The sequence below is a fragment of the Pecten maximus genome, chromosome 5 (genome assembly GCF_902652985.1).
Source record: "Pecten maximus chromosome 5, xPecMax1.1, whole genome shotgun sequence".
NCBI lineage: Eukaryota > Metazoa > Mollusca > Bivalvia > Pectinida > Pectinidae > Pecten > Pecten maximus.
Genome location: NC_047019.1, coordinates 34,494,181 through 34,566,269, shown reverse-complemented (window position 1 = coordinate 34,566,269; position 72,089 = coordinate 34,494,181). Strand labels below are relative to the sequence as shown.

At 35.8% G+C, this 72,089-nt stretch overlaps 1 protein-coding gene across 2 annotated transcripts; it reads right to left on the bottom strand.

Moving 5' to 3' along the window:
• Positions 1–14,003: 14,003 nt before the first annotated feature.
• LOC117327869 (tyrosine 3-monooxygenase-like) lies at positions 14,004–66,847 on the bottom strand. 2 transcript variants are annotated; one of them, XM_033885088.1, is made up of 12 exons: positions 66,584–66,847; positions 39,455–39,724; positions 34,232–34,418; positions 31,984–32,190; positions 30,509–30,597; positions 30,078–30,145; positions 24,658–24,708; positions 22,689–22,834; positions 22,055–22,190; positions 21,129–21,255; positions 19,890–20,119; positions 14,004–15,533 (listed from the first exon to the last, which is right to left on the bottom strand). In XM_033885088.1, the coding sequence occupies exons 1-12, from the start codon at positions 66,680–66,682 to the stop codon at positions 15,359–15,361; spliced, it is 1,785 nt and encodes a 594-aa protein (XP_033740979.1). In that variant the 5' UTR covers positions 66,683–66,847; the 3' UTR covers positions 14,004–15,358. The 2 variants fall into 2 exon arrangements, with proteins under 2 accessions (XP_033740979.1, XP_033740980.1); XM_033885089.1 differs by lacking the exon at positions 31,984–32,190 and having other exon boundaries at positions 66,584–66,846.
• Between the last annotated feature and the right edge of the window lie 5,242 nt (positions 66,848–72,089).

Here is a 72,089-nt window from a genome sequence, read left to right as displayed (position 1 = left end):
AACCAAAAAGAAACTGGAAACAAATAAATGAGATGAAACTTTTGAAGATATTTAATAGAAGGAAGTGTAAAGACTCATGTGAGAGACTATAACCACAGAGATATTATCAAAAGAAAGGAAACTAATTTTAAGTATACAAATAAGCAAGTATAAACCTTGTTATATAGGAGATATATATCTGATGAATATGTCCTCTCTCCCCAACAATTGAATGTAAAACAACCATACTAATAAAATGTTAAAATCTTACCTACATGGAAACTAAAATGGATTTGTTAAGTTTCACCTTTTTGTACCTTCTAGATCTCTTGATCTGGATGAATTGGAGAAATGTGACTCAATACAATATTCTATTCCATTTTTCACTCACTTACAAATATCATCAGATGTATATGAGGTGTAGAACAATTGGAAACAAATATGAATGGCAATCTGCTAGAATAAGATGTATAGGAAAGAAAACAAAGGGGCACAACTCTTCAAATTAGTGAAAATCCAACCCTTAATTTAAAATATGATCATCTGTCATTTGAGAATGTGTTCCTAAACCAAAGTCAACAACTGTATGAGAGCTTGTCAGTGTCTAACTTCCGGTGGTAGGGCAAGAGGAAACTCTGAATACTCATTTATTAGTCTCATCAAAGCCAAAGGTCTTTCACCGGTTAGAAGGTGAGGTTGCCAGATCTATTGATTAATAAAATCTGACATCCTGTGTATTGAAATCAGACCAAAAGTAATGCAGTATCATTTCAACAAGTATTTTTGTATTGATACACACCAAATAGGTTAATATGAATGTATGAATGTTTAAAAAATATTTCTTATTACTGCAAACACATACATGTATATTCTACAATTATTTTAATTACAGATTTGGGAAATGAAGGAAATATGTCTATGTTCGAGTGGATTCAAGAAATAATATAAACACAGTATTCAAAAAGTAATGTAATAATTGTGAAAATGTCACAGAAACATGTCATGTCAACAAACAATATAATGTGGAGCGCAATGGATTTTGAAAGCTAAATTCTTACTGTAGTCAATGCAAGTTGTCAAGAATCATATTCTTTTATATACTTGACTTAAAAAATCTCTGCAAGGATTTATAAAACAATAACATAATACGTCCCGTCTTTCGACGCGCGTATAAAAACAAAACAAAACCCTGCAAAAAAATAACAAAAAAAAAAAAACTATACACAGAGGAACATAATTTAAAAAATTTTGATCGAAGCTGGTAATTGTGTAAAATGACCTTAATTCTATATCTTCATAATGTGTTTACATGGGCCATCAGAACTGACTGAGAAAAACCATATTCCATTCTTTTTAAATTTGTTGTTGACAGTTCTCTGATCAATAACCAAGGTTGATTTTTTTTAATTTCACATTTTCATGACTTCAGCTAATATACCAAATACAGTAAAAACTTTGTCTCTACTAACCCGTCTGACTCTAAAAAAAATCTTGCATGCTTTTTCCCCCCAAAAATTCAGTGTTTTTGGAAATGCAAATATTTTATAAGAATGTGTAGTCCATTCCTGTTTAAACATCAATCCTGGTCAGTAATACAAGGTATGTGTAAAGCGATTACACTTAATATTTGGAGAAACATTCTCTGTTTTTATATGATCAAATGAAAGAGATTAAATTGATAAATATCTTCTTCATCTAAATGACAACCAAGGGAAAGACATAGGTTGCCAGTGATGGAACAATCTCAATTTTTTTTTTTTAAGTTTCCCACATTACTGGTAATATATACCACAAGGAGACAAACACAAACATACCGCAGACTCCTGAAACATGTATTAAGTGCACCAGTGACCAGGTAGCTCAGTGTTAAAGTGTAAGTCTAGAGTTTGCAGGGTCTCGTGTTCGAACCCTGCTCTAATTGCTACTTACTTTTCTTTTTCTCCTGTTATAACATAACATGTGACACACTTGATACATGTACATGTATGTCTGTTTACCCCGTAACTCATTTCCAGTAAAACTGTGACAGGTTATGAGTCATAGAGTACAAAGACATGTTACTATTGTATGAGCTCGAGTCAAAGGGTTTGTCCCCTTTAAGCTTCAAATTCTCTTATATAGGACCACCGGGGATGTCATTTTTGCCAAATTTTAATCAAGCCCCCCAAAACCTCTCAAAATACATGTAGACTGTAACTAATTCTCATGTCCCTGTGGGTAAACATAAGTATGAAGTCAATACAGAGAGGTGGAGTCCCAACGTCCTAGAAGCAGAGACGTGTATATCATAAACACGTCTCTGCCAGAAGATAGAAAATTGTAGTAATACAGAGGAATCTGCCGTTTCTACAAAGGAATACGTAGTAACGTGACCCTGTGGTCAGGGTCAGCTAGAGGCCTGCAGACCAGTCATAAGATCAATTGTAAACAAATTTAAAGATGCGCTGTACATGAGAAGTACAAATATTCTTAATAGACAAAATCAGCGGATAAGTAATTAGATTAATATGGTTGAGAAGATGAATTATTGATATGATCATATCTGTAAACTGTAAAACGAAAGGTCTACCGTACGCGTATATCTGGAAACTGTAAAACGAAAGTAGGTCTACCGTACGCGTCTAGCCAAACTACTAGACATGCTAGATGAAGCAACTACTGCTATTTCGCAATAACTGTTCATTTTACTTGATACGATATCAATAAACAAAATCAGTGTTACCTTCCGTTGTATTTTAGCACATTGGTGTCTCAAAAAATGAGAAAATAAGCCGGTATATATAACGTTCTTCTGTTTTTATTATCGTCATGCATGTTTTCCGGGTCACGTTCTAATAGCATGTCGGCTTCCGGTTACGTCATCAAATTCATTTCCCGCGAATTTATTGGGAAATCTAAATTAACACTCAAAATGAAATGAAGTGAAAGAAATAAAAAATGTCAAAATAAAAATATTTTTATCAGTATTTAGTGCAACATTGAATTTTCACTGTAAACAAATGCTACGATTTGCTAACCTAAAGCATAAGTAAATTGAAAGCAAATTATCTTAAAATCCATATTTCGTTTCTATTATAATCTTAAAATTTGCATCACAAGATCGTTTAGAAGCTTTGCAGTACTGACTCTTTCAAACGCACAGATGCTTTGATTTGAGCAAAGATGGCGACCTGAAGCTGTGAGGCGGTTTGGATTGGAATTAAAATGCGTATATTTCGGCAAGTAAACATCGTACAATGTCCCCGTATTGTCAGATCATCTAATTTTTTCATTATGTATTCAGAACAGTTGTTGTTTAGTCGCTACGGTTATTAACATAAAAATTCGGATTATTATATAAATACTTATTTAATTACAAGCTAACCGGTAATAAGTATTTATATATTAAAGTATTTAAACGGTAAAAATTGTAATCCAGACGATTCTGCCGTTGATACATTTATTATGAGGTGTTTACAAAAGGATACGATATTAACGTGGCCCTGTGGACAGGGTCAGCTGAGGGAGTCAGGTCAGACCTGCAGACCAGTCAATTTTAAACAAAGATGCACCCTGTACATGAGAAGTACAAATATACTTGATAGAAATATCCCGCAATTAAGTAATTAGATCGACTTTGGTTCAGAATATGAATTATTTTTATGACCATATCCGTAAACTGTAAAACGAAAGTAGGTCTAGTCCAACTACATAGGTTACGATACGATAGCTATGAATTAAATCTGTGTTACTTTCCGTTGTATTTTAGCACATTGGTGTCTCAAAAATTGCGAAAATAATCCGGGAATGTTCATTGATCTGTTTTTATTATCGTTGTGCTTTCCGTGTCACGTTCTAATAACCGACGCCACGAAATATCATACAGCTAATGGACCGAAGTGTTATCCACTCCAAACCTCCATTTATCGACTATAGATGCCTGATTCTATAGCCTGTAGACTTAATGTTACGTCATCAAATCTAAATCAATTCTTAAAATGATATGAAGCGAAAGATATAGAAAATGTCTAAATAAAAACATTGTGATCAGTATTGAGTACAACGTTAGAGTGCATTGTAAATAATTGCTATGATTCGCTAACCTAATGCATAAGTAATTTAAATCAAATTATTTTAAAATCCATATTTCGTTTCTATCATAATCTTCAAATTTGTAACACAAGATCATTTAGAAGCTTTGCAGTACTGACTCTTTCAAACGCACAGATGTTTTGATTTGAGCAAAGATGGCGACCCGAAGCTGTGAGGCGGTTTGGATTGGAATAAAAATGCGTAGATTTCGGCAAGTAAACATCGTACACGGTTCCCGTGTGGTCAGATCATCTAATTTTGTCATAATATATTCAGAACAGTTGTTGTTTAGTCGCTACGGTTATTAACATAAAAATTCGGATTATTATATAAATACTTATTTAATTATTCTTAACACTTCTTGATAACACTTTCGTTCGAAAACGGAAACGGACAAAACGTTCATATTCAAGTACATGATAGAGAACTCCAAGCCGATCATTACACTAACATTTTGGTGAACATACGTTCAAAGGTCAAGGTCACAGATCTAAAAATAGATTTAAAAAAAAAAACGATTTTAGAAAGACCATAACTTCATGAAAGTTGGTTCGATTCCCTAGGCACCTAGTGCGTTTTGTAGATCATGGTCGGGGCTAGCTTTTATCCATGCCATGTTATCAGAGAATATGTCAAGGTCACGACCTCGCTATGGGGTAAACAAAATGTCGGAAAAAAATTTCTGAAACTAAATATTTTTTTCATTTCGCTTGAAAGAGCATGAATCACTGAGACGGGCTGTGCAAATTTTTTGATAATCGGATAAAAAATGACAGAGATATGGCACTTTGAAAATTTCGAAGTTTTTCCCGCCAAAATTCAAAAATCGAGCAAAAATGCACTTAGTTGTTTTCAGCTCCTTCATTTATACACATACAGACTTTATTTTTGGTACAGCAATAGAACGTATGAAAGGCTACAAAAGAAGTTACTTTTCATTGACCTTGACACTACATTCAAGGTCAAATAATCCAAAAAAATAAAATTAAAAAAAATTCTTTTCACTCGAGCTCTTTGTTCGTTCGTATTTATCCTTGCACAATCGGTGCATCTTGTAGTTTTTGGCCAGGGCTAACTTTTCTTTGTAACATATTATCAGAAAATATGTCAAGGTCAAGGTCTAAGCATGAGGTCAAATCAAGGTCAAAAATTCAAAAACAAAATTGAGTTAATATTGTAAGTTAATTTTAAAGTGCATGATTAATTAAGACGAAATGTGCAAGTTTTATGGTCGTGCGATAAAAAATGGCGTAGAAATGGCACTTTGAAAAATGTTCGTTTTCCCGCCAAAATTCAAATTTGTCCCAAAAATGCACTTAATTACCCTCTGCTCCAATATCTTTACATACACAGATATGATATTTGGCACAGTGATAGCATGTACGAATGCCTACAAATTATATTACTTTTCATTGACCTTGACCTTCGTTCAAGGTCACCGAGGTCAAATGACAAAAAATCGAAAATTTCAAATTCTTTTAAAATATGTTTATTTTGATCATCTATAGAAGAAAATGCTCCTATGAAGATATATGAAACGTTTCAAGGTCAAATCATCAAAAACAAAACAAAAACAAAGCAACAACAACAAAAAACCCCGAAGATAACGGTATGGTATACACGATACACGGTACAGGATTCACGATATTTTTACGGGATACACGACATACGATACAGTAAACACTATACATGGTGTGGGCTACACTATATACGGTACAGTACACACGAAACTCGAACGGTATACACAATACTTGGTACGAGATACACGGTACGGCATGCATGATGTATGGTACTAGATACATGATACACTGTACGTTATACACGATACTTCATACGAGATACACAGTACTTGGTACGAGATACATGGTACAGTATACACAATACACGTTACGTGATTCACGATACGTTGTACGATATACACGATATACGGTTCAGTAAACACGATACACGGTATGACAAACACGATCACGATACAAGGTACGAGATACAGGATTCACGGTTCAGTAAACACGATACAAAGTACGAGATACAGGGTACAGTAAACACGATACAAGGTACCAGATACGGTATACACGCTATGGAATACGGTACGAGATACACAATTCACAGTACAGTAAACACGACACAAGGTACGAGATACACGATTCACTGTTCAGTAAACACGATACAAGGTACGAGATACACAATTCACAGTACAGTTAACACGACACAAGGTACGGGATACACGATTCACAGTACAGTAAACACGATACAAGGTACGAGATACAGGTACAGTTTACACGATCCAAGGTACGAGATACACGATTCACGGAGGTCAAATGATACAAAATCGAAAAATTCAAATTCTTTTAAAACGGTTTATTTTCATCGTATGTGAAAGAAAACGTTATTTTAAAAATTGGTTAAAGAAGGGAAGCGAAGAGAAAACGAAGAGAAATCGTAGGTTCATTAAACACGATACAAGGTACGAGATACAGGATACAATTTACTAGATACAAGGTACGATATATACGATTCACGGTTCAGTAAACACGATGCAAGGTACGAGATACAGGGTACATTGAACACGGTACAGATTACGAGATACACGATTCACGGAGGTCAAATGATACAAAATCAAAAATTCCAAATTCTCTTTCAAACGGTTTATTTCCATCGTGTATGAACGAAAACGTTATTTTGAAGGTGTTTGCAGCGTTTGAAGGTCAAATCATCAAATATAACTAGGAAAAAGCACTTTTGAAAACATTTCACTGCCAACATTAAATATTATCCTACAATTACACATGGGATATGTTTCTTCCAATACTCTGACACCTACAGACTTGATAATTGGCACCTCTATAGCATGAATGACTAGCTATAAAAGGTATGCAAATATTTGACCTTGACCTTCGAAGTTCAAGGTCACAGACACGGTTGAAAGTCAACTGATCGGTTAAAGAAGATAAGCGAAGAGAAAATGAAGAGAAATCGTAGGTAAAACGTACAAAAGCGTTCGTCAGAACGAGAACATGTCTGCGATCATTTTCTTGTTGGAAATCCCGTGTTTTGATCTTGATCAAATCTAGTTGTCATTGAAACTATTGCCATAAATGATGAAATACTTTTATTGCTACTGAGATTATGTATTACTATATTCTGAAATTTTCATGGTCTTCTAATTAGCCAAAGACATTTCCAAGTTTGATTTCAGGGGATCTTTTCCTGATATGATACTGATAAATACCATTAAATGATGTTGTAATAAGTTTGAGGTTATTGTTATTTTTCGGCATAGGCGTTTAATATTCTTTTGGCACCGGATATGACGCGACAGGTTGCGTTACTGTTCAATATGAGGTAAGTGATTGGTCAATGTAGTGGTAAATGCAAAATGCAGATGTTCAGTTAAAAACGAAACAAAGTTAAGATTGAATGCAAACTGAATAAATCGGTATGTCTTGTCAAGTGACACATTAATAAAATTATATTCCTGATTCAAATGCAGTCTTATTTCAACCAAAAATGATTCAAGCGGATATAATTTTGTTATCGTGCTGAAACGTTAATTCATTTCCCCAGCAGTTTTACATTATAACCACCAGCATTTAAACTATGCCGTTTATCTTTTTTAAAGATATTTCTTGTTTATTTATCTATTTCATTTTGAGTTAAATGAAGCATTGTAACAAAGGATTTTGCTTTAATCCACAAATGTATTCTGTCTGATAAATAACGAAATGACGACGTTGATAATGCAGTAGGTGGATGGAGCTAGGGATGTTACTACGGAAGAAAAGACAATGTACGATAGAGAGATGGAACTTAAGCTGTGCCTGTTATATTAATGTAAGCGGTTTAAGAGGAAGGGTGTGCAGTGTCTATATTTCAGGCATGTATAAGACTATGTACATTGTAGTTATAAATTCCTTTGTAATTTGAAGACAGGACACTATCTTTATCTTTTTAACGCAAATGAGAAATTAGGGCAATATAAATAGTAATAATTCTAGAAAAATACCAGGATACTTTCCTCGCGTCATTAAAACATAAATATCCCGACTCAAAATTCCGTACGCAGTGATTAACATTGCAGACCTTTTCAATTTATGCAACAAAACAGAATGACTAGCATTTCCTTTTATGTATTCATTACATGCCAAATCATGAATAGAATTATACTACGGCGTCATATAGCTGTTTCGTCAGTGATGTTAGGGACATATAATACATCTGGTTCGTCCGTGAAGTCTCCTTAGCGGATATATTACTGCTATTTCGTCCCTACAATAATACAGAAGGGAAAGCCAAAAATTAAGATTTCATCTGTCTCAAAGTCTTCGGACAACTGGCACGTGCTTAATTAGTGCGTGTATTATATGGCGGCTAGTAAAGGATATTAGTAACGAAACATGTATATATATCGTGCGAATAAAACACTAACCTGTCTAAATGTACTGCTATTGCTATCCTTTACGTTCGAATACAATGAATTTGATGTCCATCCCTGTTATTGCTATCCTCAGTTGCCGTACCGAGAGATGTCATAAATAAATAGTTACCAACCATTAACACAAAAATACACAAAAACAAGAAGTATACATTATGTTTAAGGAATAATGACTGACACTATTTCCAGTGTAAATCTGTAATAAAATAATCCCTTTTTCAAACAACAATGAAAGCCAGCAAGAACATGAGGTATTATTTTTTTCAGTGGTTAAGGTATATCTGTCGTTCAAACTTCTCTTTCGGATTGTCTGATGAATATTATAAAGACATGATTTGATTGTGAATCAATGACTTTCAAATCAACAAATCAGCCGGGATCGTATTGGCAGAATGCAAGCAGATCCCTAGAATACATTCATCCATTCAGTGTGAGCGTTAAATCATATATACACATAAGTATATATGTTAGCCCTGGTTTCATCAACTTTCCATAACTCAAATTTCCATGACAAAACATTATTGGCTTTAAGACAAAATCTTAGTAAGGGAAATTACATTAAATTCTGTAATGCTATCGACTGGAAAATATCATCAATTTCCTTGAGATATGAAATATTGATGAAACTCGTATCGTATACCAAGTGATTCCACACTGTGCATTCGGCAATGACAAGGGTATCCAGCCTCCTCTACAGAATGACTCTTCAGTATATTATTTTCAGTGCAGATGTGTTTAACCCTGCGGAGATGTCGTATAATGTAGACAAAATGTCTGCCATATAATAATGTACCTTACCGGAGATAAAACTGGGGAACTATTGGTTTCCTCTCCCTCTATCTGACGTATTTATATACATAACGTAAAGTTTGTCAACATTTTAGCGGTTTATCTTAGGGGATTTTTATAAAACCTCAAACAATGACATAAGACAATAATATATCAAACAAGTTCGAGTGTTAGGTCTTTTTCGGTCAAGGCCAGGGCCACTGTTACTTTTTTTAGCAAGAGCTGGTAGGGGATATTTATTATTGTTTTGGTAACACCCAACATGTTTGCTTTTAATCATTTATCTATTGCAAAAAGGTTAAAAAAAAAAGATAAATAAAATGTCGATTTATATGTCAGCTTGAAATCACAAGGGATTGTAAATGACAGATGTACTGTCATACAGTCCCTTTGATCTCACTAATAATGGATTACAGAAATGTCCCCTAACTTCAAACCTTATCGGAAGGCATGTTGACACGGAGTTTTGTCTTTTTTCAACCTCTTACATTGGTAACACTGAGAGATTTTAGAATGTCATATTTTTCTCCGTCCTTTTAAATCCCGACGTGTGATCAGTGATCAATACATTTCTGGCTTTTGGTCTTTAAGGATTACTCTGAAAGGCTATAGTCATTACAGGATTCAAATAAATCAATTAGTCAACATCCCATTTAAAGATTTAAAGATTGGAGCCCCTTCCCCTATCTTTTTTAACGAGATGTTTTGATTGTGTAATGTAGCACACGATTATTGTATGACGCCTGGGATATCAAGCTCCCTGAACATGAAAGAGCACGTTATACGTTGATGATATGCTAGTAGTATAATGAATAAAATGTAATTCTACATATCAGGTCTTTATTGTTATCTTTCATTTTATAGTCACATTATACAATATATTTGATGTTCAATGCAATGAAATTTTACTTCAATTTATCAAAATGGTCACGCTGGTTTTAGATTAAATGATTGTTGAGATTTTCTATGTAAATTAAGGTATATTTTGTAAGATCAAAACAGTTTTCCAAGAATACTGTTTAGTAGAATGTCAACAATTTCAGTTAAGCTGTCTATTATCATATAAACCTCATTATCGCAATATACAGCCATATAAGGGTCTCACAGTTCAATGTTCTTAACATACGTATTACTGCTCAAAATAACTTTTTTCCTTTTGACATTTTAATACAGGCAGCTACGTCCAGAAGAATCTTTTTTCATATAGTTTGGCAGGATAATTAACTGTTATTTACACAAGCTTTACCATAACTAGATGCTTACTCAGACCATGTGCCAGAACGTAATGGCTTCTATTAATATCAACAAGAGTAAATGTACTACCTATCGGATTCATTCTAACCGCCAAACTAAGGTTCGCCACTGTTGAACAATAATTCAGTTTGTGTGGTTAAATCTGGAGAATTTATGCATTGACCATCAAATTCAAATGGAATTTTAAACGCGTCGCTAGAGATATTCCTCTGTATGACCTACGTAAACAGGAAATTTTGATGTGAGTCTCGGCAATTGATTTGTGCATTATTGTTTTGGGTGCGTGCATTTCTTCCCAAAATAGTCAACTGTATCTATAGCTGAATGAGTGCGCAATTAAAAGCATGTAGCTTGTTTAAGAACATGCCTCATAAAATGCAATACAATTTTCCATTTGGAAAATATGCCAAGTGACTCCCCTAAACCAGTAAATTGGGCACAGTCTGCTCGACAGAAGTACTTCGGTTGATTCCATTCTCCGGAATAGACAGGATGCCCGTTTAATTCAACTTTTGCAACACTGTTGCACACGGCTCGCATAATCTGCGTCATGTGAACGCTTCCCAAGTAATTTGAAACCGAAACAGACACATACATTTACTTTAATGTGATGTGTTTGCCGTTCTATCTCGCTGGTCAACTCGGCTCCAGGGAATTCTCTAGTACAATTTTAAACTATCCATGCTCATTGGACACGAATACTCGGACATATCTCTGTGTTTATCGTCCGTCTCAAACACAATATGATATCAAACGACCACAACTGACACATTGGTTTATTGTCTAACGTGATCTAAACGTGACAAAGGACATATATCGGGCGAGCTATTCAGGCATAAAGAACTCCCTTCATTTCCAGTTTTATATCAATTTTGCATCATACTTATTTGGTTTTATTTATGAACTGTAAACAGAAGGTATATTATTTTCAGAATGGCTGTTGCTTGTAAGTGAATTACGTAATAAATATTTTAAAAGAAAACGTAAGGAGCTCAAATTTACAATTCGGAAAGATTCCTTGGAGTTTTGGTATGATGGATAATTGACATAAAGGGCATCTTCTGCCAGCTACAAATTGTGGGGATCTGAGAATGTATAAATATTTTTTTCAGTATTCTTGTTTATCATAAAATTGGTCTGGAATCACTAGCTAATGTTTATATAATGTCACAAAGGTTATATCGTTAGGGGTTAAAGGACATTCTGTCTGTCTAGCGTCGGTAGCCATTTTGATATCGGGCTTGTCATCAAGGTACAGTGCAGCTCTGTCTACAGTACGTCATATGTACTGGGTATAACGTAGAGAAGGGAACATTTCATTACTTGAGTAGTAATCATTTGGTTCAATCGTCACGATATGTTAGACACGCAGACATATGTATCCGAGGTTTTAACAGTGGTATTTCGAGGAAATCTTAACTTTGTAGTAGTTTTGTACTGTATTGGTCTCAGCGAGTTCAACATTTACTTAATCCGCCAAAGCATTGTTTTTTATTTGTTGGTTTTTGTTGTTTCTTTTCTCTCTCTTCTTTTGTTTTTTGTTTTTGTTTTTGTTTTCTTTCATATACGTTGTCAGTTCCCTTTTGAAATATATGCATGCATTGATATTTAAACATGATAGGTGTTCATTTATAGGATAAAATACAATCCAATTTTTCGTTACATTGTTGACTCATCAAGATGGACTTATTAGATGTGCCACTTTTCCTTTCAATTTTTTTCGAAAAGTTAAAATTAACTTATATTTTACAGTCAATTAATGTTGTGATTTTTATTGAAAATATCCTTTCTTCCGTTTTTTAAACATTTACATCTCTTAATATCGATATCGAAGAAACATGTAGAATATTTGCATCAGATGATTGTTGATGTACATATTGAAAATATAATAATCTATGTCTATTTGTTCATTTCAGCATTCAAACAAGTTAAAAAGTAAGTTTTGTATATTCATTTCTTATCATATTTTTTTGATAAAATCAATCATTTCATTTTAACTATGTATTTCGATATAAACCAAATTAATTCCAAATCCTCAATTTATGCGAGGCCTTTGTTAATTTCTCTTCAATCAATTTCCGTTGACCTGACTTTTGTTAAAATAATTGTACTTTAGAGTAAATCTATGGAGACTTATCGGGGATGAATAGAAGTTATTTCGAAACGACTTTGTTAATTACATGTTAAATATCCATTGTATCAAGTTTCCCAGGGTACGGAAACATTCACTAAAACAACAACTTTCGATTAACCATCGTTAGGCCTTCAAATTGTCAGTTTGCTTCAAGTTTAATTGCCTTTATGCGAGGTCACAATGTCTTGATGTCAATTCTTAGTCCTAATGTAACAATAAATCGTGTACTGTAGCTGATGTTATGAATATTGATTGATTGTTGTTTAACGGTCCGTTGACAGCCGAGATTATTTTGGGGCAAATCACATGTGAAACTTTAATCTGTGGATAGAAATGGTTGAGTAAGACGTTTTAGAGGTAAAATCAAAGAACTAACATATGATAAATTAGAATAGCATTATGCTATATTCTTGATTTTGTTGGATAAGATATAACAATAGAAATTTGGCATATCTAGTTACAACATGTATGGTTCATAATTTGTTTAACTTTCCTTGTCATAATTCATTAATGTATCCAGTACCGCGGAGGTGAGGAGACTTTTCAGATCCGGGACCTGGAAATACTCACATGGAAATCATGCTTATTTCATTGACTATACTGTTCTACATTGTTAAACACGAAGACTTCTACTTTTAAATGATAATGACCAACTTGACCAAGTTGAAGATAATGTCATGAGAGAGAGAGTAAAAGAGATGCAGTTGTTTCCTAAAAAGCCAAAAAATATGTATATATAGGTAATAATTAATTTTGGGGGATATATACTGACAGGAGGACAGTCTTAAAGGATTCAGCTGTTGGACAGGAGGATATGGTATCGAGTGGGTTCTTGTTCCACTGAGATATTTTACGTGGAAAAAATGATTGTTTTCTGGCCATGGTTTTGCAGTGTGGTAGTTGAAATGATTTGTGATGGGTATGCCTTGATTTCCTGTTTCTTGGTAGGAGTCTGTTGTGTTGGCTGCGGATGGCTATTTGGTTGTTAATAATTTTGTTTATCAGAGTCTCGAGTCTCTACGTCTGTCAGCCAAGACATATTGCTATTTGTTCCCTATCTGCATAGTTTTATTACACTTGCATAAAGAGTGGCACATATGAATGATATATGTATATAATATGTAAGTAAATCTGTCTTTGGGCACATGTAATTCTGATTTACCTTCGGATTAAAACACCATGGAAATTCGACGATTACACGTCAGACCTGTAATTTGGTACTCTTTATTGGCGTTTAAATCAATACCACTAATCACAACGGAAATAAATCAAATTCCATTATTATCCGTCCCAAGTTGAATTAATTTTAGTTTATTATCCAGATGATTAAAACATAACAAAACGATCTTGCAATATAATTTATTGAGTGGTCGCTAAAGCTTTGACCACATTTGTACATTTACAAACAATCATATATCAACAGTGTATATACGCTAAATATACTAACTATAAATCTGTCGATTTGATAACACAGAAGTTGAAGTTCATTTTATTATTCTCTGCAGACATTGTACAATAATATACACTTGAACTAAGGATCGCTGTACTCGGAACTCCTCGGGTGTCACATTAGAGGAGTTTCGATTGGAACCAGTCATATGACGCCAATGCGGATGACCTGTTTTGTACTGGTTATTCAGAAAGCAGTATCGAGAACTGTAATACATATTATACGATATAAGTTTGTACTTGTTTGTTATATACCTGCAGGTTCAATGCTTTCGTTTTTAATTCTCAAAAGAACAAATTGGTAGATAAAATCGTTCATTTTGCAAAAAGATTATCAGTGCCTGCTCTTCATTTCAACAGTTCTTGTTTGATATAGGGCAAAATAACCAGCGAAGGTAAGCGGAACTTAATATTTTTATCTTAAAAGAAATTAAAAAAAAAAACCACAACTTTATACATTGACATTTACATAGCATTCCCATACAGATTAAAGGGACACAACTCGTCAATCACCAAATAGCTTAAAGATTCATTCGTCGCTCTATCCATTTCGTTTGCAAAGATATACCGTTATTTGTCATCAATGTTTAGTTGTATCTATAATAACAATTAAACACACTCAAACACCACTTTTGAAATGTGTTTCCTATCTGAAATGTACCTTTTAACTGATATCCAAATCAAAATACACCTTACTTCATTCGGTATCCAACGCAATAGCAACAGTTTTGAAGTTACAAAAATCTTGAAGATTTTGAAGTGAGACTTGTTACATGCATAAATGATACCTTTCAGTAGTCTTTACATTAATCATGAGTAAATACATACATTAAATGTTAGATTTAATGTTCTTAAATAGAAAAATGACAAAAAAGTGAAGAAAGAAAAAATGAAAATATCGATACATTTCGTATCGATTAGATACTTTAGGGGAATTTTGGATGGAATGATATATTACTGATTAAGTAACTATAGTTTGGAAACTATATGCACTACTTTTCATATAACAAGTGTAACAAGTATAACAAAGTCGATAAATCATAAATCAAGTACCAAGGAATCTTTCTCGGGAAATCAAAGACGAACACAGGATACATTAAAATCAAAACCACCATAATAATCAATTAAAGAATTCATTCAGGAAGAGTTGTTATACCGCAACCCGTTAATTATTCACAAGCATGTTAAATTTTCATGGAGCAGGTCAATACCTAAATCCGATCGTTAAGGTCCATCATAGTAGTTCAGTTTCACGACACTTGAATGGTTTCCATACCCTTCGTGGCTTTTTGAAGACAATCGATGTCATTCCGAACGGCTAGAGCAATGGCGTCGACTGTTTCCCGTTTGTCCAGTTGTTGGATGGTCTGTGTGTAGGGATCGTACCTTACCTCCGATCGCCGGGGAATGTTAGCCGCATATTGCCTGAAAAAAACCCAGAAAGATATACCGATATTTGACAAACAATAGACAAAAATCAAGTCTTGTACATGGTGTATTTGCAAATTTGTCAACATATTTACTTAGTGGTACTGATAGAAAATTTCAACAAAATGAAACAAGGGAAGGTGGTATTAATGAAGAAAAAAAATAGTGATGCATACGCCATAATTCAGTTTCTGTCGAGGAAATATGAAATACGCCTGTCTCTATCCACCTAACGAGAGTGAGACGAAAGTTACTTTATTATTATAACCTGTGTCACACCTGTCTCTATCCACCTAATGAGAGTGAGACGAAAGTTACTTTATTATTATAACCCATGTCACACCTGTCTCTATCCACCTAACGAGAGTGAGACCGTAACTACATTATTATAACCCTTGTCACACCTGTCACTATTCAACGAACGAGAGTGAGGCGACAGTTACTTCATTATTATAACCCTTGTCACACCTGTCTCTATCCACCTAACGAGAGTGAGACGACAGTTACTACATTATTATAACCCTTGTCACACCTGTCTCTATCCTCCTAACGAGAGTGAGACGACAGTTACTACATTATTATAACCCTTGTCACACCTGTCTCTATCCACCTAATGAGAGTGAGACGAAAGTTACTTTATTATTATAACCCATGTCACACCTGTCTCTATCCACCTAACGAGAGTGAGACCGTAACTACATTATTATAACCCTTGTCACACCTGTCACTATTCAACGAACGAGAGTGAGGCGACAGTTACTTCATTATTATAACCCTTGTCACACCTGTCTCTATCCACCTAACGAGAGTGAGACGACAGTTACTACATTATTATAACCCTTGTCACACCTGTCTCTATCCACCTAACGAGAGTGAGACGACAGTTACTACATTATTATAACCCTTGTCACACCTGTCTCTATCCACCTAATGAGAGTGAGACGACAGTTACTACATTATTATAACCCTTGTCACACCTGTCTCTATCCACCTAATGAGAGCGAGACGACAGTTACTACATTATTATAACCCTTGTCACACCTGTCTCTACCCACCTAATGAGAGTGAGCCGACAGTTACTACATTATTATAACCCTTGTCACACCTGTCTCTATCCACCTAATAAGAGTGAGACGACAGTTACTACATTATTATAACCCTTGTCACACCTGTCTCTATCCACCTAACGAGAGTGAGACGACAGTTACTTCATTATTATAACCCTTGTCACACCTGTCTCTATCCACCTAACGAGAGTGAGACGACAGTTACTACATTATTATAACCCTTGTCACACCTGTCTCTATCCACCTAACGAGAGTGAGACGACAGTTACTACATTATTATAACCCTTGTCACACCTGTCTCTATCCACCTAATGAGAGCGATATGATCATTCACATGTACAATCAAGCATTGTCTTCAACTCATAAAACGTATGTCGGTGTGCCGTCACTTCCAGGAATGTACGAATTGTCTCAAGAGAAAAAAATGAAATAAAGTCTCTTTGTATTTAATTACGCGGAAAGTCACTACAGAAGACACGTCCTACCAAATTGACTTTTGAGATAACAAATTAGAAATGTTTTAGGGCTATGTTTGTCATTCGAGCGTGTGAATGTATGAGTCTCAGGGCGCGATATCTTAATCAGTTTAAATCTCACATGTATGTAAGTGATTGTCCGATGTTGTGGAGCCAGAGCGCCACAAACCTATCACGCGATGTAACAAACTAACTCACAACACGACTTGTCAACCGTGAAAAGGCGGAGAAATATATCAATAACGAAAACTAATCCATAGTTAACACCATTAGACTGACAAACATTTGATCATTGTATCGACTGATTAAGATTGAACCACGTGACACAGATTATACCGCTATCACTAGAAGGCATTGAGCGGTAAGTCACCATGTTTGGCATGGCGTAATCTGCTGAATTGATTCAAATTTTAACACAATACCAATGTTTTTATTTATGACAGAAACCTATTGGCATTATCCAATTCCAATCTATAATGGGATACTTCATTTGGAATCTGACTCCAGCTTGTATCCTCCATTATGATTTCCTGGCGTTAGGCGGAATGTGACTCCGGTGTGTCACAGAGTAGACGAGGGTTCTCATAAACTGCTGTACTGATGTGGGTAATCAGATGATTGCCATTAAACCATCAAGGTCAGCTTCTATTTCAGTTCGACATCCAAAGTCATTTTATACCCAACTATTAATAGTCATTAGTAAAACTCCACTACATCCACTTTACGTAATTAAGATTTCGAAGTTATTGTCGGCACTGTTTTATTTATTTATATCCTCAAACTCTCACGAATAAAGAGTATCTATATGCATAATTTATTCAATTCTTGTTTCATTTCAAGATAGGACCGATAACGATGAAATTTCAAAGTTTAAACGATGCTTAGTAATATTTATATGATGATAATGATAAACATTACGTATTACAAAGACGTTTTAAATGTGTTCGGGAAATAAACAATAAAAACATGAAAATAAACGATTAAAGGAGTTCCTTACACAGTCATCATAATCAAACAGGATAAACTTCAATCAAAGCATTGGACATCAACAGACAATCCAATGATACCATTTGATGGACACGCCCATTATGCTCAAAACTTTCTGTCCAATACATAAAACACATTAATAAATATAGGTACTTTCATCTAGGTTGTTAGGTGCATTGTATGATATTCATTTCCATTTGTCTCTCATTTGTGTCAGATATCTCCCCCCCCCCCCCCCCCTTCCACCCCAATGGTGGCATGTTGCTCACACCGATCCATGTAACACACGTGATTAGTGGCCGTGTCGGCTTCGTTACACACCGCTTCGTGTCAAGCTCTCCCCTGACCTTGATGAGCTTTAATTTGTTCAATGGTTTTTCTATCGATGATTTCCGGTAGATTGTCACAGCTGTAACATATCTAAAGGAAACGATCCAATAAAAGTCGGGCTACAAAAGTAACTACAAAAACCACTGACGCCATGATTGACTATAACCACAAATACGTCAGGCTAAGAGAGTATCGACATACATGTGAAACATGTAGATGTAATGAGTGACTATAACCACAAATACTTCAGACTAAATGTAGGTGCCATAATTTATTATAACCACAAATACTTCAGACTAAATATATATGCCATAGTTGATTATAACCACAAATACTTAAGACTAAATGTAGGTGCCATGATTAACTAAAACCTCAAATATTTCAGACTAAATGTAGATGACATGATTGACTATAACCACAGTCAAATACTTCAGGCTAAAAGAACAGCAACATAAGCGTGAAATGTGTGACCCTAATTAGGTACGCGACAGTCCACTTTACGAAGAAGAAGAAATCTATAATTGAATAATGTTTTCTAGGAAGCATTTAACATATTGCAGTCAAAGGGATACGTGGCGAACAAAGGGTCATAACTCTGAATATAGATGGTTACAAAGACGCCAGGGATACTGATATAAAAAATAATCATGACAGGTACAATAATATTCTCGAAATATTTGTGTGACGGAGTCTTAAAACACTGTATTATTAATCAGTCTGATATAGCACAGGTTTCAGGAGTATGTCTAAGTAAAAGAGCAAAACAACTAAACAACATACAAAACGACATAGTATGTCAAGTATAACACTTCTAGTATAGGATCGGTGTAACAACATATCGGCTTCAAGGAAACCATATAAAGCTACCAAAGCGTGCGTAACATTGCAGATTGCACAGCAATTCGCTTTGGGAAATGTGACGCCATCTTGTGAAGATGATTAACGCAATAATTAGGTTACACATTGTCCATAAATCAGAGGAAGTGCAAATCATATACCAGCTATACAGACATATTTCAAAATTATCTTGTGAATATATAATGCTGTTTCGTAGTTGCACTAAACAGATAACATACGTTTACAAAGCTAAATACACATAACACCGCATTCCATGAAATATTCATCAACGAATTACTTGTAACGAGATGGATAACTGAAACAGATACTTTTTGGTGGCAAAACACCAGTAAATCTCCAATGCCTGACAGTTCACCATGTGTCCGTTCTATACGATGAAGAGACTTTGGATATGTCTGATTGTTGCTATTTTTACCCAGGAATTTTATAGTCCTATATTATAACGTAAATGTCATTGATATGGACGAACAGAATAAGAAATGAACTTTAAATAGACAAAATTACAATAGTATTTTTTATGTCCATGAAATAGGAATTAGAATATCAAGATTTCAAAACAAACTGTAATAAGTCGATGCCCGTTCGATAGTCCAATTATTGTTAATAACAATAGAAACTAGTATGTTGTAACCTACCTCATCTTTAGCATCATGTCATCAAACGATTCCACGTAGAAGTATATTGGTTGAAGATCGTCGTCTGTGTATTCCTGGACAGATGTCTTAGCAGGATCAAAAGGACGCTGGTCAGGTGCATCCGACAGCGCATGTTGAAGTTCTCCGTACGACGAGAGCGTTCCGGCTCCGTAGGCCCGTAGTTCGCCGTTTTCCTTACACAAACCAAACTCTACTGTGAACCAGTACAACTGTAAGTAAATACCGATGTACAGTAATGTTATATGCAAAATTTTCAATATTACTTCTAAAGAATTGACATAGAAATACATTGACCCTTGGTAGAGGACAATAAAATGTAACTCAACCAATGACGTTATGGAGTTGCCCCGACCATTGACATTAAATAACAGTTAACCCGAACATATGCATTTCAGAGGATTTACCTCGACCACTGACTTTAATGAGAAGTTAGCCCCACCATTAACGTTCAGTAGGAATTTACCTGATCATAGAACCTAAATAGGAGTTACACCGACGCTTGACATTAAAGAGGATTTATCCCGATCATTGAATTAAAGAATAGTTTCCCCGATCTATGACATTACAGAGGAGTTGCCCCGAAAATTGACATAACCTTTACGAGTCATATCGATAAACGATCTGGTATGTAGTATCGCAAGAAAAACAAGAAATTGAACTTTCTTTTGACTTCAAAAATGAATATTAATTCCTTGAATAATGTTGATATTCTTCCAAAAGAATTGAATTTAACTATACTGAATATATTTAGCTGACAACTGGCGTATGTGTGTTAATGTTTTACAGGAATATTGTATTTGATATTCATGGTTTTAAAATAAACGGTATTATGATTCTAAAGAACAAAGAGATTTAAAGTCTTCTGATCTCAGCTCTCCAGTGCAGCGTCTCCTCCACACTAGCTTGCCACCTTGATGTATGGGAGATCAAAAGGAACAGAAACATGGATCGATATATATCTAGGCAATACAATTACCATGATGTCATATTAAAGCATTTTTACACCATAAGCTGTCCATATCTTTTCAAATATTCCTTCAGCATTATACTTATCTAGCCTTGAAAAAGAAGCTAACACTTCTATATTCAAAGTCAAAATTTTGTTTGAGATTTTGCTATCGATATATCCTATTCCATTTTTGCTGTAGTCTCTGAATCAGAGCAAATGATGTTTTCAGAGCTATACTAATTGAATAAGTATTCAATATTTGAACTTACCGTTGCGAATTTCTCAATGTCGGCATCAGAAGCTCCAAGTGTGGCTAGACCTATTTCCTGGGAAAACTGTGCAAACTTTGGATCGGCTAACATTGGTACATGTCCTAAAAGTTCATGGATGCAGTCTCTAAAAAAATAATATGGACGTTTCGCGTATAACAGATTGCTTAGTCAAAAGAACCACTTATACAAATTCATGTACCTATTGCGTTTGTTAAGATTTATTTATCTATTTTTCAAATTGGCCATCATTGCTTGTTTCGACGTTTAGAATTCCTCCAATTTACCTCAGATGTGTAAATGAAATAAGTCGTATTGACTTATTCCTGCCGAATATCATGATATAACGTCTAAAATGTGTTTCAATAGTAAATAACAAATGCTATTATCATAAGCAGACACACAATGTTTGTACGTGGTTTACGAAGGTATTGATAGAAAATTCAGAACTTCTTAAATCCTGGAAAATAACTTTTAATATTTTCATTGTTTCAAGGGAATGTTAGCCAGAACATGAGTTTGTTTGAAACTGTAACACAGAGATAATCATTTGTTAGCAATATTTGATCTCAAAATGGATGCATGCGTGGAATCCCGTTCTGTTGTGTTCGAACATTATTTGATGTAATATTGTATATGGAATTGTATGCATTGAAGTGTTACCCTGGTGTCAACCTCTGTACTTACAGTATCGAGAAATATCAATCTTAATTGATTTCCAATCTTATCCCTGGGAAAACCGAATTAATGAACTAAACATGTTTCTGTGCGGTTCAGTTACCCATAAATCGTGATTAGTTTAAATATTTTCTACATTACATATACAGAAACGGCAGGGTAATTCTCCACTAGCACATAAAGAAGATAAACTGCCTGATAAAATTGAAACAATTGCTGTTTATGTAAACACGGAAACAGTGACTTACGGTTCTGGAGAGTGATCCGGCTTTGACCCGTGACGAACATATTGAGTACATTGGAATACTCGGAAAGCAAGGCTAGCCAGGAAGTCACGTGCTGACAAAAGTCCAGAAACGGGTCGAAGCTGGAATCCGGTCCTTCCTGGGAGTACATAATATTGTGAAAGGTTAATTGTCGTGGATAATTTTGTATTTCATTTTTCCTATTGATACACACTTAATTGGTCATAGAAGTAGCTTAGATTGTTGATTCATCGATGAGACAACGAAGACGATATTTTTAATTGTGATTTTTTTATCCTCCTTATATTAAATCAATTTTTAGTGTACAGACAAACCAGTCGAATGTTTGACGTGTAACTATTTATTCCTGACTCTGGATATTTCCATTTTAAGTACTTTTGGAATTACGAAATATGATGGATTTCAAAAACTTCTGATATAAATGAATGTATCTACATAATGAAATGTATTTGAGAAGATGCTACTCCAATAAAATTTAAAGAAAAATAGCATACTGTCACAACTGAAACAAACCACCGAGCACAATTTACCTCCCTATGTACCGAGGAGTCTAGACTAGCAACAATAATAAAAAGTTTAAGTGAATATTTTACATTAGGTAAAACTGTCGTCTCACTTTTCAGATAATTGGAGACGTCTTCTAGCTGTGGGATTCTGGTCAGACAATAACCACATTCTTTTTCAAGAAGTTCGAAATTCTCTCTGTGTTCTTTACACGCATGTGTTGGGAAAAAATCCTGAAGACGGCTGTAAACGTGGTTCCTAAAACAGAACAATGATGTGATCCTGTGTTGCTAATACAAAGTTACATATTTTGAATACCTTTTAACTTCATACGTACACGTACAACATTTAACAATCTTTTTTTAAATCCTGTATGCTACGTAATGATCAGAACAAAACGACAACGTTCACATTTGGGAGAGAGACAATAAAACCCATGCTTTTAATCTCATCAACGCTGACACAAAACCCTCTCTCACCAACAGTTATTGGAATGATAAACACAAATGTACATGTATAACATATTTTCACATAAACATATTTGTTTATAACAAAGATGTATGCACCCTTTCACGAACGAACGACACTTATCGATTTATCTTTAATGTCAAATATTACAAGTGCTGAGCATCACCTCTCCGTGATATCCCCCGATGGATGCGTCTAACAATCGCAATAGAACAATCTGATGGCCGATGTTACATTAACACAGACTGATATATTCGATCGAATCCCTTAAATACAGACATTGCAAACTATCGTCTGCTTGTAATGAATGGCGTGAAAATAAATGAGTGTTTTAGTTAATGTTGTGTCAATAGCGAAATCAGACCAGTGGCTCTTTCATGATTGATACTTTCATCTGAAAAGGATTTAATTTTGCAACTGATATGAATTAATAATTCAATAGACTGTATGTTTTACAGAGTTCAGACGACACGCATTATCACACACGTTGATACAGCTTCCCCTAGTGCCGTATATTTGTCTATCGATCTGAGTTAGTATTTATTTTATCTGTTTGCAGTACTAATACGAATTTAACAATGGCCATTTTACTAACACGGGATATCGGGACAAATTTACACCCGAGTTAAAACTGGTACTTGTGAGTGGGTGGACGTATTATTGAGTACAGTAGGACAATACTAGTTTTTGTTTTGGCCATAAAATTACAGTTTTAGAGTGCTTTAGTCGGGCTATTATGATATTAATGACAATGTTTGCACATACATGCTAATGACTGGAAATAACTTTGTATCAACTGGACAATGAAAAAGTAAATAGTCGCTTTACCTGTTGTTATAATTATCGTAACATTATACCAATATTTCATCTCGATTATTGTCGCCCCATTGAATAATACTCTGTAGTCACCATTACGTACTTTTATCTCTGATAAGTTGTGAAAATTGATTGAGGACACATTAGCAAATACGTATGTACATATTTTTATATTTCAAGAGTATCAGTAACGGCAGTTGTTGTTTCGATATCATCATTGCTGCTGACGCTGTCAACTTTTGACAGCAAATCATTTTCTGAAATTGCAATATCCAATTCTTTATTTTTTTTTAAAATTTGTATTCATTTTTTTAAATATTTTTTTTTTATTTTCATTATTGAACGATTCAAATAATACTGTGTACAAAACAAGGCCGTTTATGACTACACAAGGACTATTAAAATCCTTCACCATCAACATAACAACACCATCAGATGATGAAAGGGCTACAATTGAAGATGGCTCTTCTAACTATGTTATTATAATCTATTTATGAAGTGAGCGATAATGTAGAACAATTGATAATCTATGATTTACATTAGCGAATAATTGTTGCTATACGGCAGGGATTTCAAAAATAAACGACAAGGCAAATAAAAAAATAAATCAAACTATTGATATTGTAATTACCTGTAATAGTGTCGCAAACGACGAAACAATTAGAATATCCTTGCAAAATTCCCTTTTTGTAATAAAACAAATTCTGCACCAAAAAAGTAATAATCCATATAATGAAACTGAGGACCCTCAAAACAAGTCCTCAATATGATGGCCAAGGCTATCAACTCTAACATACCAAGTTCGTGTTTCCTCTTCATTGTACTCGACTCTCGGGATAGGCTGTCCACTGAAACATCAACAAACATTATATAACCTCGGGATAGGCTGTCCACTGAAATATCAACAACCATTATATGACCTCGGGAAAGGCTGTCCACTAAAACATCAACAAACAGTATATAACCTCGGGGTAGGCTGTCCACTGAAACATCAACAAACATTATATAACCTCGGGATAGGCTGTCCACTGAAACATCAACAAACATTATATAACCTCGGGATAGGCTGTCCACTGAAACATCAACAAACATTATACTACCTCGGGATAGGCTGTCCACTGAAACATCAACAAACATTATACAAACTCGGGATAGGCTGTCCACTGAAACATCAACACACATTATATAACCCCGGGATAGGCTGTCCACTGAAACATCAACACACATTATATAACCTCGGGGTAGGCTGTCCACTGAAACATCAACACACATTATATAACCTCGGGATAGGCTGTCCACTGAAACATCAACAAACATTATACTACCTCGGGATAGGCTGTCCACTGAAACATCAACAAACAGTATATAACCTCGGGATAGGCTGTCCACTGAAACATCAACACACATTATATAACCCCGGGATAGGCTGTCCACTGAAACATCAACAAACATTATATAACCTCGGGATAGGCTGTCCACTGAAACATCAACAAACATTATATAACATCGGGATAGGCTGTCCACTGAAACATCAACAAACATTATATAACCTCGGGATAGGCTGTCCACTGAAACATCAACAAACATTATATAACCTCGGGATAGGCTGTCCACTGAAACATCAACAAACATTATATAACCTCGGGATAGGCTGTCCACTGAAACATCAACAAACATTATATAACCTCGGGATAGGCTGTCCACTGAAACATCAACAAACATTATATAACCTCGGGATAGGCTGTCCACTGAATCATCAACAAACATTATACTACCTCGGGATAGGCTGTCCACTGAAACATCAACAAACATTTTATAACCTCGGGATAGGCTGTCCACTGAAACATCAACAAACATTTTATAACCTCGGGATAGGCTGTCCACTAAAACATCAACAAACATTTTATAACCTCGGGATAGGCTGTCCACTGAAACATCAACAAACATTATACAAACTCGGGATAGGCTGTCCACTGAAACATCAACAAACATTATATAACCTCGGGATAGGCTGTCCACTGAAACATCAACAAACATTTTATAACCTCGGGAAAGGCTGTCCACTGAAACATCAAAACACAGTATATAACCTCGGGATAGGCTGTCCACTGAAACATCAACAAACATTATACAAACTCGGGATAGGCTGTCCACTGAAACATCAACACACATTATATAACCTCGGGATAGGCTGTCCACTAAAACATCAACAAACATTTTATAACCTCGGGATAGGCTGTCCACTGAAACATCAACAAACATTATATAACCTCGGGATAGGCTGTCCACTGAAACATCAACACACATTATATAACCTCGGGATAGGCTGTCCACTGAAACATCAACAGACATTATATAACCCCGGGATAGGCTGTCCACTGAAACATCAACAAACATTATATAACCTCGGGATAGGCTGTCCACTGAAACATCAACACACATTATATAACCTCGGGATAGGCTGTCCACTGAAATATCAACAACCATTATATGACCTCGGGAAAGGCTGTCCACTGAAACATCAACAAACAGTATATAACCTCGGGATAGGCTGTCCACTGAAACATCAACAAACATTATATAACCTCGGGATAGGCTGTCCACTGAAACATCAACAAACAGTATATAACCTCGGGATAGGCTGTCCACTGAAACATCAACACACATTATACTACCTCGGGATAGGCTGTCCACTGAAACATCAACACACAGTATATAACCTCGGGATAGGCTGTCCACTGAAACATCAAAACACAGCATATAACCTCGGGATAGGCTGTCCACTGAAACATCAACAGACATTATATAACCCCGGGATAGGCTGTTCACTGAAATATCAACAACCATTATATGACCTCGGGAAAGGCTGTCCACTGAAACATCAACAAACAGTATATAACCTCGGGATAGGCTGTCCACTGAAACATCAACAAACATTATATAACCTAGGGATAGGCTTTCCACTGAAACATCAACAAACATTATATAACCTCGGGATAGGCTGTCCACTGAAACATCAACAAACATTATATAACCTCGGGATAGGCTGTCCACTGAAACATCAACACACATTATATAACCTCGGGATAGGCTGTCCACTGAAACATCAACAAACATTATATAACCTCGGGATAGGCTGTCCACTGAAACATCAACAAACAATATATAATCTCGGGATAGGCTGTCCACTGAAACATCAACAAACATTATATAACCTCGTGATAGGCTGTCCACTGAAACATCAACAAACATTATATAACCCCGGGATAGGCTGTCCACTGAAACATCAACAAACATTATATAACCTCGGAATAGGCTGTCCACTGAAACATCAGCACACATTATATAACCTCGTGATAGGCTGTCCACTGAAACATCAACAAACATTATATAACCTCGGGATAGGCTGTCCACTGAAACATCAACAAACAGTATATAACCTCGGGAAAGGCTGTCCACTGAAACATCAACAAACAATATATAACCTCGGGATAGGCTGTCCACTGAAACATCAACAAACATTATATAACCTAGGAATAGGCTTTCCACTGAAACATCAACAAACATTATATAACCTCGGAATAGGCTGTCCACTGAAACATCAACAAACATTATATAACCTCGGGATAGGCTGTCCACTGAAACATCAACACACATTATATAACCTCGGGATAGGCTGTCCACTGAAACATCAACAAACATTATATAACCTCGGGATAGGCTGTCCACTGAAACATCAACAAACAGTATATAATCTCGGGATAGGCTGTCCACTGAAACATCAACAAACATTATATAACCTCGTGATAGGCTGTCCACTGAAACATCAACAAACATTATATAACCCCGGGATAGGCTGTCCACTGAAACATCAACAAACATTATGTAACCTCGGGATAGGCTGTCCACTGAAACATCAGCACACATTATATAACCTCGTGATAGGCTGTCCACTGAAACATCAACAAACATTATATAACCTCGGGATAGGCTGTCCACTGAAACATCAACAAACAGTATATAACCTCGGGATAGGCTGTCCACTGAAACATCAACAAACAGTATATAACCTCGGTATAGGCTGTCCACTGAAACATCAACAAACAGTATATAACCTAGGGATAGGCTGTCCACTGAAACACCAACAAACATTATATAACCTCGGGATAGGCTGTCCACTGAAACATCAACAAACAGTATATAACCTAGGGATAGGCTTTCCACTGAAACATCAACACACAGTATATAACCTCGGGATAGGCTGTCCTCTGAAACATCAACAAACATTTTATAACCTCGGGATAGGCTGTCCACTGAAACACCAACAAACAGTATATAACCTCGGGATAGGCTGTCCACTGAAACATCAACAAACAGTATATAACCTCGGGATAGGCTGTCCACTGAAACATCAACAAACATTATATAACCTCGGGATAGGCTGTCCACTGAAACATCAACACACATTATATAACCTCGGGATAGGCTGTCCACTAAAACATCAACAAACAGTATATAACCTAGGGATAGGCTGTCCACTGAAACATCAACACACATTATACTACCTCGGGATAGGCTGTCCACTGAAACATCAACAAACAGTATATAACCTCGGGATAGGCTGTCCACTGAAACATCAACACACATTATACTACCTCGGGATAAGCTGTCCACTGAAACATCAACAAACAGTATATAACCTCGGGACAGGCTGTCCACTGAAACATCAACAAACATTATACTACCTCGGGATAGGCTGTCCATTGAAACATCAACACACGTTATATAACCTCGGGATAGGCTGTCCACTGAAATATCAAAAACCATTATATAACCTCGGGATAGGCTGTCCACTGAAACATCAACACATATTATACTACCTCGGGATAGGCTGTCTACTGAAACATCAACACACATTATATAACCTTGGGATAGGCTTTCCACTGAAACATCAAAACACAGCATATAACCTCGGGATAGGCTGTCCACTGAAACATCAACACAAATTATACTACCTCGGGATAGGCTGTCCACTGAAACATCAACAAACAGTATATAACCTCGGGATAGGCTGTCCACTGAAACATCAACACACATTATATTACCTCGGGATAGGCTGTCCACTGAAACATCAACACACATTATATAACCTCGGGATAGGCTTTCCACTGAAACATCAAAACACAGTATATAACCTCGGGATAGGCTGTCCACTGAAACATCACCACACATTATATTGCTGGTTGTTTTTGGTTTTAGCCAGAAGATTTACTACATTGCAATCTGACTAAATGTGCAGAATTGTTTAACATGTTTAACATGATGGTATCAAGAATTGTACTCAATCAAAAATGAAGCATCTTAAATATTTTTATCAACAGAGATCCATCAGTGTATTAGAGCATGGTATTGTATCATATTGTGGCGACATTTTATAATAACACAATCTGATTTATTGAACAATCGTGAAATGACTTCGTATTGTATCAAGCATCACATTGCAATATTATCCTTTTGCATATTATATATGATTATATGATCAATATTGTTTGACAACATTGCATAACAATATTGTGGGACAACACTTTATTAAACATTATGTGACAACATTGTATTACAATATAACTGTATGTATAGTATAGTATGTGCAACAAGTGTTCTAAATCGTTCTCAATTACGGCTCTCATCTCATGGATGACATTATGAAAAAGTTTTTAGACGAGATGATCTAGCTTTCATACAACACTCATTTGTACAAGTACATGTACAACTGTAAAACGATAGAATATATTATAACGATTTAATTAACAGCAAGTGTGTCTTGAACATTATGCTAGCCCACTTATAGATCGAGATGAAGTTTTTACCTGGCGTGTAAAACGTTGACACAAACCAAAAGAAAACATCACGATATTTGAAGGTCGTAAAGCAAAGCAACTTACTTTATTTCAAAGGGCTGGAGTGAATGATGTATTGATTTCTAGTAATGTATTAATACATGATATTAGACTATAGTTTGTTGACCTTTACCCTATGGTTTGCTCCTTCAGGTATCGACATCAAGCCTTTTTATCTATTTTCTAACAATAACTTCAAAGTGTTATTTTTATATCGATGCTTTAACGAATGACATACAGGAGCGTAAAAACATGGCCATTTACGGAACGAGCTGTCCATTGTATAATAGAATTATTCCTGTGCTTTTAAATTTACATACTTTCTGTATTCAAACGCAATGTCGGCGATCGCCTTCCTCCTTTCACGGTACTTCATGTCCGTAAATCCCTGAAAAAGACCAGAGTCGGAAGTTGTGATAACTCTGCTACCATTAGCTAACTACAGCGACAATAATTAAACTGTAAACTACTTCCGGTGGTTGATAGAGCCAAGATTTATTTTCGAATCTTAAAACATTTCAGGACAATTATCTACATACATACAAATAATATAGGAGTCTTTATGACCCTCCCCGACAAGGCAAATGGTAGAATACACTAGAACCAGAAGTTATCGGTGATTTATAGGGTAGCCGTCGAAGGGTAGTTTCTCAAGCGTTAATGAAGAGACTTCAGATCGATAAGGTCTGAACGAGATGTGGAATAGTGCCCGACTTGATATACGTGTCGAAGAAAATAAATAATCACTTACCGGGTGATCATAATCCAGATCGGGTTCGAACTTAGTAACCAAGTGGGTGCAATTGTCTAAGTCCGAAATGTGGCGCGGGTACCAATCATCTGGAAATGTGTATATCAAGCATGAGATCAATAAAAAAGACTATAATCAAAATTTATAGCAGCGTTTCGTCAAGCGATAAGGCAAAACAGAAAGCATTACAGAGCGTATGACGTCATATCAACTGTATTGTAAAGGTATAACACAAGTTAAGTCGTCACAGGAAAATATCTTTTGTTCATAGTTGATTTCAAAAATATTCTGATGTTTATTATCCTTCCTTGTATTTTGAATTTAATGATAGGGAACCTCACTACAATATATATACACATGTACATTCCGAACTCCTCAAGACAATCCCCGATCTCATCTAGAGTACAAACGCCACCTAGCGGGATATTTCATTAGCTAAGTAATAGCGTAACGGAAAACAGTACACTGTAGATAGTCAAGCAAAACATTTATATTTTACTTTTTTAGCATTACTTGTGATGGTTTGATTAAGCGTTTTCAGGCAAGTTATCCAGGTTTGCGAAAACTTGACTTTGGCGTTTAGAGGATTTATATAGTTTTCTATCTCGCACATACTTGTAGTTTTACTTCTTCCTTTCACACATACTTTATAGAGTTATCCCACGGTGCCAAGTGAAAAGATGAATCAAAATCAATCTCAGACACGGGGTGAAAATAGCTATATGACGCTGCTCAGAATAACGTAACGTCACCATTTTACTTTGTGTAACCATGTCGTAAATTATGACGTCACTAATTTTGACGCACATTCCAAAGAGCATTGTAGATGGCGCGATGAAAAACTTTTATAAAAACTGACAATTTGCTTACAAGGCTGAGAAAAATATAACATGTGGTGTGTTCCGCGAACAAGGATATCTTAACCTTTATGTACTTGTAAGAGTTTGGCTGGCCATAACTCGGCAAGCCTTTTGCTGATTGGCCAAACTATTACACTCGGGTTGATATATCCTTGTCCATGGAACAGACCCATACTAGATTCTATTAATCCCTTATAGCACCTGACACAATGTGAAAAAGACACAAATGAGTTTTGATTTTTTATCACAGCCAAATCAAGCTTTGTGGCAGATCAGTAAGAATGTCAGGATGCAGGAGGGGGTTTCCATCACCTGACAATACTAGGTATTCAATACTTATTATGAGTTAAGTTATAACAGGTGTACAACATGTTATGATTGAGGCTATGCAAGACATTAAGCTGTGTACTAGTATCACTACTTGTTCAGCAAATAAAAGGTAAGATTTGTAAGATATATGACATCATTACATCAGAAAACATCATGTTTTCTATGCAAATGTCCAAAGAGCAGAAAACGCAAGCACGTGTTCATAAATAGCAAAGAAAGAAAAGCATCCAATACATTCCATGTTGACCATGCTTTTAAATAATTTATTTCCAAATCAGAATGTACCTCTTTTTATTTCAGCATGCTCGCAAGAAGCCTCATTATCCAATGTTCCATTAAGTTTTCTGGAATTGGCACGAAGTTTTTTCGAGAATAGTTTTCTTGCTTTGCCTATAGCTGGAAAAACAAAGCTTGCGGATGCTGTGAGTGCTAAAGATAACCTTGTCCATTGCGAACCAAAGCAGGAATGTGGCATGGGCTCGGGTGTCGCCACTGAAAGTGGACGGTAAATAAAAATAAAAGAGCTTCATTCTACACCTTGTACAGAATGTATCTGATATTCTGATTAATAGAAACCATTCAATGCTCTCACCAAATAGTTTGAGGTAAATTACATTGATTTAAAACATGAATCAGTTTTGTAGAAAGTTCATATACGTATTAGATCAATTTGGTTTGGTACGCTCAACACAATCAGGTCTTGGAAGTATTGTCTTTTTTGTGTGTAATATTTTCTTTATATCCCAATGTTTCAAGAAAAAACACTGCAGTCGTATGATGTATAAATTATGATTTTATAGAAAACTTATCAAGTTGAATGTTGTAGGCATTGTATAATAAAATGATACACTCCTTCTTAACTCAAAACTTTAAAACTTAAACAATCTTATAAACAATGTGTTACTGCATTTGGACTTCTTACTGTGATTTATTTTCTACTACGTATAGGTAGTATAGTTTGAAATCAGCATATGTATCAAAAGTGGAACTTAGTTTTTAGATTAAGTAGAGGTCTTAAAATGTCCAAGTTTATCGTCACAATATAATATCGTTGTAAGACAACAAGTACTGAATTCCTATTCTGAACTTCAGAAACAGTATTCATGGCTCTCAAATATATGAAAGTCTAACTTCCTTTAGTAATCTTGCTGTTTTAGAATGATGTATTGGACATTCTAGTTTAAACTATGTAATCATATTATAGTCAGTCTTCAGTCTTCATTGTAAAAAAAACAAAACACAATCAAAGCGCTTTATGTTTGCAGCAGAAAAAACAATTTGACACAAACAATTGTCCGCGTCTATACTTATTTAGTTGTTTGCTACAGATAATGTGTTCTGGGTTGTAAATGAGGGAATGAAACGTTTTATAGACTCATGTAATCGCTGTTATCTTTATCGCCAGTTAATCTAATCATGGGTACAGTACATTTACGAAATTTGTAATAACCGAGAGAAATAATTCATTAATTACCTAAAATATATGAACTAATAGAAGGTTAATTTCGCCTAACCTGATCTAAGATTTTACGCATACATACTTTCGAAATCAATAACTATGCGATAAACAAGACAGATACTGTCCCGAACCATGTGCACATGCATTAAAGAAACAGAGAAAATAGAAACGATCAAGAAATGATGAACCTCAAACTGAAATGTTGCGAGAGAATGGCAGGGTATCCGTCCTCTGCGATATTCTGTAAAGCTTTTAAGGTGTTTTCTTGTAAGCCATTCGTATGTTCGGACCAGTTAAACTTACAGCGAGTGTAACAGACTTCAACACTAACGGGAAAAAACACGACAAAAGTAAGATTTTTAACATTAGAACATCATACTGCTGATTGCTTTCAAAAGATCAGTAGAACCAAACTAAATGTGTTCTATGTTCTCCCTTCCTATACATATCTTTCGCCACGTTATCAGGTAGTATACATGTATCCTAACAACTATACCGAGGTCTTTACATACACTGGACATCCTAAAATACATAGTAACAAAGTCGTGATGATCCAAGTTAGGTAATAGTGTCAGAGGGAGATACCATTCTTATAAGCGTTTACATCTGTTATTAAATGGTGACTAAGAAACTACGGTTAAGAAAACACATTGAGAAGGGGACCATCTACTCTACATGTGTAAAAATGTCTTAATGGGAAAAAAAAGAACTCGATTTTTAATGTGTTTATATAGTTGAACGCTGTTTAAATAAAGATATAGTTTAAATCCATAAGAATAATAAAACTGTTCGCATGCACATTACATTATTGCATCGTATGAAAAGAAGAAAATTTAAAAAAAATATGACTTTTCTTTCAGTCAGATCACATATCGCGTGCATAGATTTATTTGATTTTACATATGCCACGATTCTGTTATCAGATATTTTATTTACTGATTTTGATTTTGATAATACAACATAGATTTTTTTTTTTAAAAAGACAGAAATAAATAAAATACCGGAAGTAGAAAACAGACGTTACACCAAGGGAATAGATACAAAACAAAAACACAGTGAAATAGGTGTATCTACCTTTCTCTGCTGGGCGGGGTTGTTCATTTAGTATCACGATGTCATTCACTTGGGGACTCTGACGTAACAAGTTCGTCACCGGCGTCCAGCGTTCACTCGTGCTTATCGCTTGTAAGAGAATCTCATATTCACATCCGGGTTTCTTGGATTTTCTCGATTCGATATGGTCGATGGTTACCTTGGTGTTCTGGAAAGAAACAGGTCAATTATCGAATTGTTATTTCATCGCTGCTGTGGTATTTGTTTGTTTTTTTTTGTTTTTTTTTTTACAAAGTTAATATCACCATTACGTAATTAGAGAGGAACATTGCGATTATTTTCAAAGCTTTACGCAAAAGACTTCAACCAAACAACTTACGCTTCAAACCTTAGTTTGTGAGTTCTTTCCATAGAATGACCAATCTTTAAACAGTCATTGAAACGTTCGACTTATATATGCTCTTGTGTTATAGTCTATAACCAAATGTTATCATAGACAACATCAAATGCATTTTCGTGTTTACTTTTTGAAGTGGAAGTAATTGGGTGTGGATTTTGTAAAAAAAAAAAACAAACAAAAAATCTTTAAAATTATCTTCTTTTACACAAAACACAGTTCAAAACCTAAGAAAAGGGATGCCTTTATTCTTTTATTATGATGATTTTAATTACCAAGAAAGGCCAACGGCATTGCGGTTATAACTATATGGTTGTGAACTGCTTGAGCTTATTTCATTAAATACACGACCAAGAAGATATCGTGAAAATGGTTGACTTTCTGTTGGACAACATATTTGATAATAAGGTCGTCCAATAAACCTTTGGCATAAACGTATGAACAAACTACCTAGGCCCCTTTTAAGTCGACATGTATTTTTCTTTTTTTCTTCTTTTTTTTACGAGACTTAATCTATTGAGTAGCTTTTTAGCTCAGGTAATGGATACCATGCGATGGCCTTTAATTATTCCTGGATTAAATATTGATAATGTGCTGTCCTTAAGTAACTAAACTTATAGACCATATCGATTGTTAAATAACTTATTCAAAGACACTACCGGTTCTTCAACATCAGTCGCTTAAATTTATCTTTACTTAAAACCTTAAAAGCGATATCTTATGTAAAATTGTATGATTTACCATTTCTGGACATAAGCACCTAAGATTCCCGTACCTGTTTTAATATCCATTCCTAGTTGATTCGATATTCGAGGACTTCTTTGCAATATTACATGTACTATTTCTATAACAGATCTCGACAGCTGGCGGTAACTAGCAAAAGAGATGCGGACTACGAGACGTTTTGTGGTCGGCATCATGATTTAATTGTATTTCCTTTAACTATAGTGATATGTGGTTCCATTGTAACCACACGGGTTCTCATTTGGAGTTTCCGCTTCACGAGACATTTACCGTAGTTTTGATGAAAAAATCGAACTCAATCAGACGGAATCACAATATAGTCTAGAATGCACATTATTTGAAATATTGTATTGAATGTCTCATCAGTTCATGTCATATCAATTGTTCCATTTTAATTGGTTTATTTTGAAGAATATATAATGTTCAAGTTAGATAGATATTTCGACGTAGTGTAAGTAATAACGGTTAAATTCCAGGTTTGAATAATATGCCTACGGCATATTCCTCTCGCCGCCCAATGAAAACAGAGAACATAATATGCTGACTGAGCGGAATATAACATTCCAAGTCATTTCAATTCTGTCCCAGACCCTCCCAACATCAGACTGAATGTTGGTACAGAGTCACATATACTGGATTTTCATATTTTACTCACGAATACCAATAGGTAGCACGGAAAGCGTATGGTGTTACAGAGTGAGCATATACATGTAGTCATAATTCAATCTACTTTGGTCAATGATTTAGTATTATGCAGAGACAACACTATATTAGTATAATCATTTTAATCTCACTTGTCCCGCTTTGTAGGTGTGGTTTAAAAAACAAATTTTAATAGCAATAAAGTGTACATAACCTTGTTATAGACACGTCCCTAAAAATATTGATACAGCGAACACAAAATCGAAAAATCCTCAGGTTTTTCATAAGAATATCATTATTTTGAAGAATTGAGAAGAAAGAGAAAACACATCTGAGTGTAAGAAAGAGTCAGTTGGAGGAGCAGTATAGAACGGTTGTAAATTTCTCAAAATCTGTTTTAACCTAAAATACGCAAAAACATAGTGTTAAGATACATCTATGAAGTGAGCTACAATGTAACTCACTTTAATGTATGTTTGAAATACCATTGGTATTATAGAGAACCTAGACAGACTAAAACTAGCATGTTCAATAGCAGATGAGTAGGAAAAAGCCTGGCAGTAAGACCCACTGCCAGGGTAGCGATACAGTCTGGAGAAATATACCACGTACACATCAATACATACAGGTGGATCGAATGAAACATTTCGCAGAATTAAAATAACCAAGATATAAAATGGTTCTGTATCTGAACCATTTACGTATTTGGCCTCCGACCAAATATAGTATTTAACTAGTAGCTAGACAGGCTAGGTTAATTAGTGTAAAACGATTTGTTCATGAACCGCGACGGACTCCAAACGTACCTTGCATGTACATCAATAATTAAATAAATATTGTACATGGTAAAGTACAGATGACATTACCAGTTAATGGGAAAATCTCTAAAGAAACAACACATCAGTACATCATTGTTTCAACAACTCAAGAAGTGGAAATTGCCGATACTAGCACTGGGGACGACGTCGCAATTTATACCATAAACAATCAGCTCTGTCGATACAAAGTGCTGGCGTTTAATTGTATAGTGACTTCCCATATGTTATCAGGGGGAATCATTGCCTTTAGTATTGGAGGTGTCTCGTGTGCTTCCCATCCCCTTGCTGATATGTCACGATGTTTCCTCGCCACGTGATGTTTCCTGTAAGTTCCTGTTAGTTTTGTATATATTTGTATATATGTCAATGAGGAGGCACGGTGGGCTAGTGTTTGGACAAAGGGCTGCGTGATCGAAGGGTCATTGGTTCGAGTCCTAGCACGGGCGCAGTGTTGTATCCTTGAAAAAGATACCTTACTCCGTTACTAAATGCCCAATAACCATGGATACTATTTTATGAACCGCTTGGAGACGGCTATGTTGCTTTCATATAGCAGTATATAAAACTCCAAATTATTATTTTATTATTAATGAAGTAGCAAAACACTTTCACTTTCAAGCACCTGGTCTTCATTTGTCCTGTCCGTCTTATATCTAAGTTGCCTAGATTATTAGTTACCGGTGTTACATATGTATATAAACCAGGATGACTCGCGGGTATATATCACAAGAAACTTCATTCTTTTGTTATGCTGCATGGAAATATATATGTATATATATATAATTATATTTACTTCCTTGTCGAATGGGATGAAACTACTCACAGATGCGGGGCACGAATGGGATGAAACTACTAACGAATACGTGGCACGAATGGGATGAAACTATTCACGGGTGCATGGCATGAGTTCAAATATTAAACAGAAAAAAAATGTATATTGGACAATTTTTACGCATAATAGTTTCCTTTTTACACCAAATTTTCGATTTTTCGAAAACATTTGAATATGAATTTGCCACATCATATAAGCATTAAGCGGATTTATAATGAGTAACCTTTCTATTACCACACCACTATCCGATCAGTATTTACAGACGCGTGCGTTTATCTATATTAACACGGCAATGCTGATATATACTAACTAAAAATAATTGTAATCGAAAGGACCGTAGACAGTATCGGCCTCCGTTTTGGCGTTGTAAGTGTTGCCATAGAGTCGGTGAGAGTTGACCATGTATATGGCAGTTCCATCTAAATTATCACGCTGTCAACAACGGGTAACCTGTTGGATTGTACAGAGTTTATTGTCGCCAGAACAGCCGATGTCGTACTACATGTACAATAGATTATCACGATATGATATTAGTATCACCGTACAGAAATATGCGATCTCATGAACATAGATTGTATTAACTATTGCAATCGATGATGACGATTTGGTATATTTTCTTAACCGTTTCTGCTTTTGCGAGATTTATAACGGCTATTGTCAGTTATCAGTAGGAACCGTTAACCTCGTGCGAAATGCAGTGGCTTATATCACGCTTTAACAAGCAAAATTAATGATTTTTGATTAATAGAAAGTTAAATATAGAAATGCTCTCTGTTATATAATAAGAACGTTTATAGAATGGTAATACGTACTTCCTTGTTAAGTTTGTATTGTCCAAACAAAACATAAAGAATAAAAAGTCGTACACACAGCGTGACGTCATACAAAGAGGGGTGAACACCTAACGCCGAGACATATCAATGGAAATGCTTTCATTTCTTACCAATGTCTCCGGTATCCAGCGGTAGCTTTGGGTAGGTAACGTTTCTATTTTTAGAGTCAACATATGCCCATTCATGAAATGGGCGCCATCTCAAGAATAATCAATGTACAAGTAATCCATTCAACCTTTCAATAATAACGTTAATACAATCCTTTATTTACGTTGATGCAAGCGGTCCAATATTGACACAGATGTAAGCGACTACTCATTGACAATGATCCATTAGAGTGTTATTTTCAGCAACTCTCAGACTAGAGAGTTTCAAATTAATACCAGATTGACACATTCGACAAGTGTCTCTCTGATTGAATTCATTTCTTCAAATCCACTCGGAAATAGAAGTTTGTGATAAAATAAATGTCACTACACCAGCAGTTACATCAGTTCATTTGGTTTATATCTAATTTCATTATATCTACTTCTATTGATTTGTATCTACATCTCGAATTAATTAATTGACGCTTTGTAGACTAACATTGATGTCGTATGTTACGTCGTATATACAATGATACGTTTATTTATGTAGCGTTAGTTGCTATGAAGAATACAATACTACTGTGAGAAGTCACTCTACATTTAAAAGCCACAGGAAAGGACTAATATAGGCCTAGCCTGTTATAAAATCCCTTTTTCAATACTAAAAAAATGATAATTTTCTATGTAAGATTAATTAATTTATATCAGTTTTGTTGACAATAATGGCTTTGAAAAATTACACATCTAAACTTACTAAATGGCTCAAATAGGGTATGATAAGCATAGAGAAAGCTTGCTTTTTGAACACATTGCATTGCTAAGAAGTTTAGAAAATACCCGAAAAGAAGCATATAACTATGTAAGCTGTAAACTGACCAAAATCAAATCTTACCTCAAATACTCTGAGAATTTTGGCAAGGGAACTGATACCATCCTTCAGCGTGATGATGACGGTGACATTGACAAGATTTCCGGTTTCCACGGGGGAGGTTCCATCCCCATTCTGTATGAATACCTCTTCCTCCTCACTGATCGACCCGGTCGTATTTCCAGACTTTTCTTTTACACTTAAGTGTTTTTCCCGTTTCTGAAACTCTATGTTCGTTACTGTCTCAAACTTGGCGTCCTCAATTAAACTTCTCCGTCGCCACGATCCTCCATGCTGAAATGAAATGCATAAAGATATAAATCTATAAAGAACTGAACCCATGTATTAATTGAATCAAACATCCAACCATTCCTAATACATACGAATTCTTTTAAATTTCTCACTAGCGTCGACAATGTAACACAAACGTATTGAAGAGATAAGAGGAAAACAACAGAACACAAAAACAATCATCTTAACATTCCCCGAAGTAGTTTATCAATACACCTTTGTCACGAAGGAAATGATTCCCTTGATTGTCCATCCTTTCACTGCCATCGTATAAACGTGCGGTTTTACAAACGTCCTGACAGTAATAAGTCAGCAAATTTCTATCTAAAAGGACAAAGTTCTTAAATGAAGCGAACATTCTAGAACGTTAACTATTACTCCAAACCACTTGTTGTCGAGTCTCAAATCAGCCGACATAGAGGATTTAGCAGGAATTCCTTTATGTCACTTATTCCTATCACCCCGTGCCCAATACAAAGATTAGCATCAATTTGCTTAATATTTCGATTGATAGGAGGAACCAAACATGCATGGAAAGACTGGCACACTACATGGTGTTTTGTATTCTCCAAAGACAACAAACCAATCAATAAATATAAAATGAAAAATGTTAACAGTAGATTAATGTTTAGAAGCAAACATTACAGCCTCGAGTGTCGGGTTCGTTAAAATAAAAGTAATGTTTCACCTTCTTTAAACTGCCGATTAATTATCTCAGGAACATCGTTTCACCTAAACTACTGTTGAAATAGAGTATCCAAAGTCGTGACTCTATTCACTCATTTTATTTTGAATGAGTCAGAATTTCATTAAATAATGTCCAGCTAGATTACACATAAACAAGGTATCTATCTATAACACGGGATAACGAGTCGAACAGCTGTTGAAAACATCCACATATTTTTATCATAAAGAATCGTCCATTAATACTAAACATCAGTCGAATTACAAGTATAGTGCATAAGTACGATTTCGGAAGGAAAATGCACATTGGATGTCCCCTTGTCTGTATAACTCCCTCAACGTAAGCTAGTCTATATGATATTAATCCATGTTAGTTTTATAATATTCTTATATGTTACACATAAAGGTATGTCCCCAGTACAAACTCCACTGTATCAGACACAAATCCACTCGTCTTTTAAATTTGACTGCAATATAAGTTGAAGTCGACCGGTTAGCCAATATTTAGCCGATCTAGCATTGTGTAGTCTTTCATCAGAAATCAAGCAGATTCACCGAGATACTTGCGTTTTATCGGGTGTTATTGCTGTAGGAATGTCTGCATTTTATTGGGCAAAATAAACAGTCGGTGAACCTCCATTTATAGCCAAAGAAATCATTTGAAGAGGAGAAAATGAAGCTGTATTTAGAACAATCCGGAAAAGAAAGTCGTTAAAGAATCAAAGTCACCGAAGCGTTTAAATTTATAGACCGCTTAGTAATCGCGCTATCGTTTTAGTACATGGCTACGGAGTGAAGATAGTAACTTAAAATGTGTATTATCATCACGAAAACTAGTTAGGACGTTGACTGGGACTGTTAAAACTTTGTTGACGAGGAATATCTACGTGATATGTCTCCAGTCACATATACACCATTATACATCTCATGAGAAAAAAAAGTGAAATGCTAGGATTACAGAATCGTCTATCGTTAGTCGCCATTACGAAGATTTAAGATATATATCAGGTTTTGGGAAAAAGATCAAGAAGCCAATAATGAGTCAACAAAGCAGAATTCATATGTTGAGGTTAAAGTTTAGAAATAATTTACGACTGACGATTTAGGGTATATCCTATAAACAATGTATTTTATACTGTTATGATACCATAGAGGATATATCATTGATGTTATAAAGTGAAATGTTGTTTTTTTCTGAAACGAAAAGCTGCAAACAACAGATTATATGATTTATGTACGTCACAATGCTTTTATGTCACCGACCATCATTCAAAAACGTGCTTTTTCTTTCGTTTGGCCTAACATAATATTTCATTATCAAAATGGAATATGCAACTTATTGATGTCAATGTAAAGGAAATAATAAGTAACAAACTAAGAGGTTCCTTCTGTGGTGACCTTTTAATGGTGACCTTTTAATGGTGGGAAAATGCCTAGAGATTGACTTTGGCATGAAGTACCAAGTTGACATCTGATTTCACCGTGTAGCAATCTGATTCCGAATCACCATCTGTGTCATTTAATGAATAGGATAGTTGAAGCGATGTCCTCTCCGTCAAACATCACACAGTACGATTGTCGTGCCCATAGACCTATTTTCGTCTAGATTTAATCGTCAGACATACCGTGACTGTCCTCGTTATGGCGTTCCTTCCTTATTTAGTTAAACACGACCTGTCCCCACAGTCATCAGACATACGTAGGTACACCAAGTCTCTTTATGGTTGTCTGTCGATACTAATGATAAGCGTTGTTATAAGAATTCTTAAAAGCCTATCCCTAGATTACATTTAATGTGATTGGATGTTGAATCAATAACAATAGAGAGAAAGCTGATACAAACATTATATATAATTCTAATCACAATATATAAAGGTACAATAAGATCAAACCATTCTGAGTTAATGTCATTCATTCATGTTTTTTTTTTTAACCATTTTATAAATGAGCGAAATTTTTTTCCATATTAAATAGACCAAAAAAGATTAATCAGAACATTAATTAATTAATTAAATACTTTATCCACACCGGATCAAAGTCTCAACACTTCCTGGGATCAGTTTATCGCGCAGCTTCTCTGAATTCAATTTGCTCCACGAATGCGGCCAAACCGTCACTTAGCCTTTATCGGTAATGTTGATCAAAACCAATAATCCCGGAATCATTGCTCCAGACCGATTTTCTTTTTAGTTAGGCTTAACAGCATTATCATTACACGATTTTGCTCTTTAACTTGTAAAGCAAGTAGCGGAAATGGCGAGCTTTCCTACGCGCCGAGGCATGCGAAAACATGGTATTTGCAATGCATTACCGTACCGATGTCGTTCTATCAGCAAGGTAGTTAACACGGGGGCCGCATGTTGTTTGCCGGCATTTATTGTAACTGTTTAACCATTAGAATAAACCTGATGACATTTACAAACTAAATAAGAATTATCGCAGGCTTTTATAACGAACAAAGATGCTGCATTAGATACACTATTGTGCAAGATTATTTAATGTTCCAAACATCGCGACATTAGAAATCAGAGAACTCGAGAAAAATGTTATTGACAGATCTGCTGAGAAGATCTATTGAAAAAAAGATATTATCTCATTTCCAGAGTTTTTATTTTGTTGAGTTCTCCATAGATTGTATCCCGAAACCAGGAACAATAACTTTAAAGTGCATGTTGATGATTATTATTACCCTGGAGCTGTGTCAATAGCAGATCATAACTGTATGGTTTAAAGTCCCCGGGTGGAGCAGAGATCAACATACATGTCTCCTAGCATGACATCGGCAAGGTTATCGTCCGCTTGACAAGTATAGCATGGGATCGTATAGGAATAATTTAGGTTTCGCAAAAGAATAGCATTAGGCTCACAAGGACATGGAATAGGAGACATGAATTGGTAGAAATATTGAACGCGGATGATGGTGAGGGTCCTTTACTTAAATTTAGACCCGACCAAGAAACTCATTATTTTGACAAAAATATGGTGATAATTTGTGACGTTTTTATATTAAAGACTCCTCATCTGTCTCGCCTTTATACATTTTAACAAATGAAATACACTAACGTTTTATCTACCTGTAATAATTTGGCACATATTAATTATAGGCATTTAATTAAATAAATGCTGTTTTTCGACAACATATGTCTTCTTGTTGGTACTTGAAAAAAGCATAATTATTACCAATGTGTTGCTTTGAATTTTCGCATGCTAAACACGAGTTGGTTATGATTTTGTAATGATTCACTTTTTATTTTTTTTTTTTTTCTCACGGATTCCATAGTGGCTATGGAAAACGAGCCTACTAAAAATCTATTCTAACGATATTTTATTTATATATCAGGCTAATGGGCAACCCGATCAGAAGCAAATCATAAATCAGACGGTATTGTCATAATGAATGTATACTCTCCTTTGTACTGCTCAGCTGTACAGACATACATAAAATACCCCTTTTCTAAATTGGCCAAATCGGCTTAATAATATAAATGGATAACACATCTGAGACAAACATTACAGCTAACATACTCGCTTTATTCTCTCCATGATACTGGTTTTTTTTGTTTCTCTTTGCAGTATGATAATGCAATGAAGTATTGGTAAAACATGTTTGTTGTTTTTTTTATCATATTAAATTCTTCAGGACTCACACATCTAAATAATTTACGATATGTTATAACTAGTGACCCCATCCCTTCATTCGCTCGTTTGAAGTTCAAATGATGTGAAATGTATATCAAATTAAAGTTTGAAGTTTTTTCTATCGGATAACTGTTGTCATTGTAAAGGTTTAATGGCATATAAGAGCACACGGGTACTCGAAGGACAGTAACTCTGACATTTATAGTACACTGGGGAACCCCCACCTGGGAATTCCCGCCTTTTTACACCTCGAATCCTACGTCATTCTTTTTTCAGTAGGAGTGTATATTTTTTATTTTCCAAACCTCAAGACCCTACTCTTTATTCTCGTATATAGAAAGTACCCATTTCATATGTTATTTACGCAGGAAAACAGCTACAAACCTAAGAAACACATTTTCCTCATGAACTTGATTCAGGTGAAACACCAGCTGATTGGCGGATTTATTTGTGCGAATCTTTCACAGTACAGCCGGAATGAAGAATCGTCCTTCAGTGTATCTTTTACGCTTGTCCTTAGTTATTTGGGGAAAAAACAGATGCCGATCGTTATTCCATCTCATAATATTATTAACCAAAATATATATTTGAATGAAGAATCTTGAAAAAGATTACTGGAAGGACTCATCAGTGATGCAGAGGGAGGCGGCCAAAAACGCGAAACCGAGTGAAAGATTGTCAAACCTGGATAGGGAGGCGTAAAGGGTCCATAATTCAATAAATTTCATAATTATAGTATCTGTTATGCATAATTTACAATATTGTATTTCAAAATAAATGACGTTTGAAGGACTTTGCTAAGTATCCGTTACCTGTTCTGATAAGCTGTTCAACATGATCCGCTTCGGATGAAAATGATAACTCAAGTCAGCCAACAGAGGGGCACATTTGTCCATGGGTATGCCAATAGTCTGTTGAAAGCACTGGTCACTAAGCTCAACAAATATATGTCGCCGATCAGAAATCAAACCATTCTCACGATTTTAGCTTCAGTGCATTTTTTCTATTAGCCCTTGTATGTATTACGAAACAAGTTCCCGTATATCTCACAACTATGTTCGTAATCATATATATCACGAAAAGTAAGATCTTACAACTTTTCTGATTTCCTGAAAACCACAGAGAGTTTTACTTATACTCTTTCAGGAACTTTTCTTTCTTTTGCAGCATTTGTAGCATAATGTTCTCCTGGATCAATATTCAATATTTACTATCAATATACAATATATTCTGTCGGACATAAATACAGCGTGAGTGTCTTTTGTACAAGCCTGTGAGATTGCAGGTGGTAGACACTGACGGTGGATTTTTCAGTCCCCGAGGTTGATCGTAACCATCTTATCACGATTTAATGTATTTGAATAGTGATCGAGACGGTTCAAAATAAGCCGAACACAAACAGGAAACAGTTTCCAGTTTCCTCCCACAGTAAGGCCCCTCGAGCGCTTTCATCCGGGACAACAAGTGTGATTAATATCAGTTATAAAGTTGATATAATTTGTTTCGCAATTGTTGTAAAATAGATAAAGTTTTCTTTTACTTTTTCAAGATAATACATGTACTTAATATTCTTTTGAATCGCAATTTTAAAATTATAACATTTTTTTTAATTTAATTGTTGTACCACCCTATTCATATTTTGGTATTTTTCTTTTGCTCTATTTCGAGTGTTCTTTTTGGTCCCCTCCCATCGTCAAATCCTTAGGCCGCTAACATCACTTTCGTGTTCTAGAAGGACTAATTCATTTTCCTTTTTTCTACCGATCAGCTTTTTTTGAAATAGTGTGTCATTTGTACAATCACTATCGACCAAGACTTCCACCTTTACTGACACTCGAATTTCTCCATTTGGAATCATCAATCATGATCAACTGAACGTTTGTGTTTGTCATGAGATTTTTTTCAACTTAAACGGTCTTAAGACTTCGGATTAAACACCATATGCTAATCATTTAATTTTGTAACACTTTACAAACCCAACTGGAAGGAGAACACTAATATATAGTCTAGTTACCATCTTTTTAAAGCCGAACACAAACAGGAAACATGTTTATACATCATTTCTACAGTTATAAACTGCCTCTACTCCAGGTTATACTGGAGTACATTCAATATAAATCAGAATCAAATGGACGTCCCACCTCGTGCGGTTTATCATACAAAGCAGTTATGAAATCGATTAGTGCCCTTAACACGAATGAGTAATAAACCAAACAATGTTAACATGTAAATATATGTATATAATGTTGACGAGATAACGGTGTTCCGGACATTCTACAGCGTACATGAGAGCGTGCGTCCCAGGACACGATACAACCAATTATTCCAAACTAACAACTCATTTATAACACAAACATACCACAATTCTAAAACAAACACTTTCCCTTTTATCAGCACCGTGGAGGGATGAGGGAAAACCCCTCGATAATATATAGGATTGAGAGCTTTATATCTCAAGTACCTCGCAAAGCTAGAGACTAAATTCGTTCGGCGCAGGCGCATCGGGAGGACCATGGTTGTAGCTCATTGTCATGGGATAATTACTCTGAGTTCTGTTTTTCTCTGTCATCACAATGAGATCAAACCATTTACGAATGTCAATAACTATCGATTGTTTGCTATGTCGAATGACGGACTACAATACTTGGAAACAGCTGACCCCATGTAATCCCAGGTGGCCACAGAAACAGCATTCTAGACAGGATTAATAAAACTTGTCTGATATGTTATTTTTCAAATTCCTTTACTAAATGTCCATCAATGACGGGGAAAAGTGAACAAAACATGACAAAGAGTGATTTAACTGACATAGCGGCGTTTATACTGGGATGTTATGTTTGATCTGTCAGACGTGTTGATTTCCTCAACATATCCGAATCGGAGTTATATACAGGTATAAAATGTATCCCATCATCTACTCAAAGATTTCCTCTTTATCTGATTTTTCTGAAGCACGTGCCTTAATCAGCGCTCACTGTTTTACTTGGTACACATTACATCCTAATTTGTTGTAATATTTAATCATTTTTCATATTTTCATAATTAATGTTTTGGCTGATTTGCACGTATGAGCTTTCTTCAAATGGGCTTCAAACAATGATTATGCTTAAATCACTAGCTAATAACAGTTTAATAGAACCATTTAGTCAACATGTTACATCATCACTTATACGTTATCAGATAACACAATGTAGTCCACACTGTTACATCATAACTAATAGGTTATCAGATAACACAATGTAGTCCACACTGTTACATCACTTACAGGTTATCAGACAACATAATGTAGTCCACACTGTTACATCATCACTTATAGGTTATCAGATAACATACTGTAGTCCACACTGTTACATCACTTATAGGTTATCAGATAACACAATGTAGTCCACACTGTTACATCACTTACAGGTTATCAGATAACATACTGTAGTCCACACTGTTACATCATCACTTATAGGTTATCAGATAACATACTGTAGTCCACACTGTTACATCACTTATAGGTTATCAGATAACATAATGTAGTCCACACTGTTACATCATCACTTATAGGTTATCAGATAACATACTGTAGTCCACACTGTTACATCACTTATAGGTTATCAGATAACATACTGTAGTCCACACTGTTACATCACTTATAGGTTATCAGATAACACAATGTAGCCCACACTGTTACATCATCACTTATAGGTTATCAGATAACATACTGTAGTCCACACTGTTACATCACTTATAGGTTATCAGATAACATACTGTAGCCCACACTGTTACATCATCACTTATAGGTTATCAGATAACATACTGTAGTCCACACTGTTACATCACTTATAGGTTATCAGATAACACAATGTAGTCCACACTGTTACATCACTTACAGGTTATCAGATAACATAATGTAGTCCACACTGTTACATCATCACTTATAGGTTATCAGATAACACAATGTAGTCCAAACTGTTACATCATCACTTATAGGTTATCAGATAACATACTGTAGTCCACACTGTTACATCACTTATAGATTATCAGATAACATAATGTAGTCCACACTGTTACATCACTTATAGGTTATCAGATAACATAATGTAGTCCACACTGTTACATCATCACTTATAGGTTATCAGATAACATACTGTAGTCCACACTGTTACATCACTTATAGGTTATCAAATAACATACTGTAGTCCACGCTGTTACATCATCACTTATATGTTATCAGATAACATACTGTAGTCCACACTGTTACATCACTTATAGGTTATCAGATAACATAATGTAGTCCACACTGTTACATCACTTATAGGTTATCAGATAACATACTGTAGCCCACACTGTTACATCACTTATAGGTTATCAGATAACATAATGTAGTCCACACTGTTACATCACTAATAGGTTATCAGATAACATACTGTAGTCCACACTGTTACATCACTTATAGGTTATCAGATAACATACTGTAGTCCACACTGTTACATCATCACTTATAGGTTATCAGATAACATACTGTAGTCCACACTGTTACAATTTTGAAATGAAGGAACGAAAGATCTGCATCGTAAAGACTGGATGTAATCATGTTCAACCATTATATCAACATCTGAATGTTTTTGCTCTAATTGTACGTGGATGTTCATATTTCATACACTTCTAACTATTTTTCCAAATGAATCATTATTATGCGGTTTTGTACAGATATGTTTATGTTCATTTTATTTATTTCAAGGTCCAGGGAATCGCAGATTAAAGTCATGACGCGTTTAAAAAGATTTTCCAATTATGATATGGATACTTTTACAACTATAGCACAGACGATTTGTAGCAATGGTTGTATTATTTCATCTTGTAATATTTTGCTACTAAGCATATTTACACATAGATCTGTATTATTACCATATATTTCAATGTCATTACATTGTACAGAAGTACAAAATAAAATAAGAACATGATAGTAAGAGATAGAGTTAAGAGATGATCACTATAAAATCTGCAACATACAACTTTTAGGTCTTCACCATAATGTTTGTAATAAAACGCGTGGACATTCGTATACACTGTTATTATTCTCCAAGTAGCAACATTGTTATTTTGAAGTTTCCTAAACTTGTTTATGTTTTGAATATTGTTTGTTGCCATCTATAAATAGAAATTCATGTTTCGTGACAGTTAATACGATTTCACAGGCAATGATGCCATAAACAAACATCATCCAAACTATAACATTAAAACAACGCTAGTAGTTTATGGTTGAATAAGATGAAATCACATTTGTGATCATTCCTTGGCGTGTAAGAATAGCATGTATCAACAATACGGCGTACGTTACCATGTCAATCGGAAGTGGGATTATGTAGAGCTATTCGCAAGTGTTGTTTCGTAAATTACTAAAACTCGATTTGTGATTGGGACTCTCATAAAATAACAAGGAACAACATTTCATGAAAACTAATATATTGCTTTAGTTCTATTATTAGGATAAATGATGCAGGAATTTGTTCGCTGACCTTTGGGAAACAGACACGTAAAATGATTATATATTACATCTTTGTACCATAGCTCTTTCTCTTATATTTTGTATAATATTAATCTTATTTATGTGGAAGGATGCGCACGAACAAAACATATTGATTACATGCTTCTTTGAAATTTCTTGGTGCTGAACAAATACACACACTCTAACTAACATCTGGTGCCGGGGCCAGAGGAAACTCGGACATTCTCTTTGTGTCAGTCTTCTTGCTTAGTCTACTGAATATTTCAATCAACGACAACCGAATTCATACTTGGCTAATGCCACCCGCTGTGTTGATATTGTATTACATCAGTAATGTTATGAACCTTGAGTAACTTCCGTTGTTGATAAACGACTGAATCGAACAACATGGTTCCACATTATTGGACTTTGATATATGACACTACAATATTGGATATAAACATTTTAACTTTCAATCTAATTGGGAATCCCTGGGTAAACAATTCTTAAGGACTCTACATGAAATATCTATGTTTTAACATGTTTTTAGACTGATATTATGATTAGTACAATAACGATATTGGTTTAGATTTAAATGCCTTATTTCAATTTTTGATTCCAAAGTTTCGAAACCATTACACATCATTTGCTTAAATTTCTATGCCAAAACTTGAAATTTATTCAGTTTGCCTGCGGGGTGAGCCATGCACAATTTGTCAAGCACATGATTTTATTGAAGACACAACCTGTCTAAATCCATTTTAATTCCTTCCCCTCAAATGACAGAGTGTAACATTTCAGAGTGAATTATATCATCAATTTATTATTGAAATTTCGAGGTCGTCTGCGTCCAATATTTGTTACAAAGTAATGATTTTAAAAATAAACCTAAAATCTGAGAATAATCTTTAATAACTGTCAACCGCCCTCCTTCCCTATTCATGTGTATCAGACAGTGTTCTTTCTTAATGAAAAATCAATTCAAGTTAAATAAGGATTCTTGGCCTTTAAGCAGAGCGGACCAACAGTCATGTTAGGGGTTGGGCTCATAGCGCCAAGTCTCGAAAGGCCACAGATCCTAGGAAGATTGCGTCTCTTTAGGATAAATTTCCGGTATTTCGACTTCAGGAGATTGACAGCCATACTGCAGTTTAGCCACATCCAATATTGATAAGGTCGGTAACCAAATTTACAGGACAAAGCCGCAATTTCCTCCGAAGCATTTAATCTTTTTGTTCCTTCTTCAGAAGGATTGGAACACTAGCTGACAATATTACTGGAAACAGAACGAGATCCTTCTTCAGCTTAAGTGACGAAAATAAACTAAATTATCATCTTGCCGCAATTACGGTTAGGCATTAGTCTCCCTGTTACTACATCTCATGCCACTTACATTGTTTTGGTATTTAGTGAGTATTCTGGGTTTTCTTTACTTAGGATAAAAAAAATTTTACTGTATAAAATACTACTGATAATGGGTTAGTATTGTCACCCGTTGTTACTTTGCGTATTCAGGGGGGTATATTATGGGTCAGTATATGCCGGTACTTAAAATAAATATATTGCTTTGGGCTTGCGCTATCTTCAATCGGGTAATATATATATGATTTTAAATTCGTACACCAGTTGGTGATTTCATCAGAAAATATAAAATGATGTCACATTTTCACATGATCGCAATATGATAATAATTTAGCTTACTGAAAACTTGTCATACACATGATGTCAGAACTCGCTTTACGTAACATAACAATTCTGGCACATACAAGTATAAAACGAATTTAACTACTGGATATATTTCTTAACAAGTACGTGGCTTTACAGTGTTGTACATGTTAACACAGTGCCATACGTTTAATATCAGTTCTGCGAGATTGACCGGGCATATAACCGTCACCTTTGATCCTGTACTTGTGTTCGTTTATAGACATTGGTCTATTGTGTATGAGCTATGATCAGCCAGTTGAAGTTCCCATTCATAGATCATCAATGTTTGATCATATAAACACTAATATCACAATATGACCGTTTGGGAATTCAGCACCTTCTATAACATACTATATAGAAATGTACAGCTGTTTCTGTTTAAATGAATTTTTCATAAGGTTAGAAATCGTATATGTTTCTGTAACATTGTTTATTTATGATAAACCTTTTCCATGAAAGGGTTAAGTTCCATGAATATAATAATTCTCTGTGAAATAAGAGTGCTCTTCTAAACGAAATATACATAGTATCATCACACGGCATATAGATATGTGGTGTAGATTCCTATAACAGCCATATACATAGTATCATAAAATTTTCATTAAGATATTGGAACCATAAAAAGGCATTGTGTCTGAAATAGACACTCGAACATAATGATATTACCTTTGTTTGTATAACAAATGTCACCATAACACATAGAATAGAGTAGTGTACTATAATAACGACATACAAACTCTATCAGCGATTAATGCATAATTTTCCAGCAGTAGTGTGGGCAGTTGTGTTATCCGTAGAAAGCCATTTAATAGGTTTTATCAATGGCGAGTTTGTGTATGACACAGAAAAGAGATCTGGTCTAAAGACAACATTATCATATAGATTATCAATTAATTCATATTCCAAAAGGTATAGAAAATCATATATATATAAAATAGTGGAACCTAGAAAATAATCATACATATTATCCAATTGTTGGTGTAATAAAAAAAACACGTAATTTGATACAAAAGATATAATTCATACACACATAGCTTACACTTATCAACATAACAGTAAACCATCTCCCCCATCTCGTAGCATTAACTTAGTACAGCCAAGACAACCCTTAAAAGCTTAATTGGTCGCCCAAATTACGTTTTGTTTCATATTGTAACCAGCGAAATCGAGCATGACTACTGCTTGAGAGTATGATTTCTCATACAACCGAATTGGAGTCCATAGGAGGCAACTAATTCGGAAACCCCCAGTAAAGTTGGTGGTTTGCTTTACGGGCCCCTGCGGGAGGACACGGTTTTAATCATTGGTTAATCCCTCGCTGTCTTAGTTACTGGACGTACGCTCGAGCTAGATCGACAATGGGTTATGTCCCCTTACCGAGGAAAGTCTTTAAAACTAAAACATTTCTAGTAATGTTACATAATGTTACCGGATGGGGTATCATGCTACCGTGTCCAGACATTTTAGTGTATTGACATTTGATGCTAACGTCTTTGTGTGACGCCTTGAATGAAATTATACCGCATCTATCAAACACTAACGGGGATGTTTCTCTGATTTTATTCGTCAAAATACACGCAAGACTAAAGGGTCCATTTAATGATAATTCAGTACAGTCACTGCGGAAATTGATTATCTGTGATCCATTTCCAAATAAAACATTACACAGAGTTACTCAATACTAAACGTTGGTACTAGTTATGTATGAAATATACGGCTGACATCATCATCAATGATTTGTTTCAATGTTTCTTAATTACTGATGACGTGCATTGTCGCCAATTACCTACAAGTGACCGACCGATAAAGTGTAAAGCATGAGTTTTTTCTCTATATGCTACAGACGTACTATACTAACACTGTTACTGTTTTATGTACAATTCAGGCAAATCATTAACGATACGGATTGATGGCGACTCCGTTGTAGGTTAACGTATAACGTAGTCGACCTTTAAGCTGCGATGACGCAAATAAAGTGACGCATGTGTCAATCAGATAATGTTTACAACATACTTCTACATTGAATAAAACCAACCAATTTATTTTCCTGCGCTTCAAAGTAAACCAAACAAAATAAACAAATACCTATAAACATGCACTGTATATCTACTGACTGATGTTGAAGACAACATATATTCCGTTTATGCCAAATTTTCGACCAGAATCATGTGTGCATTACAGTATCAATGATTACTCGATGAATTTGTTATTTTTTGACCTCTCGTTACACACTTACGTATGTCAGAGTGAAATGAATAATACTCTTGAACTCTTGAATCTTGAAATTAATGTACGAAACGCGATGCTTTTCAAGTTTGCTTCGGACATGAGGCAAACATAAAAATAAAGTTGGTTTGGCGTAATCCGCCCGACCAAGAAAAATGCGCTGAATGATTTGACCGTTCCGGATATCTATGTCCGGAAGTTGCTTTACAGGTGTGAAACCTCGACTCTCAAACCAAAATAAGCTTGGTGTGTGTTTCTTTTGTTTGAGATCACAAAATAAATAACGATTTCCAAACAGTTTATATTGGGGTTTGTTTTTGTATTGAAGACTGAAAATATCTGTTTTTAGAACTGATTAAGAAAAATTCAGTCCTACCTACCTACCCATATGTAAGACCCACTGGTCGGTTTATAGCAAACAGATGGATCTTTAAAGATGGCCTGTAATTCCAGAGCTATGACACTATATAGTGGTCGCATACAAGTAAGTCCTGTCCACAAATAACTGGGATGTGTTTATACATAGTAAACCTCCACCCCGGGTGATGAAATACACAATTTGCTCCCTACAGTTTCAGACTTCAAGTGTAAAATATCGCTGTTTACTACGATAAAAAGGTAACGTATGCACTGTCACTGTCATATTTGATGTAACTAATGAGAAAGGAATCAAACACGTTAATTATCTACCCGGACTTTGGAAAAACAACCAAATTTTAATTTGTTTTAACCCTATCATTGTACAGCTAACTAGTTCATCCCAGTGTTATAAACATAATTACATTTATTTCAAAGGACAATACAATGTGAGGACCAAATACACTTGCCCACACAATTCTTGATAGGAAATTATCTGCTCAATCCTTGGATGTCTTCCTATATATCTTTGCAAAACTAACAGATGACATAATACTTGTAAAAAGGACGTCGCAGAACTGAACTTCGTGGAAATCACATCACGATGCGGAGGCGTAAACTTCTATTCGCACAAAAAGGCGTGAATGGAAGAAATATCTACACCACAAAACCGAGGAAAATTTCAATGCGTTCAAACTAGCCACAAATACCACAACCGGTAAAATTCAGAATCCTTTATAGCTATGAAAAAATGGAAGAAGACAAAAAAGACTGCAGAAAACATGTGTTGTTGTCGGGGATAAAGCCATCGGTCAATGTATCGTCAGCATGAAAGCAGCCATTTTGAAACCCACAACCTTGAATGAGACGGCGTTTCAGATAGATCCTGAGAATGTCGCTTACTAATCAGAAGTTCAAACATGACGGCTTTCATGCTAACGATATACTGACCGATGAATTAACCCCCACAATAATATATGGCGGTGTTTTACAGAAACCATCACATAGTATATATAAGTACGAATAAAAATGTGCTCATTTAGGAAATCAGCCGGTGCTGTGGTATTTTAAAACAGGGCATGGATGGGAAAATCAGATTTATCTGCGATCAGAATCGACATTTTAAAAGCAAATATCACAAATTTTGAGAAACAGCGTTCCTGTCATTGTCATAAGTGGAATTGGGGTCGAACCCTGGGGTTAGCGCCACACAGCGCCTTAACCTCAGTTACCGACAAATGATAATTCATCCTTATGTAGTTCAGGCATAAGAAAGTCCTAACTAGATGTACACAGTACGTAGTGCAATCCTTACATGCATCCGACTCCTCAGATCTGATAGTGATAAGATTTAGCAATAACTGTTACCTGTTTTTCCATGAAGCTGTCGAAATGCCAGCTAGATACGACCGCCCCTGTTGTATCCAGGGATGGTATCTGTTAAGAAATTTTATGTGGATAATAGTTTGAGACATACAGACTCACAATAGCGCACTTTGAATATTAATTTAGTAAAAGATGCTAAATCATGAATACGAAACTGCACCATACAGCCGTTTCGTTCTTCTACAAAACGCAGTGATGTTAGAGATCAGAAGAATGGCCGTGATTTTAGCTGGCAGACATAACATTTCAGTAATTTATGATAGGCTTCACTACTGTCAAACTATGGTGTAGTTCGACTCCTGTTCAGCTATGTAAGTCAAATAGACTATCTAAGATGTTAACCGTCCTGATTCGGTACTTACTTATAGTCGTTACAAGTGGTATAGGTAGCACAATATGTGCTTTTATCTGTAACAACAATAACTATTACAGCAATACAACTCAACAGTTATACTTCACATTTTCTACACCATTGCACCATCGATATCCATTGCCGTGTTCCCAATGCCATTATTTCCGTTACAGATGCCGACCGATGGTTTGTTGAGATGGTATGTTCCATTGCCACCACATTGGTAGCCATCTTGGGTAAGTGACACAGCCTGTATTATACCTGACTTTACCGTCAATGAAGCAGAAGGCGACTTCTCTTCACCTTCAGAACACCTGAATGTATTCTCCGTTTCCCTCACTACGATTTCGTTTACATAACAGACATATTTCACAGTCATTTGACTAACCCAGAAGTTTGACTTATCTAGTCGTTTGATAACCTAATCGTTTGACTAACCCCATCATTTGACTTACCGAGTCGTTTGATAACTCAGTCGTATGACTTACCCTGTCCTTTGATAACCCTGTCGTTTGACTTACCAAGTCGTTTGATAACCAAGTCGTTTGATAACCCAGTCGTTTGACTTACCAAGTCTTTTGATAACCAAGTCGTTTGATAACCCAGTTGTATGACTTACCAAGTCGTTTGATAACCCAGTTGTATGACTTACCAAGTCGGTTGATAACCTAGTCGTTTGATAACCCAGTTGTATGACTTACCAAGATGGTTGATAACCTAGTCGTTTGATAACCCAGTTGTATGACTTACCAAGTCGGTTGATAACCTAGTCGTTTGATATACCAGTCGTTTGACTTACCAAGTCGGTTGATAACCCAGTCGTTTGACTTACCAAGTCGGTTGATAACCCAGTCGTTTGACTTACCAAGTCGGTTGATAACCTAGTCGTTTGATAACCCAATCATTTGACTTACCAAGTCGGTTGATAACCTAGTCGTTTGATAACCCAGTTGTATGACTTACCAAGTCGGTTGATAACCTAGTCGTTTGATAACCCAGTCGTTTGACTTACCAAGTCGGTTGATAACCCAGTCGTTTGACTTACCAAGTCGGTTGATAACCTAGTCGTTTGATAACCCAATCATTTGACTTACCCTGTCGTTTGATAACCTAGTCGTTTGATAACCCAGTCGTTTGACTTACCAAGTCGGTTGATAACCCAGTTGTATGACTTACCAAGTCGGTTGATAACCTAGTCGTTTGATAACCCAGTCGTTTGACTTACCAAGTCGGTTGATAACCCAGTCGTTTGACTTACCAAGTCGGTTGATAACGTAGTCGTTTGATAACCCAGTCATTTGACTTACCCTGTCGTTCGACCAACCTAGTCGCTTGGTGGAAATTGGCCGAATTTTAGTGTTAGATGGGCTGTTTATCATGAAAAGTCGACATGAAAAATATTTACTAATTATAAACTTCTGTCCATTATTTTAATCTATATCTGTAATGTGGTTTTTTTTTCTTTTCTTTTTTATTCCAGCCAACCTTTGTTAAATATTACACCAAGGGAAAATCATTCAATTTGTAAATGTATCGATCGCAATACTTAAAATCTGTATTTACCAGGTGACATTTTCATTCTTCGGTTACCTGATTTGTGGACACTAATGAAACGTTAAAAACTGAATAATATTAAATGTGCCCCAAAGCCATTCTTGGCAATCCACGACACAAACAGCCACAGGTATACACCGGGTCGGACAACATTATAAAGGTCGCTGGTGCTCGTACCGATTGGAGTGCGTGTAACTATAGCAAAAGCATGTTCGATCACCGCAAAGGGCAACGGGTTGTCAAAACATGGTTAAACTCACAGAAACATCAGATCATTATCCGATTCTCATCGACAAATTTTACACGGAGCGACATTCAGCATCAGCAACAAGACCTCAAATAGCAAATCTAGTTCTGCGTGAATAAATCAGTAACTGCTAGTTGTATATAGTCATTTTAGGTATTTGTCGGAACAAACGCAATATGAGGATTATACTGGTTATATCAACCATGAAATGTTTTAATTTTTGTCTGAAAGAGTAAATAAGAAAAAGTAAAAAGGATTTTAGCCTAATATTAATTTGTGTGATGAGTATTTGTTATTTTTGGCGTATTTATCGATCACGCCACGTGTGTGATTAAATTACTTTAATCCGACTGACATCATTATTGTGATTTTAATGTCAGCTTTTTATACGTGCATATTTCACCTAGTAAATCAAACTATGTGTTACAATAACAATTATTCCTAATTATACTATCAATTTTAAGTGTTTATCTAATGAGCATTGGAAGTCCTGATTGTATCCCGCCCTAGTTGAGTATGTACATATCTGATTTACTGATCAACGTCATACAGCCTGTGATCGAGGGTTCATGTTAATTCAGGCCCAAATAGAATTACTTTCCCATGTTTTATTCAGCCCTATTTTACCTTGGTAGATCCATAAGATGTGAAATGATACGAAATCAAATATAAAGAAGACTACATACAGTATACCATTACTAAATTAAATTACTGATAAACCCGCATCAACCAATCCTTAATGTCACAATGAGCCTTACCTAAGCGGTATCCATCTACAATCGGTCATAATAACATGACTGATACTACTCGTTTTCTATACAACCTGTTAATCTCTTAATGTATCCCTTATAATATTACAAAAGTTGTCTACAAAAGAATTCAATCCATAATATGTACTTACAGCAGCACAGTATCACAACAAGCCGAGAATATTCAATCGAGAAGATGGCACCAGAAGGAGTCATGAGCCCCCACAAAAATCAGCAATATGTTTGCTGCCCCTTATGTAGTACCCGTCATTAGGTCTCGAGTCAAATCGGGTTTGTACAAAAGACACACCCTAAAAATCTTTGATTATAAGTTAAGCAATGAATACAGCACACGCCGAATAATGAATATAAAATTGCATCATTCAGCCGTTTCGCCTTTCTGTGTCTCGCCAATGATGCAAGGATAGCCAAAAAGGAAAGCTAGTAACGAACAAATGTCGATGTAAAGAATAGGAAGTGCACTAGGCTTCTAATTTGACCATTTCGGGATTGTTTTCGGGAACATAAAATGCATGTGTTTACTTTCCAACTGTTTATCAGACTTTAGACGTGGCATGCAGGGTAACAGACATCCTCGGGAACTAAATGTCCACCAGGAGGGTAACAGACAACCTCGGGGATTAAATTCCACCAGGAGGGTAGCATACAACCTCGGGATTAAATTCCACTAGCAGGGTAACAGACAACCTCGGGGACTAAACACCCACCAGCAGGGTAACAGACAACCTCGGGGACTAAACATCCACCAGCAGGGTAACAGACAACCTCGGGGACTAAACACCCACCAGTAGAGTAATAGACAACCTCGGGGACTAAACATCCACCAGCAGGGTAACAGACAACCTCGGGGACTAAACATCCACCAGCAGGGTAACAGACAACCTCGGGGACTAAACATCCACCAGCAGGGTAACAGACAACCTTGAGGACTAAACACCCACCAGCAGGGTAACAGACAACCTCGAGGACTAAACATCCACCAGCAGGGTAACAGACAACCTCGGGGACTAAACATCCACCAGCAGGGTAACAGACAACCTCGGGGACTAAACATCCACCAGCAGGGTAACAGACAACCTCGAGGACTAAATATCCACCAGCAGGGTAACAGACAACCTCGGGTCTAAACATCCACCAGCAGGGTAACAGACAACCTCGGGGACTAAACATCCACCAGCAGGGTAACAGACAACATCGGGGACTAAATATCCACCAGCAGGGTAACAGACAACCTCGGGGACTAAACACCCACCAGCAGGGTAACAGACAACCTCGGGGACTAAACATCCACCAGAAGGGTAACAGACAACATCGGGGACTAAATATCCACCAGCAGGGTAACAGACAACCTCGAGGACTAAACACCCACCAGCAGGGTAACAGACAACCTCGAGGACTAAACACCCACCAGCAGGGTAACAGACAACCTCGGGGACTAAATATCCACCAGCAGGGTATCAGACAACCTCGGGGACTAAATATCCACCAGCAGGGTAACAGACAACCTCGGGGACTAAACATCCACCAGCAGGGTAACAGACAACCTCGGGGACTAAACATCCACCAGCAGGGTATCAGACAACCTCGGGGACTAAACACCCACCAGCAGGGTAACAGACAACCTCGGGGACTAAACACCCACCAGCAGGGTAACAGACAACCTCGAGGACTAAACACCCACCAGCAGGGTAACAGACAACATCGAGGACTAAACATCCACCAGCAGGGTAACAGACAACCTCGGGGACTAACGTTCGGTCGTAGAAATCAGATGGTTTTGATTTGAGCGGGATATAATGTCATTTTAAAAGGCATATATACTTCAGGTAATTTAAGTGTAGTTATGTATGGACTTGAACAATTCTTTGAGCTCTGGTGTCCAGACGAGCCGGTTTAAAAGCATTCTGTTCTACATATAGGACCACAGCAGAGGAATTCAATATAAAGCATTCATATTATTCATCGTGAGATGTGAAGGAGGACTATAAAAGGAAAATGGTACTCGTATTTAACAATAACTATTGAATATGCGTATTATGTAACATGCATCGACAAATTCTGTTCACTTTTTAATAATGGTATGGCAGTACACATTACACTATATTATCACAGTAGAATACTTGATGAAGAACACGGTTACGTGTTATTACGTCACAATATAATTGACTTCGGGACTATGCACATTGGACCTCCATAGTGCCTGGCAAACTATTGTGTCCGATACAGAGAGAGTCTAACCATCCTCGCTCCCAGGAGAAAACTAAACAACGAGGCGAAAATTATAAACGTTTTACAAACGCCATATAAATCGTCATTAGGCTTGAGATTAGAGTGTCGCTATTGTACTTGGTGAGTATCCGTTTCATCAAGGTCGCAGAAACCAAGCTTTTCTATAAAAGCCTATCAATGAACTATACAAAAATGACATTTAGCAGAAATATGCAGAAGAATCATAAATTGCAGCAGAGTGACAGCAAATTAATACTTAATAAATGGATATCCTGTTTCTAGAATTATATTTGTCCCTATCAATTACACATCGCTCAGTATAGAGTTACGTCTGGACAGGGTAGTTTGTTGTGTGACCAGGGCCTACGTACATTGGTGTAGTGATCGGAGGGTACTTGGCTTCACTTTCACACGTGTCCAAACACGTTCCTGTAGTACAGGTTGTTGTTGATGGGCCATATATTTCGATTTTTTTTGGTCGCTGTATGATACAGTTTAATTCATTTTGATTTCACTCTATTGATTTGTTTGATAGGATATAATGGCGCGTGTATCTTTTTTACAATGTCGATCAATTGTTCAATTTAACAATTGTATTTCTAATATACTTCATTAATATAACCATTGAATATTAAAGCAATTACCGACAAGCATATAATTGTGTTTTTATAAGGGAAATATGAAGAGGCACCATCTTGATAAGATGTTATTTGCTGTAATAGAAGTATGGAGATACCCTCTCACACTACCATATAACTGTGTGTTATTTCATAATATGAAGAATGCTTGGCAGTTATGCCTGTCTTGGGAGCGCATTTATAAAGACGTAAGAGAGAGATTCACATGATAACTCGTCAACATTCAGAAACAGTATTGCATCCATTACCTTCACAATAAAATGAGGGTTCGGCCTTTTATAGTGCTAGGTACACCTTTCTCATGTGAAACGGTCTTGCAGAGGATCAGCAAAAAAAATCTGATGCAACCATAGGGAGAAGATGTTTTAGGATCAGCTCTCAAATTTGCAAGGTTGATGGGTTTTGTATACAGCATACCTGTCGGAGACATGTTAGTCTGGATGATTGTAATAATGCGCCAAATGCAGTATAATTCAGCATATAAGGGCTTTAGTATATATATATATAAGGACCGTAGACAAAACCAGACAATGCTAAGCAACAGGATTAAGTGCAAATCAACATATTTTTAGATATATATTCAGTTACTGTTTTATTAGGAATGTTTAATTGTCTATCTTATTTGTCCTTTATCATTGGTACATCGTTTAAACATTCATCTCTTGTATACCGAATTAGTAATGCGTTATCCTGAGTTGTTTCGCTGACGGAAGAAAAGTAGTCCCAATTACAAACATCTACTAAACTAATATACATGTGAATATTTTTGATCGGGAAAAATAATACTGCTGATAACTTAACCGATAGTCTTATTCTTATGCGCATGCTTTTGTCTTTGTTCGAACATTGAAGGGAACTTTCGTCACAGGCACACACAGAATAGGTTTCCGATCCGGAAATGATATTAGCGTGGTGCGTATTTCCTGATGTCGGGTTTCTGAATTATGCTTGTCAATCTCCTTCTGACATAAAAAGTCAAAATTGCATTTTAGTCTGTTCCAACGAAGTTAAAAAATAACAGATTTGTAAGACCTTAATATTGTCACACAATTAACTGCTATCATCATAGGGGTCTAAACACCAGTTACTGACAGTGAAGTTTCGTGATCGCCAATCAACAGCTTGACATTGGGCAGGAAATGCACGACAACTTTGATGTTTTATTGCGATGAATGTTTTTTTGAATGACACAGGTTTCGTTACCGAACCGACATGGTTTAGCCAGTGGCATGATCAACCTTTTGAATTCAATAGGGACATTAATAGTCGTTAATGAACAATAAAACATTTCATTTTGGTTGAATCACTAGGGAATCATGATACGAAATGAGTTGTAATGGTTTCTATGGTTTAAATGCACATCGGTTGCCATGATACTGTGTTATGCACAAGAAAATAGCTATTTTATTTCCATGATTTTAGGAACTTGATGCACAACTATATCGATCATGAGTGATGAACACGTTGCTACAATAGCTGTTACTCTCAATAAAAAACCGATTAAAAAGTGAGGACTTGTCGCTTCACCGAAACAACCGGACCGAAACATGAGAGAAATATATCATCAAATGATTATCCCGAAATATACATAGCAGGTATATATCACCCAACCATCAAATGATTACCCCGAAACATACATAATAGGTATATATCACCCAACCATCAAATGATTACCCCGAAACATACATAATAGGTATATATCACCCAACCATCAAATGATTACCCCGAAAAATACATAATAGGTATATATCACCCAACCATCAAATGATTACCCCGAAATATACATAATAGGTATATATCACCCAACCATCAAATGATTAGCCCGAAACATACATAAGAGGGTTATATCACCCAACCATCAAATGATTACCCCGAAACATACATAAGAGGTTTATATCACCCTACCATCAAATGATTACCCCGAAACATACATAGCAGGTATATATCACCCAACCATCAAATGATTACCCCCAAACCTACATAGCAGGTATATATCACTCTACAATCAAATGATTACCCCGAAACATACATAGCAGGTATATATCACCCAACCATCAAATGATTACCCCGAAACATACATAGCAGGTATATATCACCCAACCATCAAATGATTAGCCCGAAACATACATAAGAGGTTTATATCACCCTACCATCAAATGATTACCCCGAAATATACATAATAGGTATATATCACCCAACCATCAAATGATTACCCCGAAATATACATAATAGGTATATATCACCCAACCATCAAATGATTACCCCGAAACGTACATAGCAGGTATATATCACCCAACCATCAAATGATTACCCCGAAACATACATAGCAGGTATATATCACCCAACCATCAAATGATTACCCCCAAACCTACATAGCAGGTATATATCACCCTACCATCAAATGATTACCCCGAAACATACATAGCAGGTATATATCACCCAACCATCAAATGATTACCCCGAAACACATATGTTCATAGAAGAACATAACACCACACCAGTACAATAAATACTCTCACAGACCAGAAACCTAAGTTTTCCTTTGACTCGACTCCATCATGTAGTATTCTAACAACGGTTAATTTGCATGCATATCGCCATTGAGAACCCACCCTTTGGATGACTAAACGTCACAAGTGCCACGAGTCTCTTGACAGACGATTGGGTCCAAGAATGAAATGGGGATTTGAGGCCTATATTCAGGAAAAGCGCCCAAGTTTACAGTGTAGTAATGCGTAGTCACGGTAACCATTGATAAAACATAGAAAGTCATATTCATTGTTATTCTTTATTACCAACAGAAACAAGAGGAATTTCCGGATATAATAAAACAAGAAATCCCCCGATGTAACAGGAATTGTCACTCTTTGAGATATAATGTCACATTCCCAGCCCAGATCAAAACATGTCTCTGAGAAACACAACCATGCGACACCGACATAAGGTCATCAGAAAATGTAATATTTATTTGTATTTTGGTATGTATATGTTAAAAACTATAAACCATGATTAATATTTACATTAAAAACATCATGGTAAGCTCGCACTCATCATGCTGTTAAATACAATGGGGAATCTATACAGTCCATATCTAGCTAATGGTATTTATCGAACAGTTTGGCATGTAGGGGTCTTCCATTATAGACTCGAAATATTGTAAGGATGTTCAAACAAATGTATAGGGGTAACAGGAGAATCCCATACGAAGTTTAGTGTGATATTTTAGTGACACTGGTAATTTAGCCCCAGTTCAATTTCGACAACATCGCTGATTCTTTAACATGATTATGACGAAGTTGAAACACCTCCGAGTTCCTTCGTGAATGACACGAACTATGAGGCGTCAAAAGTAGACGAATGCATTACAATACCTTATGTTGTCAATAATAAACAAAAATGTATGTACTGAAGCACACTATTATACACGCCTTAATTACTTACCACTGCGCTGGAAGGACATATCTAATTTATCACGATTTTCTTATTGATACAAAACAATTCCACATTTCTTCAATGAATCAAAATAAATTTCGACATTTTTTATAATTTTATTACTCGTTTTCAACTTATACCTGTTACATCTCAACAAATATGTACGAAGGTGTTACCCAATCAAAAAACATCTGTTTTCTCCTACATTGTAAATGATTTATATAATTTCCTACATTGTAAATAATTTATATATTTGTGAATGACATAGATAGGAGGATGAATTGTTATACGTGTGTATTATACAGGTGAGTATGGCATAGCTAGATAGGCGAATTAATCACATGTGTGTATGGCATAGCTAGATAGGCGAATTAATTACACGTGTGTACGACCTAGCTAGATAGGCGAATTTATTACACGTGTGTATGACCTAGCTGGATAGGCGAATTAATTACACGTGTGTACGACCTAGCTAGATAGGTGAATTGATTACACGTGTGTATGACAGAGTTAGGAGTTGAATTGTTTGTGAATGGCAGATCTAGGTAGAAAAATACCAACTATTATTTGTACACTGTAACCGCTTATCATCTACCTAGTTTGATCACATACACGTGTATTCAATTCATTAGTCTAGTTCTGTCACACACACGTGTAATCAATTCATCTACGTAGTTCTGTCACACACACGTGTAATCAATTAACCTTCCTAGTTTTGTCACACACACGTGTATTCAATTAAAAAATATAACCTACCTAACTCTGTCATACACACGTGTAATCAATTCATCTACCTAGTTCTGTCATACACACGTGTAAATCAAGACAGCTACCTAGTTCTGTCATACACACGTGTAAATAAGACATCTACCTAGTTCTGTCATTTACGCGTGTAAATCAAGACATCTACCTAGTTCTGTCATACACACGTGTAAATCAAGACATATACCTAGTTCTGTTATTTACGCGTGTAAATCAAGACATATATACCTAGTTATGTAATACATACGTGTAAATCAATTCATTTTCCTCCCGATGCCATATACAAGTGTAAGTAAATTACCTATTTATGTACATGGGAAATCCATTCATCGACATAGCGGTGAAATACACATATGCAATCAATTCATCGACATAGTGGTGTCATACACATGGGTTATTTAATTATTGACATGGCAGTGTCATACGTGTGGTTTATATTTTTATCGACATAGCAGTGTCATACGCACGAGTTATTCCACCACCTACTTCGCTTTGGCACCGCGCTGGTTTAACATCACATTAGGTGGTCGAGGTAAAGACGGTTTACATTGTATCCATGCACGTATATCATAATCAAAGGTTATCAATGTACTATGTAGGTATACAGGTAAGCTATGTATCTACATGTCCGCTATACAGGTAACTTATTAATACAATGTTAACAAAGTAATCTGCATTTTAATATTAAAACACATACAATGCATTGAAGACGCCAAGGGGACGTCACTGGTTTTGTTAAGATGTTTTAATTAAAACGTACGGATGGTTCAAGCCAAATTATTACGAATATCAATACTTTAATCAGTAAATATAAAGGTAATTCAATACCTTAGGCAACATGTATGGCCTCAAAGTAAAATTACAAATGTAATGCGAGGATAACCCAAACCTACTCATCGACTACTAGGGGAAATCGCAATAATGACAGAGAAATAAACATCGTCAAATCACAATTAAAGTTAACCTAAACATGTTAAGATCACAACTATTTTAGCATGATAAAAATACATATATGTCATCGCTGACGATTTAAAATAATTGACAAAGGAATTGGTATAAAAGGATTACAGCCTTACTTTTTGTGGAACCATAAGTATATCGTAATGGTAATCATTTGAGTTTATAAAGCAATTGTAGAATTTGAAATAGCATTCACTTAAATGGTGTTGTTAGAAATATAAGGTGAAATAAAGATAATACAGAAAATTTATATTTCCTTTTTTTGAGATTGTAAAATATACAGAAGGTAATTTTTCATGCTAAGGAGATCAAATAGTCTGTTGATAACAATCTACAAGATCTTCATAGATTGGAAAAGAACGAAACTTCTTCGGCTTTGTAAATGAATCTAGTTCGGTACACATTATGATGCATGTTCATGCTGTAATGACAAAAGTACTTACTTCTTGGCTGTAGCTCTTTTGGAAGGCCAGTCTGCGCTTGACCGCTTCCGTATCCGACGGTATCGGTTTGGTCACCGGATTGTACACGCTCGTCGACATACTGATATCGCACAAATATTTCAAAAAAATGAAATATTAATACTTGAAAATATATCGTTTCGATATGCTTTAGTCTGTTAAAAAGTTTACAAACTGTCACCAAAAAGTGTTAATTAATTTGATAATTAACACACTGGTATGTTGTGTGTCCACAGTAAACTGAGTGACTGCTGTAATCGGGCCGGCATTTAAACGTTATTGGTAGAGTAAAAACCTCGTGGTTGTTTCTCATAAATTATTCTGAATCGATATGATATTATCGTATGTTAAAACGTGTTCAAAAGAGGCAGTGATAGAGACGAGGTCGCTTGTCTCTCTCCGGTATTGTTCTCCAGCATTGATTCATCTATAGATAGTTTTAGGACAAACTACCGTGACTTGAAACCAAAATCTATAAAACACCCTGATGTCAAAGATTACTTTTAAAGTGCGATATAGGTATGCGGTGCGGACTAGGTATGACTTGTGTTGGGTGTGTGCGACAGAGGCTGACAGCGGTGGTCTGTGGCAGTATCTTACGGAGCACGTCGCGCTAATATTCCAGGAACTCTTTCTATTACCGCCTCACCTATTACATTTCATTAAACATATATATATGACACAGTAGTCCTGATAGGTTTTAAGAATGGGTATAAATAATAGATTTATAACGGTCCTTAAGCAGGTTTCAGAAAATTTTGGTAGTCTCACAAAACGCAATATTATTTCGAGTGTTGCCTGTTAGGCAAGATGTCGCTTGCCACAAAAATAGTTAGACATTGTGTTGTGTGTATGATAAATTGTTATAAAAATGGTTACCGGTTGTATTGTGTGTATGATAAATTGTTATAAAAATGGTTACTGGTTGTATTGTGTGTATGATAAATTGTTCTAAAAATGGTTAGATATTGGATTGAGTGTATGATACATTTTATAAAAATTGTAAGTCGTTGTATTGTGTGTATGATAAATTGTTATAAGAATAGTTAGATATTCTATTGAGTGTAAGAAAGATTGTTATAAAAATGGTAAGATATTGTATAGTGTGTATGATTTATTGTTATATTATAATTGTTAGTCATTGTATTGTGTGTATGATACATTGTTATATAAATTGTTAGTCATTGCATTGTGTGTATGATACATTGTTATATAAATTGTTAGTCATTGCATTGTGTGTATGATACATTGTTATATAAATTGTTAGTCATTGCATTGTGTGTATGATACATTGTTATATAAATTGTTAGTCATTGTATTGTCTGTATGATACATTGTTATATAAATTGTTAGTCATTGTATTGTCTGTATGATACATTGTTATATAAATTGTTAGTCATTGCATTGTGTGTATGATACATTGTTATATAAATTGTTAGTCATTGCATTGTGTGTATGATACATTGTTATATAAATTGTTAGTCATTGTATTGTCTGTATGATACATTGTTATATAAATTGTTAGTCATTGTATTGTCTGTATGATACATTGTTATCTTATAAGTGTTCGTCATTGTATTGTCTGTATGATACATTGTTATATAAATTGTAAGTTGTCGTATTTTGTCTTTAATGTTGTTATCGTCGATATAACAGCAAGATGTATGGTGGGCAAATGCAGCATGGAAACAATTTAAACCACGTTTCATTGCTTAAATCAAGTAAAACTATCAATCTAAATCAGTTCATATTCATTAATAGTAAGAATATCTCCTTACGTTTAGTGAGTAAATTCAAGGGTGCTGTTCTCTATATTCTCCTGTGTATTTCCCATTTTGTTTTACAGATGGTTTCCGTCTTTTTTTTGTTTTTTTTTTTGTTAATACACTTTTAAAGCGTATGACAACGTGTGTCACCCGTCACTTACAGGAACAAAGGGTATTGTGTGTATCATCCGTCACACACAGAGACAAAGAGTATCACGTGTCATCCGTCACACACAGGGACAATAAAATCTATTACCTGTAAGTGATCGAGATCGGGTTATCTCAGTCGAGGGCTAAGATTCTGTAACATAATCCCAACCGAGGCGTTAGCTCGATCACTTACAGGTAAAAGATTTTTTTTTTCTCGCACCTCTTACATATATCTAGTTGTATAATAACAACCCATCTATATATGCGTTTAGAGTGTAAGAGTATCCCGTCTGAGGCCTCCCGGTTCAAAGTCGATTAACCACTTCATCTGCGCTTCGAATTCAGTCCTTTCGCGTAAAAATATAGTTCGGTTATATCAAAGAAGAAAAACAATGATCAATCGGTACATATTATTTTAATAATAAACAACAACCAACCAAACAATGCATAGTAATTAAATACATGACAAAAACAGTTTGAATGCACATATTTCTAATAATATTGGTTAACTTGCGCGGATGAATACATGAATGGGTTAAAATTCCGCCAAAACTCACGTAAAGGTACCAGACAGATCGGACGAGATAGAAAAATCTAGCACTGGGTATCACGTGAGATTTCCCTGTCCGAGGTGCGAGAAAAAGGGTATCACGTGTCTCATCCGTCACACACAGGGACAAAGGGTATCACGTGTCATGCGTCACACACAGGGACAAAGGGTATCACGTGTCATCCTCACACACAGGGACAAAGGCCGTTACGTGTCTCATCCGTCACACACAGGGACAAAGGGTATCACGTGTCATGCGTTACTCACAGGGACAAAGGGTATCACATGTCTCATCCGTCACACATAGGGACAAAGGGCAATACTTGTCTTACCGTCAAACACAGGGTCAAAGGTCAATATACGTGTCTCATCTGTCACACACAGGGCCAAATGACGATATGTGTCTCATCCGTCACACTCAAGGACAAGGGGTATCACGTATATCATCTGTCACACGCAGGGACAAAGAGCAATACGTGTCTCATCCGTCAAACACAGGGACAGAGGGCAATACGTGTCTAATCCGTCACATACAGGGACAACATATGAACAAAATAAATTTTCATTCATGTAACTCACATATAGTGACGTAACTGTCTTCGGGTATTGTAACGCCACTAACATTTACCTTAGAAGATCAGCGTGCATGATCTGTCAAACCTTAGGAAAAAATAGAATTTGTATTAGTTACAATTGTCGTTTGTTGTCCAGTGTCTATTGTTACAGTAGATACAGTTAAATAAGGTCGCTGACATTTTCACTATCAGATTCTTTAAAGTTTAACGATAAATTCTATTTTCGGGAAATACCGGTTTGTGCACCACTTTTATTACAGCGCGGTGTGCTGTTTCGACATTTAGTTTTGTCTCCATTCGGTAACATGCTTTTAGGAAGCCATTTAAGAAACTCTGCCAAAACACTCTTAGTTCCTGTTTAACTGTTGCTATGGATAAAAGGTGGAGGATACAAACACTTACAACCTTAATTGTCTTTAACCATTAAGTACAAGGCACTGTTCATACTGTTTATTTGTGTCATAGAATCTAACTCTATTTGTAGAATTGGTTGAAATGGTATTGGTGCTTTTTTGAAGGTAATGTCATCTGTTATCTTATATTTCAATGATGGTTATTATTCACCAAACATATTATTTGTAGAAGTTGAAATCAAAGACAGTACATATTCCTCAATATTAGCCGCTTGCCTCGATCTTTACTTGTTCTTGTTCTTGCATACAGCAGCATACGCCACGATAGCACAGGCTATTCTCCATTTTCCCTGATGTTTGGCAGGCATCATAGGTTACCATTAGACTTGGCATTCGGGATAGACATTGGAGGGAAGCATCAGCCATTGTCCAAGTTGGTATCGTCTCTTCTCGAGAACATGAAGAATGTTTACGACACTGCAAGACGGTTTACGTCTACAGCTGCAGAACACAAGAAGAAACATTACGAAAGGAAGGTTAGAGCAGTTGCTTTACAGGATCGAGACAGAGTTCTAGTTCGGATTATGGCATTTCAAGGAAAGTACAAGATTTCCGACAAATGGGAAGAGGATGAATACGTCGTGATTTGTCAGCCTAATCCAGATATGCCTGTCTATGTCGTCCGCATGTGTAATGGAGATGGAAAAGAAAGGACATTGCATTGCAATTTGCTCTTGCCCATTTATTTCCGGCATGACGAAGGTGAAATGAGGTTTTTTGAGAAGCCAGCGTCAACAACAAGAAAGAGGGCATTGACCAAAGCAGAGGAGGATATAGTTGTTTTGGAGACCGCAGACAGCGACTCCGATGAAGATGTCGACTCACCAGTCATCATTGATGATCCTGTAGAAGGCCCGTTGTCAGAATTAGAGAATGGAATACTTTCACATTCCAAGGAAGATACTCCGGCGTCTGATAGACAAGACGAGTCTGCACAACTTGTTGATGGCGACGACTGTCATCAGACTGTGGCGGTGGACGAAGCTTCGCCTGGTGACTACCAGGTCTCGGGGAATGATGATTTTTCAGTCAGGGAAAATCAAGAGACGACAGCAACAATTGCACTACGGGTACCAACGCCAGATCCAAGAAGATCGGCGAAAACTAGGCAGCCTCCTTTGTGGCAGCGTTCAGGAGAAATCGCAATGAGCCAGGTATGTCCAGGGATTTCCACGAGAGCAAAGTACTTACAGCGCCTTGGTGAGCGTGGAATACTCGCTCTGATCGAGTGTCAGATGCTATCGATAGAATAGTGGGTGGAGAAAGTGTGCCGTGATAGATCTATTGTTTCAAGCTGGACTGTTGTTTTTATTCTACATATTTTATATAGGAATGTGTTTCTCCTTGTACTTTCGTATTCGAGCTCTTTTCCTTTTATTTGTATTTGTTTGTTCGTATGATTTGTGACATAACTTTGTTTAGACATTGTTATATTGTGTTATATTTATTGCATAATGTATATGATTTTTTGTACTTACTGATGAGTATGATATTTCCCAAATTGTTTAAAGACGAGGACTTCTTTTTAAACCAAGGGGAGTGTAATAGGGTCATATATTGAATGATACTTATGGTATTGTATTGGTAATTAATAGTTTTGTTTATAAATATTATTAATATCAATTACTGTGTCATATATGGAATAACTGTCCGTGAGATTAGCAAAACGTTTTACCTTTGCGCAAGTAATATATCGGCGTGTGTGATTCTTTGTATTCGTAATATAGTAGTCACCGACAGACTGGACATGTGACAGATCTGACGGACTTTGACGAAGGTGTTTGATTGGTAAGACAAAAATACGAACATCAAATATGTTACTAATGATATTTTTAATTTAAAGGTTTGGCGGTTATATGGCCACGGCTTCTTACAGACGTGGTTACCGACTCTAAACAGAGTCATTGGCCAAACCAAACTCAGTTCAACTTGATATAACTTAGGCAAAATTGAAAATTTGAAAATTGAAATATGGAAGACAAACTAAATGAACACTGGGAACAGCTGACATCTTAATTTTCTCCACTTTTACCA

Bases quoted from the DNA above. Each gene is read 5' to 3' on its own strand.
- LOC117327869 (XM_033885088.1), bottom strand. From the start codon at position 66,682: ATGTCGACGAGCGTGTACAATCCGGTGACCAAACCGATACCGTCGGAT. The intron at 20,120-21,128 runs GTAAGTTCAAAT...ATTTACTTACAG, and splicing joins ACATTGAGAAATTCGCAACG to TTGTACTGGTTCACAGTAGA. The intron at 15,534-19,889 runs GTAGGTTACAAC...GGTTTTTTTCAG, and splicing joins GACATGATGCTAAAGATGAG to GCAATATGCGGCTAACATTC.